The 72,089-nt window shown below is 37.8% G+C and overlaps 3 protein-coding genes across 5 annotated transcripts in view; 1 reads left to right on the top strand and 2 right to left on the bottom strand.

The window, feature by feature from the left end:
• Positions 1-4,131, top strand: part of socs6b (suppressor of cytokine signaling 6b) — an 8,440-nt gene extending 4,309 nt beyond the window's left edge. The window contains exon 2 of the mRNA XM_007252984.4: positions 1-4,131. This exon is cut by the window's left edge and continues 2,650 nt beyond it. The gene's annotated coding sequence lies outside the window, so the exon portion shown is untranslated.
• Positions 4,132-38,838: 34,707 nt separating this feature from the next.
• cbln2a (cerebellin 2a precursor) lies at positions 38,839-45,013 on the bottom strand. The gene is made up of 3 exons (XM_007252985.3): positions 43,848-45,013; positions 42,369-42,488; positions 38,839-40,993 (listed from the first exon to the last, which is right to left on the bottom strand). The coding sequence occupies exons 1-3, from the start codon at positions 44,112-44,114 to the stop codon at positions 40,796-40,798; spliced, it is 585 nt and encodes a 194-aa protein (XP_007253047.3). The 5' UTR covers positions 44,115-45,013; the 3' UTR covers positions 38,839-40,795.
• Positions 45,014-50,934: 5,921 nt separating this feature from the next.
• LOC103025803 (interacts with SUPT6H, CTD assembly factor 1) lies at positions 50,935-68,497 on the bottom strand. 3 transcript variants are annotated; one of them, XM_022679165.2, is made up of 17 exons: positions 68,068-68,497; positions 66,049-66,137; positions 64,463-64,952; positions 64,000-64,053; positions 63,364-63,568; positions 63,089-63,146; positions 62,711-62,820; positions 61,732-61,882; positions 61,284-61,366; positions 60,676-60,805; positions 59,478-59,595; positions 59,185-59,296; positions 57,765-57,818; positions 55,047-55,103; positions 54,170-54,281; positions 52,790-52,940; positions 51,231-51,313 (listed from the first exon to the last, which is right to left on the bottom strand). In XM_022679165.2, the coding sequence occupies exons 1-16, from the start codon at positions 68,105-68,107 to the stop codon at positions 52,815-52,817; spliced, it is 1,989 nt and encodes a 662-aa protein (XP_022534886.2). In that variant the 5' UTR covers positions 68,108-68,497; the 3' UTR covers positions 51,231-51,313; positions 52,790-52,814. The 3 variants fall into 3 exon arrangements, with proteins under 3 accessions (XP_007253048.2, XP_007253050.2, XP_022534886.2); XM_007252986.4 differs by lacking the exon at positions 52,790-52,940 and having other exon boundaries at positions 50,935-51,313; positions 68,068-68,496; XM_007252988.4 differs by lacking the exons at positions 52,790-52,940; positions 57,765-57,818 and having other exon boundaries at positions 50,935-51,313; positions 68,068-68,496.
• Between the last annotated feature and the right edge of the window lie 3,592 nt (positions 68,498-72,089).

Here is a 72,089-nt window from a genome sequence, read left to right as displayed (position 1 = left end):
TAATTCGATAATTCGCCTTATAAACATGTATTTATATTTATATATAGAGTGCGAAAAAATGAAGGATGTAGGATGGTAGGTGAAATAAATTAACAGTACATTTCTCAAAGACTTCATATCACAAGCATATGCTGTTTTTGTTTATCCATCTCAAAAACTTTATCCTATTATCCCATGTTGTACATACGTCCTGGCACACAGTATAGGCCTAGAGTTGTGAGTAGAGTTGTTTACGTCCATCTGCAGTGAGGTATCTTGGTTCCATAGCACACGTTTTGGTCCAGAACCAGAAGGATGATGGATTTCATTTTCAGTTTATTACAGTCATTTTGCCTGATCATCACAATAAATAGAGAATTCTATTTATCCATTTGTTCGGTTTATTAATGTGCAAATTTGCTTATTAGAGCTGTTCATTCCCAGGAACCATTTGGTTTCAGCAGGCCTACGACTAAATGCAATGTTTTTGTGTGGCCTTTTGTGTTTGGATGATTTCAGAGGCCCGAATTGTGATAAATAATCTTTATAGTCCATGACTTAGCCTTACTGAGAAGCCAGCCAGCAGACAGTTAGCATTGTGTGTAATAATGTAATAGTAGGGATGCACAATGATATTGGGATCATATTAGTATTATCAGAAAAAAGATTATCTAAATTTGGATATTTCATGTATTTATTAAGGATAAGCCAAATATTTGGAAACCGAAATATTTTGTGTGAAAGTGGCAAAAAAAACAACTAATTTTCTAATTTCCAAATAAGTGGAAATCAAAATGTAATGCTGACATGTTAAATGCTTAACTCTCAAAGGAATTCTGTGTAACTCATTGTATAATTTTGGAGCATTTCTATTGGTTCATTTATTATGAAACACCAGGTTAAGAACAACTGTCAGATTCAAATAACGTATTAAAAAGTGAAAAGCTGCTTAAAATATTTACTATTTGGCAACGATGCCCACTTTCTACTTATTATAAACTACAGCTGGACAATATATTGTTTTAGCATTGTCATCACAATGTGCCCAAATGCTATAAAAGTTAAATCACAGGACCTGCAATGTAGGGCTCAATAATTTTAGAATAGAATCATGAAATCATGAAAGGGAGGATTAAGATGAAATTCAGATGTAAAGACGCAAATTAAACAACACAAAATTTGTAAAATTATAAGGAACATCAGGCAAATTAGACCATAAATATTATTCCACAACTTGCTTGAATTGAAAGGACATGTAGTACATTTTGTTTTATGACATATAGATCTAGCAAAGGCAGATTGTATTTGATTAGTCAAAGGTTTGATACTTGGAATGCATTATTACATTAGTACAAACAATTCCAGTGTTGCTTTTCTTCCAATATTGTGTAGCCATATTCTAGATTTTTCATATGTCAAAAGCAATTATTTGGCTGAAAAAATGGCAAAAAAAACTTATGAACTTATAAAAAGACCATTTAAAACAAAATCGCAACCAAATCGCAATATATATATGTTGTAGGTTTGTAATTTGAAATTCAAGACGAAAGTGAATATATGCAATGGTGAAAACTAGTGGCAAAAAATAATGAAAACTGAGTATTGAGTATCAAACCCCTGTGTGTTGATATTGGAAAATATTTACATGAACAATACCAGCCCTGAATTCCTATATCAGTGCATCCCTACTCAACAGTACAGACATAAATGTCCCACTTCTTGATGGTATTAGTGGGACGTTTATTTTTGTTCCTACTGTTTTTCTTTCTCTCCTTTAGTCTCCTCTTCTATTTTATTCCAGTCACCAGTGCTTGCCTTTTGAATGACCCGTGATGACCCACAGTAGAGAATCTAACTCTAATAAGTCTCCTTTCTTGAAATTGATGTGTTGGAACTGGTGTGAGATAATGGTGGGTCCAAGCTTGGCACATTTTTAAGTCTGTTAGGTTGTTACATTTATTGGCCAGTTTGTTGGAAACAGCAATTGTGTAGGGGCACAATATATTAGTTGGTGGACCGTATTCAACCCAACTTCTGGACTTGAATGGCTATTCTATGTTCAGATTGCCAGCACAGATCTGATTATTGACCTGAAACCACATGAAATCTGATTTGTGCAAGTTGAATCCAAATTATTTGTAGGCGGCAGCCTTGTCAGCAATGGGCATGCATTTGGACCTCCTAGTACTCTTGTAAGATTCCATGTCATAAAATACGCGTATCGTTTGACCTCGTAGCGAAAATACTAATCCAGCAAGTTACCAATAGAGCCATCTACAACTTTTATCTACGCTTTATTTTCCTCCAAATTGTCGACACACTATCACTGTGCTGAAGACTCTCGCTCGTTCTTTTCTTTTGTCTGTTGCTTGCTTGCTCACTCACTTGTTCAGTCTCCCGTTTGCTCTGTCTCTCAGGGGTTGGGGATTTGGTGAATATGGTTTATAATCAGATGTGTCTCAGCCTGGACGCTCTGGATACTCAAATCAGATTTCAATGTGTCTTTTGCGTCAAAACACAACGAAACGCTGACATCCATCTCAACAGATCAAATTGGAGAAATAAATGAGATCTGCCTGCAATCTGAACATTGACCTAGAGACTTTCCATCCTTTCCATTTTGGATCCAATCTTTATGCACCCCACCCATTTTGGTGAATTGCTGCCTCCAGAATGCCTTGATTGGCTGAATGGGGTGTGTCCAATTAGGATTGGGCTTCAGCTGTGGGAAACTGGGAAACTCCAGCAGGACACGAGTTGGAGACTTCTGGTGTACAAGCGGCATCTGTGCCAATACCTACACTGAACACATACAGAATATATGTGGTTGTTGGTTCTGACAAAATGGTCACCAAATGTATCTACATCCTAGGTGTACCTAATAAGCTGGAATCCTGGAGTTTATATATACATGCAGTAAAGCGTTGATTGGGAAGATCTGGTGTTTCAGTGGCTTTTTTCTGATTTTACTTGAACTTGTCTTTAGGTTGTGTTGAATTTGGATTGAAGGCTGTGTGGATGAAGTATGGGTTGAGGTATGTGATTTTTGGAAATGGAAGGAATGTTTTCTGTGCTTTTTTTTGTATATTGATGCGACTTTAAGAACCTTTTTTCAGTTCTGAAAGGTCTCAATCTGTGGTCCAATGGTTCGTCCAGAGCTTTGATTAGTAATTGTGGTGTCCAAGCTGAGCAGTATGTATGATGAAGGTTAATGGGTACAGGCAGCTGTTTAGTTGGGTGGTGTATTGGTAAGAATATGAATTATAGGAAATACATTTTTTGGAGTACTGGCAAAGTATGAAAAAATATGGTCATATACATAAAATCTTTAAAATCGTCAAAGAAAATGTAGTTTATTATCCAGTCAGAGCAGTGGGATCTAACAACAGTGAAAATCTCTGCTGTCTAGCTGTAGAATTTGGTTCTATATAAACCAAAAATGTTTTTTGGATGTAAACTATTAACTAAAAATCAATACTTTGTTTTTGAGAATTGATACAGTATCACAAAACTAAATAGGAAAATACTTTTCTGTATTTTTCTACCCCTTTACTGTTTAGTCACATGCAGTCTCTCTCAGCTCAGTCAGATCTGCATCAGTATGTGGTTTGCCTGGATGAAGCTATGAAGAAAGTAAGGGGTTGATGTGTCGGTGATATGTGGTGTGTTGTTGTAAGTGATGTAGGTTGAAGGTTGATGGCGATCAGCCCTGATGTCCCTCCTGAAGGAATGGGAGTAAAAATTTCGCTGTTTCAGTCGTCATTGTCGTTGGTACGTTTTGATTTCTGTGCTTAAATTTAAATCTATGGCCTTTGATTCTGTAATTCTGGCCTTCTGGTTCGTCTGTAAGCAGTGAGAGCAGAGTGAGGGTCTGTATCTTCAGACTGGCTGTTAATGGAGGATCTGTAGGTGCGAGTGTGTGTTCAGATTTGTGCTGTTTGTTTCATTGACCCGCGTCACATGGCTGCGATTTGGGAGAAGATACATCCTTTTCTCTTCCTTTTTCAGATTTTCAGTAGAACTTTGGTGGAAGTTCTGGAGTATTTTGGATCTCGAAAGGGAAACGCTGTGTACTGATTTTATTGCACATTTTGAACTAAATGTTTCTTTTTATATCTGCTCTAAAAGTGTAAATAAAAGACTTATTCTCAAGTTTGCAGTGTCTGTTTTATGTCGGTTTTTGGAATTTGTGGTTCTTCTAGGATTCATACATTCGTGGTTTTGCCTGTCACTATAATTATGTACAATAAATGGATAAAAATGTAATCATTATTTGCTAGTCTCAATATTCTCATTGTACAAGAGCCTGTTAACATGAATGAGCCAGTACAGGGACTGCAATATTTTATTATTTATTTAGAATATTTCAACATTTTGTATTTAAATTCCAGTATCTAAATATTTCTAATAATTTCATTGCTCCTTAAAAGTAATGTGAAATGCATTAGTTATTATATGATTCTAGTACTATTTACTGATCTTAAAATGCCAATTTACCACAATAAATTTTAGGACAATATACTGTGCAAAAAAAAAGTTTTTTTTTTTTTTTTATTATAAAGGCCTAGACATGTCTCAGTATAAGTAATAGTAATAATGAATATTTGATTAGTCTGATTAGTGATTAGTTTAATTGTAATCATTTTAATATGTCAACATATAAAACTAATATTCACTATCAATATTGTATACTAGTTTATAGTCTGCAAAAAAAAAACTAAAAGAAATGTGTAATATTTAAAACATATTTTAAACGAAACAAATGTGACATGGTACAATTAAAGTGTTGTATTGTGTCAAGTTGAGTTAATTAATTGAATTATAAAATATCCAAAATATTAAAACATCTGATACCATAAAATGTCTAAAGTTTGTCAATGTATTATTAGTATTAGTATTATTAGTAGTAGTAGTAGTAGTAATTTTTGTGACAATTCTTTATATATTATATTATATTTTATATATAAATAATCATGCTAATAATAAATAATTGTTTTTCCAGATCATTGAAAAATATATACTTTATTTACTGATTGTGTTGTACTTGTAAAAGAAGCATAATGCCTTACTCATTTTAAAAATTGCTGTTTCTACTAGGACTGCATGATCTTGTGAAATCTGACATTGCTATTCTTGGGTTTTTTTATTGATGTGATATTTATTACATTAGTTTAATAAATACAAGAATTTTAACCAGATTTTACCAGAAGTCAGTGATCCAATATAAGACCCTGCATCTATTTCAATCGACATGCATCCATTGCATCCATTTTCAATGGTGTGTTTTCTGATTTCGTGTGTATTCTTTCACTTCACACAGATTAAGGGCTATTGTCCATCAGAATAGACATTTATTAGTAAAAACTCACAGAAGATTAGCCTGCTTGCTGCATTATGAAAATATAAAGATTTACTCACTGAAGTAAAGCATGGTAGCATCCCAGATAATGTGGCAGAGTAAAAACCGTTTCTCATTATGTTATGAGTTTTTTACTAATTAAATATTTGGGTAAATATATATTAAAATGTGTTTGTAGTCAGATCTGAAAGGCTTAATAATAAACTCTTTGTATCTGAAACTGGAGTAAAAAATGTCTAGGTCTGTCATGATAATTACATTATCGATTTATTGTTCAATAAATAGACATTACCTCAATAATATTTAATAATAATAATAATATTTAAAAGGTACACAGTATATACAAACACTGACCCACACAGTGTCATGTGACACTGTGACATAGGTGCTTTCCCATAATGCATTGGGGTGCCCTTGATTTTTTAAATTTGGTTCATAATTAAGGAATTGTGCATGGAGGATTTTTTCTGAGGTATTGGGGTGTTAGTTTGTGGTGAAATAGATGTTTTAGGGTTGTTGCTTTGCATTTTTTTGTGTTTTTGAAAAATTCTGAGCAGTCACCATGAAGAAGCAAAACGTGCCGGGACCATACTTTAAAAGGCCCCCGTCTCCCAGGCAGTAATGTATTGGCTCTGTAGTCATTACAGAATACTGGGAAACTTGTGCTTGTCTAAAGTGTCTAATGTCAAAAATACATGGGAAACCTAATGAGAAAGAATGGGAAATAAGCAGAAAATTGCTTTTTTCACTGATGATTTTTTTATGTTTTTTTTTTTTTTTTTTACAAATCTTTACTTATGTTACAATATCAGTCCTAATTTCCAACACATCTTTGTCATGAGCTCTTTAGTGAGTTAGTTTAGTTGTTTTGCTGCACTGTCTTTGCTCCTATTTTATATATTAAAATGTACACAGTGGCTGCGTCCAGAAACTTTTCCTCCTCCTCCTCTCCTTCTCCTCCTTTCCTACTCCTCCTCTCCTACCCCAGAAAAAGGTGGAGGAATCGAGGAGAGGAGAGGAGGAGGAGGAATGGAGGGAAGGAGCTGTAATTGGGGAAATGGGACAGCTGATCCCTTTTAGATAGGATGTTGACTACCGTTGAACTGAGCCAATCACAACGCTCACTTTCAGCACATTTCAGAACATAACTATCACACACAGCCAAAAAATTCAGATATTCCAATAAAATCCTGTTTACTCCCAGACGCATTTTAGGCCGCATCTCTGACCAGTGACTCTGGCAGCCCTGTCTGACTTTAGCCTTATGAGGGATTCAGTTTCCTCATCAGTCCCTAAGTTAAAATAAATAAGTAAATAAATGAATTAATTAAAATTATATATATATTATAAATAATAAATGTTTTTATATGTATAACATGATACACATAGGGTCATAAATATAGTTTTACTGAGCATATAGTTTATCTAAACTATAAATTATATTACTGCTTTACTGGCTGTTTAATTAGATAAGGAACCTAGTTAATTAATATGTTTATGACGTATATTTGGGCGTTGCCTTCCCCATTTTCGCGTGCTCTGTGGGCGTGGATGCAGTGATGTCATTGGAAAATCCTTAAAAGTCTTCTGGAGTAGGATACACTGATGTAACCTCCGTTGGAAGCCTACTACAGGTGGATTTTAAGCGGCTTCTTTCGTCTCCTACGGTATTCGGACAGGCGGCAAGATGGCGTCACGAAATCAGTTTCCGGGTCACGGAGGAGAGGAGGAGGATCGGTAGGAAAAAGGAGACACTTTTGGGGTTTCTGGACGCAGCCAGTATATACAAACACTGACCCACACAGTGTCATGTGACACTGTGACATAGGTGCTTTCCCATAATGCATTGGGGTGCCCTTGATTTTTTTAATTTGGTTCATAATTAAGGAATTGTGCATGGAGGATTTTTTCTGAGGTATTGGGGTGTTAGTTTGTGGTGAAATAGATGTTTTAGGGTTGTTGCTTTGCATTTTTTTGTGTTTTTGAAAAATTCTGAGCAGTCACCATGAAGAAGCAAAACGTGCCGGGACCATACTTTAAAAGGCCCCCGTCTCCCAGGCAGTAATGTATTGGCTCTGTAGTCATTATAGAATACTGGGAAACTTGTGCTTGTCTAAAGTGTCTAATGTCAAAAATACATGGAAAACCTAATGGGAAAGAGTGGGATATAAGCAGAAAATTGCTTTTTTCACTGATGATTTTTTTATGTTCTTTTTTTTTTTTGGTTTTTTTTTTTTTTTACAAATCTTTACTTATGTTACAATATCAGTCCTAATTTCCAACACATCTTTGTCATGAGCTCTTTAGTGAGTTAGTTTAGTTGTTTTGTTGCACTGTCTTTGCTCCTATTTTATATATTAATAATAATAATAATAGTAATAATAATAAAAGTTTGTTCACATATATAACAGTGAACAGAAATTTAGACAGTCATACAATACCAGACCATTGCTTTAATAACTGTGATTACATTCACACAGTGTAGACTTCAGCAGATGAAGAAAAAGTATATATTTCCTAAACTATGGTTAATTAGAATTGGTACTATTGTGTTGTGATGCTTTTCTTTTATCATTATTTCAGTGGCATTTAATGGTCTTAATATGACAATAATATTGTTTATTGCAATAGATTTTTTTTAAGTTAAAATGTAAGTTAAAAGTGTAAGTTAAAGTTAAAATGTAATGTAATTACATTACACATGCACACGTGTATTGTGAAGCACAAATTGCTACTACAGTTTATACTATTTGTTTTCCATTTTTGTATTCATCTCTTTTAGTTAACATTTAAACTTTATCATAATCATCATTATTATTATTATTTTTTTTATTATTATTATTTTTTTCAATACCCCTTTCCAGCATTTATACCCATGGTGGTCCTGGGCAGCTGGTGGTCCAGGGAAGGGTTTTCTGGCCTGTTGTCTACAGCTCCTGCATCCCTCCAGCAGCCTTCATTAACTCTGGAGAGCACTTTATTACACATGACGAATCATCATCTGGATGTGAATCTCCTCCCTCTGTGCTGATTTAATTGGTTTCTGTGGAAGCTTGCATCTGTAATGTGCTCCTATGAGGGTCCCCTCTGCATCCCGGCAAAAACAAAGAGAAGCCGCTGTGAGTGTTGTATTAGCAGATGCTGCTGGATCAGGTAAGATCATGTGAGAGATGAAGATGGATAAGCAGGACATTGATTGTGTCATTAAATTTACTGTTTGAGTCAAAAATAGAAAAATAATCCAATGTATTAGTTGGTCAAGGTTCACCCGTGTGCGACTCCTCTCTCTGTCACTATTGCATCTGCTCGGACACGATAAACTTAGCTAACTTAGTTTAGTCTACAGTTATCATCATCATAATTTTAGAGCGGCAAGCAACTAGCTTAGTGTGTATTATCCCTAGTATTTGCCGTTAAGCCAGACTGACTCTCGAGATGCCCGAGACTTGTGAGCCTGTGGGTGCTGGCCGAGGGCTCCTGAACTAATTTTTTGCTCACAGACCACAAGGTCGGCCGAGAGAACCTGTATTTCCCTTGTAACTATTATTATTATTATGAGGGACACTAACTAAAGTCCTGCCTCTGATAGCAGGTCTTCCAACTAGCATTTTCAACAGGACAATGTTCACCTCTTTTTATTTTAGTGCCATAACTGATAAGGGAGTGTGTCATAATAGGTTTTAAATAGCAACGAACACAGTTTTACAGCTCTACAGTCCAATTCTGGGGAGCATTATACCCCTCTAGCCCCTTTGGTTATTTCTTATTATACCACAGTTAGTTCCGACCCTGCAGTGTGATTGGCTGAGAGGCGTTTTATGAGTGACATTATCAGCCGAAGCTCTCCATGTATTACTCCGCCACATACAGGTAACGTAGCACAATGCAGCGCTTACAAACCAAATACAAACCACATGCGATGTCATTATACACCACTTGGGGCGCTGGATCCCATAGACACACTGAAGAAACGCCATGTCTCCAATAGGTGGCGCAGGCAAATAAGCCCAGCGATTCTAAAATACATATTATTACACACATTATCAGCCACTAATATCAGTTTAAGAGTTGTTATTATTAAAATAAAAGCTTAAGTGTATATATTTTACAGTTAATATAGGTTATTTTAATCTGAATGTAAGGTGGACTCTTGTAATTTTGCAGGTCTTCCTGCTGGGGGGCGCCGAAATAAACAAAACTTTAATTCCTAAAAAATAAAAAAAATCTTTCAGTCAGGTTTCTCTCCTGAAAACTTCCGTTTATTTACAGTACGCTTATATTTACACAATTTTTACTGAAATGGCCGATAATGCAGAGCTTACAGCGCAGCTACAAGCAGAGCAGCTATAGAAGTATTTTAACACGCTGAGTTTTTATAAACCAAACCGATTGCCTTTTCTCGTCCTCTTTAACTCAAAATCTTAAACAGCTATAATGGAACTGTGGTATAATCGCAATAATACACTCGAGGTTTGTGCTATAACATGTAATATTGGCACTAATATTAACATGGCCAATATTAAATGTTATTGCACTATATTACAATATTAAATGCACTCCCTCTCATGCATTATTGCTTAATTCTATTTTCTTGTGCCTTTCTTTGGAGATTATACAGTACAAGCATGCCATGACTAATGTGTCAGCAATGAGTTAAAGTCGCCGAACCCAATGGGGTTTTCTGCTTTTGCAACACACCCATATCAAGGGTAGATGTGGCTGATGCCTGTGCATTGTACAATGTATTTTTTACCCACCACAATTGTGGAGAGTGATTATCTGAGCTACTGTAGCCTTTCTGTCAGCTCCATCCAATCTGCCCATTCTGCACTGACCTCTCTTATCAACAAGACATGTCTGTCTTGACAAAACTGCTCCTCACTGAATGTGTTTTCTTTATTGCTTCTTTTTGGAGAATGTGGGGAGGGCAGAGGGGGAAAAGGAATGTGGAAAACAATTGGGTGGAGCACCATCACTCTAGGGAACACTGTCCTTCTACTGCTCCCAGCTCAATGCTAGGTGGTTTTTTTGTACCCCTCTTTCCCATGCCTGGCATTAAACATGGTGTCAGTAAAATTAGGGGTGTATGAATGGTCTTGGGAATATAGTGTAGACATGATTCCTCTTGTTATGGTGCCAACATTTGTTCGTATGCCTTGTTTAGTGTTTATATTCCTTGTCAATTTCTGTAAACATCTATTCTGCCAAGGCGTCCACTGGTATTTAGCCAATTAAGTGATACTGAGTCAGAATCTGAAGCCGTTAAGTACAGCCAAGCGGAATCTGCCATTGACCAGTGCATCCGAATGGAAAGTGGCAGATGAAGGATTGCTTTTAAGAGTGCCTTTTTATTTCTCTGGCCTTGAAGCAAAGATACAGGGGTGCCCTGTCTTCTCCCTGGCTCAAATCTGCCTCGCTTGATGTTGAAAACACACAAGCCGGTTCGCAGTGAATACTGTCGTCTATTAATATTCATTATACCTCCGTCTAGCCTGAGGAAGGGGACGGAAGGGGGGTGAAGTAGACCCTGTTTTCTCTATTATATATCTGGCTTTAAATATTAAAGTGGATTGCCGCTTAGAAAAATGTGCACGTGTCTGTTCCTGGCTCTCGTCGGCCGCTCAGACCCGTTATTTTCGCTGTTCTTCAGATTGTTTTTGTGCTTGTTTCTTTTGATATTAGTGCCAGTTCTGGATTGCAGGAGAGAAATGGGGCCATCCACTTTCGCTAGGACTGTTTTTGAGTCGTCGTCAACAACCGCAGTCACGTTTCCCCCCCCGGAAAGTCTCGACGCCTGCAGCACAAACTGACTCAAAGGTAGAATATAGTGTTCAGGGAGAGGCGCCTTTAAGTGATCTCTATGGTTACGCACATTTTGTATGCAGTTTAGGTCAACCGTGGTGCGGAAAAAGTGACAACGTTAGTGGCACTGCGAGAGAGGGTTGAGTTTATTTGTAAAAGTAGGTTTGCATAAGATTTATTTCTGTTTATCGTTTTATGTAAGTAAAAATGGGCCATATCCTACATTACCTGCCCTGTATTTATTTCCCCTGAGGTCTGCTTACACATATCATCAAAGAAATGGTTGTGAAAATAGTTGCACTCAGAAGGAAGCGTCGGATTGCAATGATATTCGGATGGAAGGTAAAAGTTACCAGGAACAATATGGGTAATGGAATATGATTTATATTTATTGAGCTACATTTTGTATATGTATAGTAGTAGTGTGTAACACGTGTAACGCACCATGCCAAACATCTTGGCTTGAAGTTACAGAGGTCCTTTCTGATGTCCTGTATGCTATAATCCACTGCATGCGTCTTGATTAATCTCACGCAGTTCTGCAGATTATGCAGTAAAGGCAGTGTTTTGATAGAACATCCAAAAGTAAAAAACTTAGTTTTAGCTGCTGCAAACTAAAGAAGCACTTGCCCAATCATATCTTGTCTGAGTGACTGACTGAATCTGGGGTCAACCATCAATCAGGTTCCTTTGATTTTTCATCAAACAGTTTGTTTAAAGGTGCGGCAACAAACCAGCAAAGCGCATATCAGCCCAACATTACGTAAATTATGGCATGCAACCAGTGTCCCTACCAGTTCTGAGCGTAAACTCTGGTTAATGGTGCTGTTATCAGGATGATGCTGATCCACATGCTGCTGGCGACTCAAGAGCTTGCCTTGAAGACACAGATACAGTGCCTTGATTAGCCACATTGCCAGACCTATCCTTGATTGAAAATGTGTGGGATGTACTCCACCATCTGTGTGATTGTTTGAGCTGCATGGTATGGGTTTTTGCAAGACACCATTAGGAACCTCTACAACTCCATACTTTGATGTCTGCCATGTTGCATTTCACATTCTTCTGTATCTGTAGCTCAATAAATACTGCAGATATCAGTCTTGTACAGAATGTTTTGTCATGTATTGCGCCTTGATTCATGTGGGTGTTACCTTGATGCGTACCACTTACCTAAACACTGTTGCAGAACAGTCTAGCAGCCTTTCTAGCAGCAGAATTCCCAATGGCTGTGGCCTTTTTCAGCAGGACAATGGTCCCTGCCACTAGAATGCTCCCAGCCTTTAGATTTCTTGATCTGGAGCGTCCTTTTTTGTTTTTGGTCCAAAGCTCACAATATCCATGTCTTCCAAAAAGACCATGATTAGCCACAATACCAGTTGAAATTGAAATGTTTCAATTAAGGCAAAATCTGTGTGATTATTTGAGCTGCATGGTATGGATTTTAGCAGGACACCATTAAGAACCTCTTCAACTCCATACTTTGGTGTCAGGCACTTTGACAGCCCAAGGTTACATAAATTAGAGCATGCAACCAGTGAATCTACCTGTTCTGAACGTAAACTCTGGATGCTGTTCCAACAAGATAATGTTTATCCATGTGCTGCTGCCATCTCTAGCTGCCAGACCCATCCTTCATTGAAAATGTGTGGGATGCACTCCACCATGGTATGTTTTTTTTTGCAAGACCACCTTAGGAACCTCTACAACTTCATATTGGAGTGTCTGTCATGTTGCATTTACTGTAGCTCAATAAATACTGCAGATATTAGGCTGTATTAGTATTTTTGTCATTTATTTTTCGTGGTGTCCTTTATCTTCTTAATAAATAGAACTGCAATCTGATACTTCCTTCTGTGAAACTATAAAAAAGATTTTCTATGATGATGAGCGTATAAGGGATAAAGAGAGGTCAGTCATATGAAAATGAACTGCCTATTTTAGATAGAGAATCGACTTCATGGGACAGAATAATAAAATATGAGACAAATGTAGGAGATGGGCCTGTGAACACTGTGTGCCCCAACAGAGCCTTCAGTCTAGAAGCGCCCCTGGCAAACTCCAGCTGCTGTGTTTTTGGGGCTGGTGAAGTTAGAGATGGTGGAAAGGCTTTGTGCTCCTCTGCTCAGGCTCTGACAGAGAGGCCCGCGGAGCTGCGCTTCTTTGTCACACCGGCGCTGTCTTTATGTGAGAACTGTGCCATCTGCCAGCGAAGCCCCAGAAGACCTCTTTCTGAGCGCACCATGTGTCTGCACATTAAAGGGAGTTTTATGCAGGCGGCGCTTGCGAGGCGCCACGCGTCTCGCCCCTCTCCGAGATTCATCGCTCTCAGAGATTTACCTTGAAGAGTGTAGAATGGGTCTTTCCAGATGCTCCCCAATGTTGCATGCCATTAACATTCAGTGCGGCTTTCTGGAGGATACTGTACACTCTTCTGCTGCTGCGCAGGTGTGATTTATAATGTTTCGCACTTCATTATCAATTTTTATCCTTTACTTTTTTTTACCTTTTTTTCAGTGAGAGACAATGAGCAGAAATGAAGCATGGACTGATTAGTGATGGGTGTGGGTGACGGATGAAGATGTGGCATCACACCTTTAAACAAAAGTTTAAAGAGCTTTCATCAGTCTGTGACTTCATAACTTTAAAAGTTCATGTTGATCAAAGATATTCTATAATCATTCTAAAATCCCTTTCTGTTCTGGGAAGTGTTCTGCTTGAAAAAAAAAAACCTAGGTCATGTAATTGATTCATGATTCATGTGGGTGATACTTTAAAGTGGACCACCTACTTTATTAAGCAAGTACACCCCCTTCTCTGCCATGATAATTCTGCCAGCCTTCAGACTTGTTGATAACTGATAGCAATCTGGATGGTCCTTTTCCATCTTTGGTCCAAGGCTTACAGCATCTTTGTCTACAAAAAAAAAGAAAAAAAGAATGTTGGGTACTGATTGGTCTGTACACAGAATTTCCACTGTGTGATGGTCCATCTCACATACCTACTAGGTTCCCCAGAATTATATGCAACTCCATAGAAGTCACTGGTCACTTTATTATGAATTTCTTGGTCCAATATAGAGACTTTAAGCATATTTTAAGAAATCAGATATCTGCTATTTTAATCCCAATCCAATTCAGAGCCTTTTATTAACCATAGTATTCAGAACACTATCTGGTGTCTGTTGGCTGTAGGTAAGTCAGTGCAGACAGTATGATGCTCTGGGCATTATGATTCTGCTTGAAAATCTTGATTACTTTGAAGCATAATGTCTACTTAAACACAGACCAGGTACATCCTGCCATGATAATGCTGCCAGCCTTTGGACTTGAAGCTGATAACAGTCTGGATGGTATTTTTGTCTTTTGTCTGGAGCTCATGGTATGAAATTCTTCTATAAATTGCTGGAATACTGATTTGTCTGTCCCCAATCCACATTTCCACTGTGTGATGGTTCATCACAGATGCCAAAAACCCCCAAAAGTCAACGTCTGGACATTTCTAGACATAGGGCTTAATTTTTACACAATTAACAAAGCTTTATGTGAAATTTGTGAATGTACCTGTATCGGAATCACCTGTTGTCATTGTTTACCCTATTATTAGCCTTCATTCGCACGTGTTAACGTTGGAATGTGTTGAGCAGACAAAAAATGAAAATATTCGATTTATATTGTCTGCAATGAAATAAACTTTAAACTTCAAAAGAAATGTAAGAACTGGTGTATTTTTTTGATTTGCATTTTCTTTATTGACTTAAAGTCAAGTTAATCACAGATATTCCTTAATAATATAACCCATTCTGTTGCATAAAACTTGACATATCATAACCTAAAGGCCTACTGGGCCGTTTTACCAGTATTACAAGCAACTCGATACAAGTCACTGGTCACTGCTGACTGATAATCAATGTTTTAATACAGTATAGTGACTCAGGACTAGGGGCATTTTAAGCATATTTGAAGGGATCAGGTATCTGCTGTTTTAATCCCAATCCAATTCAGAAGCTTTGTTTTAACCATGGTGTTCAGAGCGCCATCTGGTGTCTGTTGGTAGTAGGCAAGCCAATAGAGGCAGTTTGATGCCCTGGGCAATAGGATTCCGCTCTTCTGAAGCGTACCACCTTCCCAAACACTGTTGTAGAACAGGCATACACCTTTCTGGAATTAGAATTCCCAATGGTTGTGGCTTCTTTCAGCAGGGCAATGCTCCCTGCCATGATAATGCTGCTAGACTTTGGACTTTGGTTCTTTTTATCTTTTGTCTGGAGCTCATGGTGTTTACTTTTTCTAAAATGATCTAGAATACTGATTTGTCTGACCGCAATTGGAGCATCCCAGATGCCTCTGAGCCCACAAAAGTCAATGGTGTTTCTAGACATGGTTAACATAAAGCTTTCATTTTTACTAAGTAATGTTTTACATACATTTGTGAATGTAGATTCGCCTGTTGAGGTTTTTACCTCATTACTAGCCCTAAATCGCCCATGTCTCAACTTTATTGAAATGTGTTGCAGGCCTGGATGAATAACGTTAAGCGGATAATTGCATTTTCCATACTGACCCAACTTTTTTCTTATTCATGGTTTGTTAAAAAACATTAGAAAGCATACAGTCCATACTATTCCTTAGTAAAAGATCATATGAAGCATTTTCTTTGCGACTCTTTCAGGTTCAGGGCAAGGTTTAAACAGTTTCTTCTAAGTTGTTGTTGCTGTAGAACTTGTCAAATTAGCGTAAAGCCTGAGGGCCCTCCCAGGAGGACACACTCACACACTTGGCTTGACTGCAGTCACACCAGCAACACTCTGCTTTGGAGAGCACTCCTAATTAATTGACATTTCGGTGGACAGGGAAAGAGTCCAGATTACATTAAGAAAAACATGCTAGCAATTAAAAGAGCCAGCGCTTCAAGCTAAGCTGCGTGTTTGCCCACAGCACCAAAGCCACGTACACTGGGAAGCATCTCTAGTCGTTAAAAGATGCGAGTTTAGTGACCTACTGAGCTGAGGTGGTTTTTCTATTGGTATGGATGTAGACATTATCTCAAACCCTGTTGAGTTCAGCTCATTAGTCTGAAGGGGATGAACTGAATGCACCCTGGTTATAAGCTGTGCCCTACAGAGTGGACTGTTAAGTGTGAAATGCTATTTCATTAAAATTTCTAACATAAGAATAGAGCTTTGGCGAAGGATTCCCCTGAAACATTCACACTACACTACTATATAACAAATTACACTTATTGACCCAGATTGCTTGAAAACTCGTCGTGCTGTTATGTCTCAGGCAGGTACCTAAATGATTACAGGTGTGGTCTGATTCGCCAATGTACTCTAAATGTAAAAAGTGATTCTGGCTCAAAGTAAATAATATTTAAATGCTTTAAATAATTTTATATACAACACAAACAATAAAAATTACATAGAAATAAAAATGTTATTTATAAATATTGTTTTTTGAATGCATTATAAACTGATATAAACATCGAAATCTACTTATTTCTGAGCAACACTGATGAACTGAGTTGACACAACTAATTTTGATTCAGTTCCAATCAATGAAGCTTTGGTTTAAATCTAGACATGCTGCCTAATGTGTGCCATGTTACAGCTGTGTGTATGGCAAGTAAGTAACACTAAATACTTATTTTCACCTAAAACCTTGTGTTTACAAGAAAATAACTACAATAACTGTGTAATTGTAGAAATCTGTGTGGTTAGATAGCTTGTTAGCACTAGCTGACTAGGTTTGTTAGTAGGCTACTTTGGCTTTTGTTAGAGTTTTTGGTGAGCTGAAAGGTTGTTAGCAGACTAAATGTTAAATGCTAGTGTGGAGAACTTGTGTATGAATAAGAACTGGGGCTGATTTAGCTAAACTAGCTAGCTAGCTATCTAGTCTGGAGAGGCAGTTTGTTTGCAGGCTAAGTGTTAGCATGGAGTTTCTGTGTGTGGGAAAAATGACTGGGGCTGATATAGCTAACCTAACTAACTAGCTATTTATATCTGGAGAGGCAGTTTGTCTTTACTGACATTTTGGTTAATTATTACTGCTTTTTTCATGTCACTTAACAACTGTTGTGAACTGTGACTATTTTTTTATCTGAATAAATGTTTAAAGTCTGATAATTTTTATTTATTTGTGTGTGATTTAATTGTGTGCGCTTATATATTTTTTTATTTAAGGCAAACAACAAATAAGGAAACAGTTTGCATAGATCTTTTTATGTTGGTAAAACAAGAAAATAAGATAGAACAACTTAAATTAATAGATTTTTATTTTGACTTCATTTATTTGTGTTCATTTAAAAAAAACGATTACATACAACTTAAATATTTTGAGTTAATGGGGAGGAAATAGTTATAAGTTGACATAATGTTGTGTTTTTAGTTATGCTGTGATAATTTATTTAAGTATCTTTTAAGTGGCTTTTATCAGTTGTATTTACTGAAAAGAACAGAAAGTTAATTCAACTCAAAAAGATTAATGCAAACTTTTGCTTAAATTTTTTTAAAGGGTAACTAACCACCCTGATTTTTGCTGATTCCATTCTCAGCTCGAATTTGAAAAATGCAAAAAAAAAATGAGAGGGGTAGTTTGGGAGGAGCACTGCAGTGATGTATGGGTTTAGGAGGCGGAGCAGAAGGAAGATCTGATGGCTAAGCTGCAGCAGCAGCAGTATGCCTCTGACAGTGGTGAGACGCAGATTGTTGGACGTCACCGGGGGAAAGAGGGGTATTATTGACAGTGTTGTGCCAGTTCACAGCTTTTCTGAACTAGTTCAAGTTCAGTTCATACATGCTCAGTTCATACACGTTCAAAGTTCACAATTTTAATTCTGATCTAGTTCAAAGTTCAGTTCATTTTACTTTTTTCGTGAGATATTCAAATAAATACTTTTTTTCACACTATAAGCTAGAAATCACTATCCGTTCTTTGAAACTGCTCATCGTAGACATTTGCTCATGACACTGCAATTGTGGGTTTCTTACCAGGTGATGAAAATGTTCATAAGGAGAATCGCTGTCTGTCTCCGTGCCATCACTTCCACTAGCATTTTTTTTATTGCAGCGCTTTCTCTCACTCCCGTCACTGGTCTCTCTCTCTCTCTCTGTTTCTCTCTGTATCTCTCTCTCTATGTGCTCCATGCTCTCGTCGTCGGTCTCTCTCTCTCTCTCTCTCTTTCTCTCTCTCGCCCTCGCGCTCTCTAGCCAACGTTCATTTACAGTGATGTCTGCCGTTCATGACACATAATGTGAACTAATTCACGTTCAAGTTCTTTATTAAAAAATGTGTTGCGTTCAGTTCAACGTTCACGAAAAAATTAGCGTGTTCAATGAACACGTTCTTTTGAACACACTGATTATTGATTTAATCATTTGCATATTGTAGGCCTAAGTGTCTGTGTACCAAAGTACACGGACACATCATTCGTGCCTGTAGCACAGTTAAAACCTGAGAGAGTGCTGCAAAGGTGGAAATTACCACAATAAAAGCTTTTTTTTAAAGGTTAGAAAATGTTTATAAAAATAAAAAAAAAGCAGGACTGGTATGTTTCAATACTTCAAAGGAAAACATTTTAGCTATTAACAAAAAAAATGGCTTTAGGGTTTAGTGTCTCTTTAAGTTTGGGTAGCGTACCTCTTGGTGAGAGACAGGTGTCGGATAGACATGCCTTGTTGTTGTTGAAGATATTTTGGCCCAGTAAGATATTTTAAGACAGTTTGAGAGAGTGAGAGTGTAATACATCTATATAATATATGAGTTTCACATTTTGAACTGAATTACTGAAATAGAGTAACTTTTTAATGATGTTCTAATTTTTTGAGATGCACTAGTATTTAAATATACTCAACTACAATGGTTGTTGTAAAGAAATAAAAAAACAAAGTACTAATAGTCCTCCAAAAAGGTGTTGGGAGGGGGGCAAAAAAAAAAGATTTAGCATTAATTGAGAATTTATGGGACAAGCGGGAATGTCAGCTTTAACAACCTACAAATGTGCAGGATCTACAGAGCCAGCTGCAACACCTGTGGGTAAATGTGCAGCAGGGTGTCATTCAGAACCTGTATGCTTGTGCTGAATGTGTTTTTCTGTATGTATTGGATACAATACACATTAAAGGGAAAAGGTGATGCACATGCACCACTTGCTTCACTGCTGAGGGGCTTATGTTGTACCTTGTGTACCAGAGATATTTTATGAGATATTTTAGCATTATTATTATTTACCTGGCCAGATCTCTGCTGCTAGGTTTCCTTTATGTATATGTTATTTATTCATAGATTTTTTTTTTGTTCAGTAAATCTTTTATTAAAAAGTGTAATGTGAAGAAATGTGTAAATGCAGCATTTCGTAGTTTTGGAGGGGATTCTTAAATAAAAGATCTGCACAGTTCTTGTGTTTGTGATTTTAGATGAGCTGGTGCTTGAGCTGAATTGCGCTGAGCTTTTAGAGAGGTTATTAAAAGCAGTAATGTACACTCTGCATCATTACAATAGCTCCAGCATCCGTTTCATGTTCAATCTTTTATCGCCTGGATCTTTTCCTCTGAAGTCTGGCTGTATTTTGAGGCCTTGCCTGTGGGCTTGATGAAATTAAAATGTGAACCCTCCTTGTTGCACTATACACTGTGAACCGTGTGTCTGTCTGTATGCGTGTGTGTGTGTGTGTGTGTGTGTGTGTGTGTGTGTGTGTGCTCAAAGACAAAAATTCTTCTTTTCAATCAGTAATGATCATGATGATCATGGTCAGATAAATTGGTAATGGCTGTATATAGCATTTCTAATGATTAAAAATACATAGTTTTAGTTGTGTGATATATAAAGCATTAAAGTACTAAAGTATGCTAATGTACAGTACCAGTCAAAATTTGGACACACCTTCTCATTCTGTGTTTTTCTTTATTTTATTCATTTTAAACAATGTACAGCTTTGGAAAAAAATAAGAGACCACTTCAGTTTCTAATTTAGTTTTTCTGATTTTGCTATTTATAGGTATATGTTTGAGTAAAATGAACATTGTTGTTTTATTCTATAAACTACGGACAACATTTCTCCCAAATTCCAAATAAAATATTGTCATTTACAGCATTTATTTGCAAAAAATAAGAAATGGCTGAAATAACAAAAAAGATGCAGAGCCTTCAGACCTCAATTAATGCAAAGAACATTATAAAATCATGTTTATAAAGTTTTAAAAGAAATCAATATTTGGTGGAATAACCCTGGTTTTAATCACAGTTTTTATGCATCTTGGCATGTTCTCCTCCACCAGTCTTACACACTGCTTTTGGATAACTTTATGCCACTCCTGGTGCAAAAATTCAAGCAGTTCAGATTGATTTGATGGCATATAATCATCAATTTTCCTCTTGATTATAGTCCAGAGGTTTTCAATTCAGTAAAATAATAAAAAAAAACTCGTAATTGGTCAGCTTTTTCCAGAGCTGTATATTATTATTAAAGAAAATTTTACCACACACTGCATTGTCTATTGTATGTATTTTATTAACTAAGCACAAATGTACATACTGCTGTCCATTACTTTTGTGCATGTCCATGTATTTTTGCATATAAACATACACATTTTAATTTTGGGGATTTTTTCTTTTATTAAACAATTTCAGATTTTTTTATATATATTTATGGCATGGCATATTCATGACATGCATGCGTTAAATGTTTATTGCACTTTTTTTTTTTTTGGAATATATGCAGATATTTGAAAGTGTTCCAAAAAATGTATGGCACATATATAGTACCAGTCAAAAGTTTGGATGCTCCATATCATTCAGTGTTCTCTCTTTTTTTTTACATTGTTGTAGATTAATGTTAGAGACATCAAATCAATAAGGGACAGATATGGAATTACGTAGTAAACAATAAAAAAAGTGTTTGTCCTCCACACTCCCCTGATCTAAACCTGATCAACTGAGATTGTGATTTGAGGTGACTTGGGATGAGCTGGAGCATGAAGGAAAACCACGCAACTACTGTTCAGCACCTCCAGAAACTCCTTAAAATAGCTGAGAAAACTATTATAGGGGACTCTCCCTCATGAAGACACTGAGACTAAAATACCAAGAGTGTGCAGATCTGTCCTCAAAGATAAATGTGGTACTTAGAAGAATCTAAAGCTAAAAACTCCAAAACATATTCTGGTTTGTTTTACACTTTTTGTTTACAGAATAATTCTGCATGTGTTCTTGTATAGCTTTATTATCTTCTATATTAAATCTACAATGTAAAAAGTCATAAAAAACTAAAGTTAAAAATTGTCTGAAAATGATTACTCCAGTAAAGTATAGATAAACAAACCTTATACTTAAGTAAAGCAACAAAGTAGGTAACAAAGTAAGGTAACCTCTGCTTTTAGCGTATATAAATACAGTAAGCAAACTGGAATATGATATTTGATATTTCCTTTTTTCAGCATATTCCAATTAGTAATTAAACAGTAATTCTAGTTTAGAATGGCCAGAAGTGTTTAGAGGATGAGGAATTTACATAATCAACAGCACAGGTTGTGTAATTTGACCCGAGGTGCCCAAACTTCTGTATAAGTATAAGATACAAATATAGATCGATTCAGATTTTGAAATGCCAGACGATTGAAGTCCATCCTGGTAAAAAAAAGGCTTTCATTAGATGCTTCCACTTTTGAAGGTGTTTGAGATTCACACTTGCAGGCAGGAATAAATGTGTGGTCTCATTAATTTTACGCATCCCCTGCGGAGGCTCCTCCAGAGGAGCGCTAAAGCACCCAGCCTGGCCCAGCTAGAGCCCACAATCACACACACACACACACACACACACACACACTTTTAAACCGACTGTGCTTTATGTTTTTGAAACCTATGGACTGGCCCCCTGTACGAGGCAGCGATCCATTATTGATCAGTCTACATTTCTCCAGTATAGTGTGTGTAGTGTGTTTTTTCCAGCACTGTTCCTACGCACCGCACCCTTGGTGTGTGGAGCTGCTTGACAATGAGCAGAAGTGAAGAGAAGAAGAAGAAGAAGGTGGCTCATTGACTTAATGAGAAGAAAGGCAAAGGCTACAAAACAGGAACCAGCAGATGCGCTTATTTATTATTTACGCCCAGCCTCTGACATCCTTTAGAGAGAGATTCTCAGAGCTGTTGGCATCAAGGTCTACAGCTTAGCAGATGAGCCTCCACTGAGGGGGGCCACCACTGAGAACGGGGCAATGATGGAGGAACACACACAGAGAAATCCTGCTCTGTGATCAACATTACGACTGTTATAAAAACTGATCAAGACTTTAGAAACTCTCCGAAAACTCTGTAGAATGCTGTGTGGTGTATACTGCATTCTGTGTACTGTATATTGCATATTGTGTAGCATAGAGTGTATACTGTATTCTGTGTAGTGTACAGTGTGTGTGGCATAGTGTATACTGTATTCTGTGGTGTATAGGGTGTATACTGTACTACTGTATTCTGTGTAGCATAGTGTATACTGTGTAGTGCGTAGTTTATGCTGTGTTGTAAAATGTGCACTGTGTAGCATATAGTGTATACTGAGTTCTGTGTAGTGTTCAGTGTGTAGCATATAGTGTATACTGAGTTCTGTGTAGTGTTCAGTGTGTAGAGCATAGTGTATACTGTGTTCTGTGTAGTGTTCAGTGTGTAGAGCATAGTGTATACCGTGTTCTGTGTAGTGTACAGTGTGTAGAGCATAGTGCATACTGTATTCTGTGTAGTGTTCAGTGTGTAGAGCATAGTGTATACTGTATTCTGTGTAGTGTTTAGTGTGTAAAGCATAGTGTATATTGTGTTCTGTGTAGTGTTCAGTGTGTAGAACATAGTGCATACTGTGTTCTGTGTAGTGTACAGTGTGTAGTACATAGTGTATACTGTGTTCTTTGTAGTGTTCAGTGTGTAGAGAATAGTGTATACTGTATTTTGTGGTGTATATGGTGTATACCGTACTACTGTATTCTGTGTAGCATGGTGAATACTGTGTAGTGTATAGTGTATGCTGTGTTGTAAAATGTGCACTGTGTAGCATATAGTGTATACTGAGTTCTGTGTAGTGTTCAGTGTGTAGAGCATAGTGTATACTGTGTTCTGTGAAGTGTACAATGTGTAGAGCATAGTGTATACTGTATTCTATGTAGTGTTCAGTGTGTAGAGCATAGTGTATACTGTATTCTATGTAGTGTTCAGTGTGTAGAGCATAGTGTATACTGTGTTCTGTGTAGTGTACAGTGGGTAGCATATAGTGTATACTGTATTCTGTGTAGTGTACAGTGTGTAGAGCATAGTGTATACTGTGTTCTGTGTAGTGTACAGTGGGTAGAGCATAGTGTATACTGTGTTCTGTGTAGTGTTCAGTGTGTAGAGCATAGTGCATACTGTGTTCTGTGTAGTGTAGAGTGTGTAGAGCATAGTGTATACTGTGTTCTGTGTAGTGTTCAGTGTGTAGAGCATAGTGTATACTGTGTTCTGTGTAGTGTTCAGTGTGTAGAGCATAGTGTATACTGTGTTCTGTGTAGTGTTCAGTGTGTAGAGCATAGTGTATACCGTGTTCTGTGTAGTGTACAGTGTGTAGAGCATAGTGCATACTGTATTCTGTGTAGTGTTCAGTGTGTAGAGCATAGTGTATACTGTGTTCTGTGTAGTGTACAGTGGGTAGAGCATAGTGTATACTGTGTTCTGTGTAGTGTTCAGTGTGTAGAGCATAGTGCATACTGTGTTCTGTGTAGTGTTCAGTGTGTAGAGCATAGTGTATACTGTGTTCTGTGTAGTGTTCAGTGTGTAGAGCATAGTGTATACTGTATTCTGTGTAGTGTTCAGTGTGTAGCATATAGTGTATACTGTATTCTGTGTAGTGTACAGTGTGTAGAGCATAGTGTATACTGTGTTCTGTGTAGTGTACAGTGTGTAGAGCATAGTGTATACTGTGTTCTGTGTAGTGTACAGTGGGTAGAGCATAGTGTACACTGTGTTCTGTGTAGTGTTCAGTGTGTAGAGCATAGTGCATACTGTGTTCTGTGTAGTGTTCAGTGTGTAGAGCATAGTGTATACTGTATTCTGTGTAGTGTACAGTGTGTAGAGCATAGTGTATACTGTGTTCTGTGTAGTGTACAGTGGGTAGAGCATAGTGTATACTGTGTTCTGTGTAGTGTTTAGTGTGTAAAGCATAGTATATATTGTGTTCTGTGTAGTGTTCAGTGTGTAGAACATAGTGCATACTGTGTTCTGTGTAGTGTTCAGTCTGTAGAGCATAGTGTATACTGTGTTCTGTGTAGTGTACAGTGTGTAGTACATAGTGTGTATACTGTGTTCTTTGTAGTGTTCAGTGTGTAGAGAATAGTGTATACTGTGTTCTGTGTAGTGTACAGTGGGTAGAGCATAGTGTATACTGTGTTCTGTGTAGTGTTTAGTGTGTAAAGCATAGTATATATTGTGTTCTGTGTAGTGTTCAGTGTGTAGAACATAGTGCATACTGTGTTCTGTGTAGTGTTCAGTCTGTAGAGCATAGTGTATACTGTGTTCTGTGTAGTGTACAGTGTGTAGTACATAGTGTATACTGTGTTCTTTGTAGTGTTCAGTGTGTAGAGAATAGTGTATACTGTATTCTGTGGTGTATATGGTGTATACCGTACTACTGTATTCTGTGTAGCATGGTGTATACTGTGTAGTGTATAGTGTATGCTGTGTTGTATAATGTGCACTGTGTAGCACATAGTGTATACTGTGTTCTGTGTAGTGTGTAGTGTATGTTGTGTAGTGTATATTGTAAACTTTGTAGTGCATAGTGTATAGTATATTCTATGTATTGTATAATGTACAATGTGTAGCAATGTGTATTGTATATACTGTATTCTATGTAGTGTATACTGTAAACTGTGTAGTGCATAGTCTATATGGTATTGTGTGGAGTGTATGGTGTATTTTGCGAAGTGTATACTGTATTGTGTGGAGTGTATGATGTATTGTGTGGAGTGTATAGTGTAAGTTATGTAGTGTATTCTGTAAACAGTGTAGTGCATAGTCTATACGATATTGTGTGGAGTGTATGGTGTATTTTGTGTAGTGTACACTGTATTGTGTGGAGTGTATAGTGTATTTTGTGTAGTGTATACTGTATCTTGTGGAGTGTATACTGTATTTTATATAGTGTATACTACAAAATGTGTTGTGCCTAGTCTATACAGTTTGCATGGGCTGTATAGTGTATTTTATGCAGTGCATAGTGTATTAAGTGTAGTGTATACTTTTAACGTTGTGGTGCATAGTCTATATGGTATTGTGTGGAGTGTATAGTGTATTTAGTGTAGTATGTTTATTGTGTATTGTATTTATATTTATCTGTATTGTATGGAATGTATATTTTGTGTGGAGTGTATATATTGTATACTACATAGCATAGTGTATGCTGTGTAGAGTATGAAGTATACTTTGCAGTGTATAGTGTGTACTGCGTTCTGTGTACTGTGGTGTATGATGTATTATGTAGCATGTGTAGCATGTAATGCACACTGTATAGTGTGTATTACATAGAGTATATTGTATATGAAGCACATAATGTATGATGAACAGTGTGCAGTGGTATGATGCACATGGTACCTACAGGTATCTCCTGCCACAGTTGATGTTGAAGTACAGTATCTACCCTCAGAAAAGTGGTTATAATGTTGAAGTGAGTGTTGTCCTTGCACACCTCCCACGAAAATCAATCTTGTGCAGACTCTTTCTTATGGTGGCCACATAAAAGGTGAGGAAAGGCATTTGGCACAAATTGAACATCAATTTTATGACGACAAAGTCCGTACATTCAATTAAGCTGCTGAAAATATCACAGCAGATGGGCTGTGTGAAATGGCTCTAGACGGAGGGGAAGTTAAGGAGGAAAGCCAACTTTCCCTTTTTTCTCCCTTATTGCTCTTTTTTGATCAAAAACAATTGTCTGTCAGTGAGCCAGCGTGCAAATGGCAGTGCTGAATTTAAATGACCCATTAAAAAGGCCATAAACTGTAATTACACACTGACACAAAGAAGGGAGGACAGAGGCTTTGGTAATCTTTGGTAAGAGAGCGGGAAAAAATCCCATCACACAGGCTAATAGATAGATAGATAGATAGATAGGAAATTCCAAGAATTTCCCCCCGGGGATCAATAAAGTATCTATCTATCTATCTATCTATCTATCTATCTATCTATCTATCTATCTATCTATCTATCTATCTATCTATCTATCTATCTATCTATCTATCTATCTATCTATCTATCTATCTAATCACATGCAGTAGAGCTGCTCATGAGTTTGCTGACTACAATAAACAAAAATTAAATCATTATATGCATTGTAAATACTTTTCAGCATCATGTCTTATGGCAAGACTGATTGATTCAGTATCCCATATGTCACATAAACATTATTCTGTGTTAATTTTGACACAGAATGCATTTTTAGAATGTCAGTAATATGCACTGAAGAAAATGTGACAAATGCAAGATTATATATTCAGTCATATCTAAATATACTCTATACAGTGTATGAAAAAGTTTGGGCACCCCTGATAATTGTCATGATTTTCCTAATAAATAAATCATTGGTTGTTCGGATCAGCAATTTCAAGTAAATATATCATATAGCAGACGAACACAGTGATATTTGAGAAATGAAACCACTGTATGTTGCAATGTATTCTGACGAATAAATATTGTTTTCTAGCAATTGCATTTGGACATTTTAGCTCTGGAAAAAAATAAGAAACCACTTCAGCTTTTGAATCAGTTTCTCTGGTTTTGCTATTTAAAGGTAGATGTTTGAGTAAAATGAACATTGTTGTTTTATTCTATAAACTACATAATTTATTGCATTTATTTGCAGAAAATGAGAAATGGTCAAAATAATGAAAAAGGTAGTGTTTTTAAACCTTTAACAATGCAAAGAAAACAAGTTCATATTCATAAAGTTTTAAGAGTTTAGAAATCAATATTTGGTGGAATAACCCTGGTTTTTATTCACAGTTTTTGTGCATCTTGGCATTTTCTCCTTCACCAGTCCTACACACTGCTTTTGGATAACTTTATGCCCCTCCTGGTGCAAAAATTCTAACAGTTCAGCTTGGTTTAATGGCTTGTGATCATCCTTCTTCCTCCTGATTATATTCCAGAGGTTTTCAATGTGGTAAAATCAAAAGAAAAATTAATCATTTTTAAGTGGTCTCTTATTTTTTTCCAGAGCTGTATATTAAGAAGTTGACTTATACACAATACATTCCAATGAATGTCTCTTTACATGTATTTTTTTTGTAAATTTAGTTAAAGTACCAAGAGACCATTCCATACAAAATATGCAGATAAAAAATTGCCATCCACACATGTCAAGACTATATTTTTGAGTACTGTTTCCTATACTTTCAAAAAACTGGTCTGTCTGACCAACATGGCAACACCACCTTTAGCTCAGCTTAACAAAAGTCTCAGTTTCAGCAGTGAAGAGAAGAATTAGAGGTCTGACAGGTGAAGAACTGCAGTACTAAAGTTGTTTGCTAAAATTAGAAAATAAAAAGCAGCTTATTCGGGCATTGCAACTGGACCACAAAAATGTAGGGGTGTTTTAAAACCTTTGACCAGTAGTGTATAATACAAATCCAAATTTAAATGTATTTGTTTACATGCAAAATTACACAGATATGGGACAATAGTATGTAAATTTGTGCAGGCATTTAATATTCCACCCACAGTGGACATGGCAGAGGGGTTAATGATCGTGACCAGAGGCGTCTGGCAAGAAATGTCCATGCAAGCAAACAAGTGACTCTGGCAGCACAGCCAACAGATACATCCTGCAGGTCAGTGCAGCATTTTTAGCTTCCATTTAACATGGCAAAAGTTATAGGACATCAATCTATGAGTTTTACCACGTTCAAATTTGCCCTGTTACTGTTTATATGCTAAAACTTAAATTTTGGAATTAAGGGCCCTCTTTTGGTGAGAATGGGTAATTGCACAGAGCATGTGGAAGAATCATTTTAAACTGGGCGGGTGTGATGCGGTCTCCTTTCAGAGTGGATGAATCCGATTCTAGGTTATGTTCAGTCAGAGAGAGAGAGAGCACTTTCAGTCAGAAACTTCAATTCAACTACAAACTTTTTTTTTTACTATGAGTGAATAAGTTACTGAGTTCTGAGGTTCCTCTTCTGAAGTCTCCATTGCCCCACCAGCCGCTCGTGTTCAGTAAAACTGAGCCGGATTCTTATTTAGAGGCTCTACGTGTGACGCAAGTACGTAGAGACGCATGATGAGGCCAAAAGAACTCCCCCACAGACACCCCAGATTTTAGAATTAATATATTAGGCTTAGCAGGTCATTCCATTAAACACAATCCCTTCTCCACTCAGGAATGTTTTTGCTTTTAGTTTGGAAAGAAAATAATATGGACTACCACTTTAATAATTAAATGATACATAATGACACATAAGCTAATCAACATTAGCACCAGCATTTTTATAGATTAGTGAAAGGATTGAGATTTGATTCACTCCAAACTAGCTTAATTCATAGCATTGTTCGGTCATCTATCTCAATATGGAGTGTTTTGGGCTAACATAATAGCTACCAATGCACAACTATTCACTTTCCGTGCCCCAAGACCAATTTAAAATCTGCACAGATAAATGTCAGCATGAGAAATGGGAGCCTAGCAGTTTAGCGAGGCGTTAGCGGCACAGCGCTGGGGCTCCTTCGGCGAATTAACCTGTCTTCTGTGTGTAACTGAGATTGATGTTAGGGATCCAGGTGTGTGAGAGGCACAGATGAACCGAGGAGCTAATTATGACCTAATTATAATCCTGGTGCACGGCCTGTGCCATCCCCAGCGCTGCTGTAGCTACATCTCTGTCTTAGCCGTCAGCAGTCTCACCTCTGGACCTCAGCGTTGTAGCTCACGCAGCCTAGCTGTCGAATAAGCAGCTTTCGGCTGTGAGGACGCGGCTTCTGCTGATTGTTTCGTGATAATCTCTAAATCTCTTAAGCAAAGACAATATAAAACATCAGCAATGTTGTTTTTTTTTCCTCGGGTCTCTATCGCTAAACTCCTGCGCTAGTGTGTTCACAGGAAGCAGCATGATTAGCCCACTTCCTCTGGGAGCTAAATGCCCTTGCTGGGAGCTTGCTGTGGGTTTTTCTGGAAAGCATGCTGTCCCTTTCTCTCGTAAAGGGCAACTCTACATGGGTCTGCAGGACCTGGGCCGAGTTTGGAGCCGCTTGGGTCACAGATTGGGCTAGTTCTGCTAGCCCAGCGAGGCTCCAGCACTGGGGGACGGACATCAAAGGGCTCCAGGGGAGCAGGGAGTGGAGAAACTGCTATCAACCATCTGAACAAAACACAGAGGACTGATGCACACACACGCAAACACACACTCCACCCACAAGCACAGCACGAGAGATGCAAGCGTGGAAAGAAAGAGAGAGAGAGAGAGAGAGAGAAAATAGAGATACAGAGAGAGAGAGAATCATTTTAATGACCAGCTTTTTCTGGCATATGTTTTAGGATGGTCGAAGCTTGTCTTTCATAGTCTAAACCCATTCGCCTCTTTAATATCGACCCTCATGTGGGGTTTAACTGGGCTATATGGAGCTACAATTAAAAGTCCCAGATTCAGGGTACATTTGTGGGCCCAGTTGACCCAGTTAACCCAATTATTGGTCCCCATTTGGATTACATTTATTGTGCATCTTCAGACACTTAGGCATGCTGCCCATCTTAATCTGCCACACCCACTTTCAAGAGTTCTTCCGTACTTACTTAGAATGTGCAGTCAGTTCATGTGAAATAGTTTCTGATCATATTGTATTTAAGTTGTATAAAATTGTATTTGTATGCAGTCTAAAGCAGCTACTGCTGCGAGTAGTTAGATATAACTACTAACCCAGCATTCCAACAGGCTATTTAACCTTATTTACAGCTATTTAAACTAGCATACTAGCTAGCTAACCAGCTTTCTCACACAACACACAAAAAAAGCATAGGAGTGCTGTGTGTAGCTAGCTCGTTAGCTAACCTATCTAACTCATATCCACTTATATCCTCTGTGGTTGAAGGTGCTTAATTTACACATTCACTCAACCGTCCAAATACGTCTGCTCTTTTACCTTTCTGTGCTGACAGTCTGCGGGAGAAGAAATTAGATTTAGAGCTAATCTACCATTGCACTGGTACGGGGTTGGGGGGAGCAAGCGGGTAAACCTCATAGCACTCCCGCTTTACTGGAGTTTCAGAACCAAGAACTTGTTTTTGTATGGGTTACAAATTTCTGCTGTTGGTTTATCATCTATTAAATGGTATGAATTAAAATGGAAATAACAGGACATAAAATGATAGGACAGCACTTCATTTCCCAGAATACCTTGCTTTATCCAAGTTCTCAAAATGGTATTTCAAACATTTAAGCTATTTGAGGAACTTTTGACCATTAGATGCAACAGTGTTACCCTGTAAAGTACTTTAATAAATGATAATTGGATTTAACAAAACAGGGTTTCATTTGATTATTCTGAAAATAAAGATATTGCTAATTATTCAACATTAAGGGAATGTATGCTTAATGTTAGTGTCTGTTCCTTTATGTGAAAGAAAAATATATGAAAAAGAAAAAAGTATCACATCCTGACTAATAAGTGATAAGAATACTTTTATCTGAAATGCACAAAATTCAAATCCACTTCCTATAATTCAAATTCAATTCAATGTGAATTTGGTTTAAATTCAAATTCATATTTATTCATTGAAATTCAGAATTTTACAGAGTCCTGTTGGTACTCCTTTTGTTTATTTAGGCAATTTACCTACAATATTAATTCAGACAGGATAGAATAATAATCACACTAGTACTAATAATATATATTAATATGGCTAAAATATTTGATAGAGGAGAATTAAAAATGTGCAACATAAAAAGCTATAGATTTGGACATTTTAATCTCAATATTAGCTCATGTTAAATAGTAGTATCTTTCCCCAGGCGGAGATTATCTATATTGTCTATAAACCTGGACCAAAATATGGGAAATAATTATTTTGGGGTGAATTATAATATTTCTACACAGTGTTTGTTGCTAACAGTGAATCATAGAGTGCCAGAAACCAGACAAGCAAGTCTATTAGAGATTATCTGCCGACTCGTATTGAGGAGAGTGTGTGATGATTCAGAAGTGCAGTTAGCGCCTTGCTAATTGGTTTTAAGCTTCTATAATTTACCTACATTAGCTAGTTTTGTAGCTCCGGGGCAAAACTGAAGAAACACTGAATATATCTCAGCTTTTAGTCGACGTGTGAAAGTAACAGGGAAATTGTGCACAGTACGTGACGTTTCACTAAACTGGAACTTTAGACCAAGTCCCAGACTAACACTTAGGAGTCCTCAAAACAGGATCCCTATAGACACAGTGATTTACACTAGTCTGGAGTCTGGAGTGTGTTTGTGGGTGTCTGGTAAAGCACAGCCCTCAGAGCCCAGCAGCATTTATTAGCACAGCAGGACCTTTTTCTCTCTCCCTTCGCGTCTTCATTTCACGTCCCCCGTCTCGCAGTGTAGATGCTAACACGCTAACAGCTGCTATCTGCTTTGAGTCATCAGTGCCACCTGATCAAACTCATTAAAACAAGTCAAGAGTGAAGCTATGTAGAGGTCAAAGAGAGGACAGAGTATGTTAAATGAGATAGGACAGTCCGAAAAAGGAATATTGAAAAATACGCAGTAAAAAATACATGTAAAAAAAAAGAAGAATCTAAGAAATCGTAAGGAAAACATGGTTTTAATCTTAGATCAACTGCATCTTTTAAGCATCTTTCTTTGTGACTTTATTTCTCCCTCCAATGTTGAGACACTGGCGTATTTATTACTTCTTAAAAATGCCTGGTTAGAATTAGAAATTAGAAATAAGTGCAGCGCATCATCTTCAGATGGTTAATGATGATTAATACCCTGTGAGAAAAGATTTTGGAGGAGTCTGTCTTATTTAAACCACAGACACCTATGCTACATTTGCACAGGTACATAGGTAAAGTTACCCATATCAGATGTTTTCACCAAACTGCCTATGTTCATTTTAAGCTGCAATAGGTTTACAATATGTTTTTACTGTGAGCTTCTGTGAGCATCTGCATGAATAGTTTAGTTTAGTTCCTACACTAAAGCGTACTGCACAAAAGAGCAAAAGCTTTATGTGAAATTTCAGTTTCAACTTTGTTTGCATCACAGGAGCAATTATGGAGGTACTGTATTACAGAAAATGTGTTTAAGCTTAAAAAAAGGACACATTACTTGGTTTATGTCCTTGGTTTCTTTAAACCTAATTTATATCCTTTTATATTTTCCTTTGTCACAGCCTTGTCTCCTTCTCAAACCATTCAGTTTCCTTTTCCTTAATAAAAAAAGTTGCATGCACATTGCTGTTAATTATATATGTATCAGATTTTAATACTGCATGTGAAAGTGGCTCAAATGAGAAATAAAAATACGGTGCCGTGAAACAGTAGTTGCCCCCCTGTTTTTCGTTTTTTATTATACTTAAGTTTTTCAGATTAAAAAACTCATTAAAAACAGGCAAAGAAAATCTGAGTAAATATAAAAAGCTGTTTTTAATTGAAAATTTCATTTATTAAGGCAAAAAATCTATCCAAACCAACCAAGTATCTGCCCCTAAACCTAATAACTTTAGATTTTGCCAACGCCATTTGTGATAACAGCCAATAAATCTCTGTAAATTTTGGCTCACTCCTCTTTGTATAATTGTTTTATTTTGCCACATTGGAGGGTTTTTAAGCATAAAGCACCTTTTTAAAAAACCTAAAACAGAAGAAATATGTAAGGAGGCAATTACTTTTTATGGTACTGTAAATATATAAATATTCTTCTAAGATTTTTTGATAGTGTATTATTGTTTATTTCCTAATACTTACTTATAATGATTGCTTCAATCTACACTGCAGGCTTGGATAAACTGAATTCACTTAAATAATTTGAGGAAATTGGTTACCATAAAAAAGTGATTTTTACTAATAATCTGAGTTAACTAAATGTTTCAGTTTAATTTGCTTTGCACGATAATTCTACTTCAATATCGATTTTTATATAGTTAATATACATATCAATAAAACGCTGATTTTTAATGTTCACAAAAATATATCAGAACAGTATTTTTTATTAGTTTTATTACTTAGTTCAGAAGTAAATACAAAATGAATGTTATAAGGGAACATTGGATGTCATTAAAGGAATCTAGTTTTATTCTAGAATAATGTTAGCTATATTCCAATCACTGGCTGTTGCAATGCAGTATATCAAATAGTATAGAGTCAACACTTTATGCACAGAGCCAACACAGAAAACAGCTCAGAAAATGATGACTTGATTTTACAGCCTACAACACATAATATATGATCTAGTGTATCTAAGTTTATATAAGGCAGCTTTGGGAGAATGACTACACACTGATGGTAAGTAAAAAACACTGTGGGACAGCAGTCAATAGAGAAGAGACTGGAAGTTTAACCAATGGTAATAGACTAAACTCAGTATTATAAGTTATTATAAGCTGATCCAACTCAATGATCTCTTTTAAATATTTAAAGTGACTACAAATGTTTACTTAACTGAAGGTAGTTAAGTAATGTTTGGCAATATTCAGTTTTACATACAGTACAGGCCAAAAGTTTGGACACACCTTCTCATTCAATGCGTTTTCTTTATTTTTAATGACTATTTACATTGTAGATTCTCACTGAAGGCATCAAAACTATGAATGAACACATGTGGAGTTTTATGTACTTAATAAAAAATGAGCTGACCTCCACAGTCACCGGACCTGAACCCAATCCAGATGGTTTAGGATGAGCTGGACCACAGAGTAAAGGCAAAGGGGCCAACAACTGCTAAACACCTCTGGGAACTCCTTCAAGACTGTTGGAAAACCAACAGAGGTGACTACCTCTTGAAGCTCACTATATATATAAATATTTTTTTAGTTATTTCACCTTTTTTTGTTAAGTACTTAACTCCATGTGTTCATTCATAGTTTTGATGCCTTCAGTCAGAATCTACAATGTAAATAGTCATGAAAATAAAGAAAACGCATTGAAAAAGCGAAGTTGTGTCCAAACTTTTTGGCCTGGACTGTATAATGAATTACAAATAACTATTTAAGTGGATCCCCATGGCCAAATCTTCAGAGTCTCTGAGGCCTTCAGAAAGAAGGTTGTAGATGCAAATGAGTCTGGAAATTATCATATATTCCACTGTCTGGAAAAAAAAATTACAATTAAAATTATTATGAATTCTGAACCAAACAATAGGACGAGGTGCTTTCAGCTTTCTAAAGAATTCTGAGGAATCCTCCTCTGCGTCTTCTTCCCCGAAGGCCAGCGTTGTGTTTAGTGACCGAGCACTTACATGTCCTGCTTGAGTCATGGACTCACTCTTCATCATCTGCACGAAAAAGAAAGGTCAGGAGAGGGATTTTGACAGCTTTCAGGCTCTGGGCCATGTTTACCTCCAAAACCAGTCCAGGACACACAAGCAGACCCAACGGCCCATGCTCCAACAGAAGAAAGAAATGCCTTTTAATAGATGCTAACAGACTGAATACAAATGAAAGAATATAAGATTCCCAAATGAACTCCAAAAGAAGAAGAAGAAAACACTAATTTACTCTTTTTACCCTTAAAAAGTCAATTAACCAAAACAGTTTAGGTGTTTGGATTTCTCCTGTTTAGATTTGCCCTTAACCCTAGAATGCTAACGCTGTGTGATTTTCACCCACACAATTTTTTCCATGTGTTATTCATTGTGCTGCTGCTGTCTGGGTTGCATGTAGAGCAACGTACTGTAATTTCTTATCATGTACATGGTTTTATGGTTTTATTATGCGACAATGGATAATGCAATGGGGCAGTGCTAACAATGCTAACCTAGAACACAAAAGGATATATTTTGAAGGGATTTGCTAACTGACTGATAAACAACTGTCCATCATGTTTTGGTAAACTCCAAAATCTTTAGCAAACTTTTTTCGAGAAGCATTTGGAACATTTACCCAAGGTAAATGGTATGCTCTTAAAAATTTTCATCATTAGCTATATTAGTCTCACTGCTCAAGTGCAACACTAAAGAAGCAAACTTTGAACAGCCTGAATCAACTATAGAACCATTGCTTTGAGCAAAATAACCCCATCTAAGGTGAAAAATGTATTTTTGTCGTTCTGAGGGCTGTTTTTGGGATTAGCATTTTTAACACTGTGCAGTTTTGACACTAGACACCCACAACGCTCCCGTGGCACTTCCAAACCACGTCTCTCCTCTAAAGAGTGCTGTCCTGGCACTTTTTAATTGTGCCCATGGTGATAATCTTCCTCGCTTTCATGCAGATTCTCAACCATGCCTCAGTAAAAAACATCAAGATCTAAATGTTCTGAGCTTCAAAGGCCCAAAGCCTTAGCTGAGGATAATAGCCTGCATCTAAACCCCATTATGCTGCTATAGCCAGTAAAAGCACCACTTGGCAATGCAGTAGCGCATTAAAACACTGGAGTTTAGCTTTAAATCCCTGGTGTAGATTGTGTCATCTGTGATTGGGGATCCCTAATGCTGGTGTTACACTGCATGGTTTTTATTCAACAGGTTTTTAGTCTGGCTGAGTTTATGCTAGTTGGCTAATCTGTAGCTTTTTAGTCAGCCATATGCTAACCATCCACTTATTATTATTATTATTATTATTATTATTATTATTATTATTATTATTATTATTATTATTATTATTATTGTAACTGATACTTTTCCTCCCCTAGAACCAGGAACCAGGAAACAAAGGTAATCGTTTGCCAGTTGTAGAACATGGAGAATGTAAAGATTTTTGATATAAAAATCTCTGGATCTTCAAAGCTGAGTAGCACATGAGGTAAACTCTGCTGGATGGTGTAGATCTTAAAGAGCAGCAGAGTTGGAACTAAAATTCTGAAGGAGATAAAAAAAATTATCGCTGTGGTCTGGTAGATCTCCAAGAGCAGAATTTGGCACTCCTGCTTAAGCGAGACCAGCATGGTGTCCAGTTCTTTCAGGCCTGCGCCCATCTTTTATCTTTTATCTTAACGGTCATGCCATAACTGGAGACTGAGTTAAATACTTTCAAAACTGAGGTGCTGTGGATAACTACATATGTTCAGCAATTACAGTATTTAATGAAAATGGATCAGAGATTGTACCAGAATTAAAGGACTTTTGACTGAAAAGGTATTTTAATTCATATGTTTTATATTTTATTTGACTATGAAGGAAAAACCCTATACAGCTCTGGAAAAAAATAAGAGACCACTTAAAAATGATCAGTTTCTCTGATTTTACTATTTATTTACTTATTAGGTGTATGTTTGAGAACTACTGACAACATTTCTCCCGAATTCCAAGTAAAAAACATTGTCATTTAGAGCATTTATATGCAGGAAATAAAAAAAATGTCAAAATAAGGAGAAGCATGCGGTGCTTTCAGACCTTAAATGTTAATTTAGAAAAAAGTTCATAATCATTTAGAAAAAACTAAAGTTTTAACTGCTTTCAGCTTTCATCTTGGCATGCTCTTCACCAGTCTTACACACTGCTTTTGGGTGACCTTAATCCACTCCATGTTCTTTTCACTCAAACATAAACCTATAAATAGTAAAATCAGAGAAACTGATAATTTTGAAGTGGTTCTGTTTTAACGCTGTATGGTCAAAGATTTGTAGATACATGCTTATGAATCTTGATGGTTAGGAATGAGCATTATTAGAATATTCCAATGTAACATTCAGAAAACATTCTGCTAACGAAAGATTGTTAGCTGCTATGTGGAGGCCCCACACACATATCCCACAGGTCACTGCAGCTTATATAAGAATATGTCATGGTACACAATATTATTCCTATGTCCCATGACATTTAACTTAAATAAAACTCTATAACTCTATAAAGTATACAGTATACAGAACTACAGTAGAACTTACATGCTTACAAGTAGTTTCCTTATATAGGGATAGAATATGACTTCTATATCTTCTTCATCTCCAGTTCTAACACAGTAGGATTCTCAGATGGAACAGCACACTGAGAGTGTAGGTCAATGCAAGTTTATTTCCCAAATAAAGGTAACAGATAAACACTGTTTTAGTGTTTTCTCATTTTGTTTTCCTCAATAGTATTAGAAACCAATACCTTGTAGGTCCACCATAATGGTATATAGAGTTAGAGACTATAGCCCTTCTTTTGATGCTCTGTAATTCATATATCATTAGCCATCCTCTACCATGCTTATATAGGATGACTAAAATACTAAGCATTAGCCATTCTGTACCATGGCTGTAAAATCTATCCATATTGATCCAGTGTGTCTGCAGGTTTTAATTCCAGTCAAGGAGGAGCACATACCATCAGCAGAAGCACATTGGAAGACTGACCAACTCATTTAACAGGTGGGCCAGTTTTGTCCCAGCTAACAGTTTTTGGTTAGTAGAACATTTTCTGAATGTAACAGTTAACCTTCTTAGAGCGTTCAATCTGTCAAGGTTTCTGGATGATTTTTTAAGACGTTTTTTTACGCTACGCTTTAAACGTTCTGGTAACGTAGCTCCAATGCCACTTGTTTCAGTTTTCAATTTTTTTTTGTTTTGGGAATGTTACTTTTAACGTTTAAATAACATTAGTATTCATCTAGCTGGGAATGGTACGTGAGAAACAGTCTAATAATATTGTGATGCAAACCATTATTAGGTACTGAAACATTATTTAAGATTACAGGTCAGAGTCTCTAAGTGGTCCAGCATGCTAAGTGTTGTCACTATGATCAAGAGATCACTGGTTCGAATCCTGTTCATGTAGCTTGCACTCGACTACCAGAGCCCTGAGAGAGCACAATTGGTCTTGCTCTCTCTGGGTGGGTAGATGGCACTCTCTCTCCACATCTCTCCAAAGGGTGATGTCTGCAGCACAAGGCGTCTGTAAGCTGACGTATCAGAACCGAGTCGTCGCACTTTCCTCCGAGCGCACTATCGGCAATGCTGCATCAGCAGCAGTTAGAAAAGAGGCGGAGTCTGACTTCACATGTGTTGGAGGAAGCATGTGCTAGTCTTCACCCTCCTGGTGTTGGGGCATCACTAGTGATAGGAAAGTCCTAATGAGTGGGTTGAGTAATTGGCTGTGTAAATTAGGGAGAAAATGGGGGAAAAAAATAGAAATTTAGATTTCCAAGAACATTTTCAAAAAATGCTAAACGTTCTTAGAAAAATTCTCTGTTAACTACTGGTGTATTAGAATAAAGACATGAAGACACAGCAACCTAATGTGAATTGATTTGACTCTGCTCTAGAACTTCATCAGTGGTCAGTTTCTGACCACAGAACTGGATGGATAGTGGATTCTGTCTTGTGGACCCCTTAAATCCTAGGTATGATATGTCTGGTCAGTAATGGTACTGTGGTCATAAACTGACAGCTCCTAGTGACTCAGCAGAGTAAAACACCAACACTTTGGCCTAATTTTCCACGTCCTGCTTTGCCATCAGCAGCCGGAGTCCGAGAGAGCACAATTGGAGGGCTACAGCCTATAACTATACACCCATAGTATATAACAACCTGTTCAAAACGGAACTCAAAAAGTGGCAATTGAGTGGTACAAGTACAAGGAGTTTCCAATATAGTGGCCAGAGAGTACAGCAGTAGTTTCAGTCAAACAAACAAAGAAAATGGAAAATGGTTACATTCCTTGTGTTTATGGCATGATACTCATATTTACATTCAAGTGATTTCAAAATGCAAGATATTGCTATAGGTGGAAGAACGGCGATAAGAATAAACCATTTATGCTACTCTGTGTTTCTCAACATGGACTTCTGTAGACAATATCATAGAGAATCGACATCAAGCACTATACAAATCACACTCCGTGCAAAATATGCTCTTGAATACAAAAAGAAAAAGGATTAAAAACGACATCCTACACCTACATTGCATTTGTCATTTCAGCACGGCTCATTTACAACACTTTACACACAGTTTGGGTTCCACTTTGGGTGAAGAAGAAAGGTTTCTTTTGCTCCTGAATCCAAAGACAGAGAAAAAAAATCTAAAAAGTACATACTGGTTATAATCTTGATAAACGGCAGAACAGGAGAATTCCTTTGGAATAAGTCCTCTGGTTGTGGTTTTATTCCCAACAGGAAATACACAAGCTGGTTGTTCCTCAATCCTCATTGTCTGGAGAACAGGTTTTCAATCCAGTCCTTGGTGGTGGCCACTAGCCAATCCACATTTTTCTTCTGTTCCATTTCCTAACCCACCTGACACAGAAAACGAGCATCTTGGGCCCTTGATTACCTGAACCAGGTGAACTTTTGAAGTGGGAACAAAATAAATCATTAGGACTTGACTGAAAACTTCTGATCTAGAGCGGTGATCACTAATCTTACTCCTATAGATCGACTGTCCTGCAGAATTTCAGCTCCAACCCAAGTTTACACTACCTAACTTTGAAGTCATGAGTCGTTGTCTAGTCATCATCATACCCACAATTGGCACTTTGATTCTAAGCATGGCACCTCTATGGGGGAAACTCAATGAATGCATATAAGTTATAGGATGAATGTCTTGGATCATTTGAATTATCAGAGTTAAATATAAGTAAGATATACAATTGAAATCCTCTGGAATATAATTTAAGAGGAAGATGGATGATCACAAGCCATCAAACCAAACTGAACTACTTGAATTTCTGCACCAGGAGTAAAAGCATAAAGTTATCCAAAAGCAGTGTGTAAGACTGGTGGAGGAGAACATACCAAGATGCATGAAAACTGTGATTAAAACCAGGGTTATTCCACCAAATATTGATTTCTGAATGAAAACTTTATGAATTTTAACTTGTTTTATTTGCTTTATTTGAGGACTGAAAGCTCTGCATCGTTTTGTTATTTTAGCCATTTCTCAGCCAGTTCTACTATGGCCAAATTGACCAAACTAATCTTCTTTACTTATGATGTCAGTTGGGTAGGTAGCAATGTTAGGCTTATCACAATAATTACATTATCGATTAGCTGACATTGCCTATTTTTGTTTACTTGCTTGAATGAGCTGATATGTCTAAAAACAGTGGTTTTATTTTATTTATGTTTCATTTAAACATTTGTATATTCCAAATATTGCAGTGCCTGAATATTCTTAATAATTAAAAGTATATTGCTCTTTAAAGAAGATGTGCAATTAAATTGTCATTGCAATTATACTAATGACTAATGAAATGCCTTGGTCTTAAATGACAGCAATATAGATTATCACTAGGCTCAGGCCTAGTTAGCTTAGCATGTAGCTTTATGCTACAGTATATTATATTAACAACCATGGAAATCAAAGGATCCAGTGGCATTTGGGAGTAAAATACACATACAGCAAAACAGTTTGGACAGTAATCCAAACCCGGAGATCCTAATATATGGAAATGAGGGCATGACTTCAGTCCACAGGGTGCAAACAGTGTGTTCTGAGTAGTTCAGCAGTGCTCAGTTGGAGAAGTAGAGTTGGGTTGGAGGTGAAACCTTCAGGACAGTGGACATCCAGCCACAGGATCATGCACCCTGGCTCCAGAGGGTGAAGACACTAGAGTGGAAACACCAGGAAGCCAGAGAAAGTGGAGTATTTCCATCCACCCATCAGATTCCCTCGCTCCAGCTTCAGATAGAGCCTGTCCTCGCGCTCCAGGTGCAGCAGAACGCCGTTACTCGCCGCCTCACGAGTCACATCCTGATCACCCGCGAAGGCTGAGATTATGGGGTATTCATTGTGCATCAGATTCACCTGAAGATGAGAATAAACAGATAGGCTTTAATACACACACACATTCATTTTAAATGGCTTTGAGGCACACATACAAAAGTTTTTGAACAGCCCCATTTTTTCCTCTAAATTTTTTCCAGTTAATCTTATCAAGTCCAGTCAATAACCAGAAATGGTACAAAATCCAGTGTAATTTTAAGGAAAACAAATGTACTAAAAACTGTAAAAGTAATTTTTGTATAGTAAAAAAAATGTCTTTTGTAAAATTATACCACAGTTGGTTCTGACCCTGCAATGTGATTGGCTGAGAGGAGTTCTCCACGTATTACTCCAACACATACAGGAAACCTATCAAGGATGCAGCACTTACAAACCAAACAGTGCAGCTACAAACAGAGCAGCAATGGAACTATTTTAACTCGCTGAGTTGTTATAACCAAAAAGATCATATTTTCTCGTCCTCTTTAACTCAAAATATTAAAATAAACAGCGATAATGGAACTCTGGTATAATCGCAATAATACACTCGAGGTTCGTGCTATAATGTTTAATATTGACACTGCTTGACCTGTGTCCTTGTGTCTACTACCACAGCACAGCAGTGCCAATATTAAACGTTATAGCACGAACCGTGAGTGTAATATTGTAATATTAGTTTTTTTTTTAAAGTAAACATACAAAATAACATATTGTTTAAAAAAGAGGATGTGATTTTTAGCAAGCAGTTCATTGGTAGCAGCAATGGAAATAAACTGAGTTTTTTTTAATTGTATTTAAAAAAAAAAATACTTTACAAAGCCTTTGTCTGTAATAAAGCACTATTGAAAAAGATAGGGTTACTGCAGCATTTACAAACTTACACACAGCACATTCACACGGTCATTATAATAACTAGAAAAAGACAAAGAAACACAGAGAACTCTGTAGCTATTAAAAGTATAAGTCTTTTCTGTAGAGTCTTTAGGTGTTTCCTACACCTTCAAAAGACTCTTAGAAACTGGAGAAAACTGGCACAGGAAGAGTCACGTCTGGCTGACCCACATGGCAACAGTGCCTTAAGCTCAGTTTAACACTGGACTAAGTTGCAGTTTCACCAGTGAAGAGAAGAAGGTGAAGAAGGTGAAGTGCAGTAATAAAGTCATTGCTAAGATGGAGCCATTTACTGAAATAGGGGTGTTCTGAAACTTTTGATATGTAGTAGCAATGTGGCACCCACTATCAGGCCTCAATTGGACATCACTGTGCCATTAGCACACTGGCCAATGCAATTTCAGAATAAAGTGCGCACATGCACAATATTTGTGTCCATATTACACATACATAGAACAGTGAAGGAAAGAGGGTGAGAGAGGTAGATAGAAAGAGAAAGAGAGAAAGTGTGGGGCAGCTTGCTGACCTGAATGGTCTGTCTGTTGTAAACCTTCACCACATGGAAGCTGAAGCTGTAGATTCCTCTCCGCGGCGCTGTGAACACACTCGCCTTCAGGTCGAAATGGTTCCCGATGTTCACGAGCACCTGCATGATAAACCACAGATCATAACTTTAATAAAGCAGAATTCCGTATTTCATATTACTGTGTGCCACCAAAGAACACATCTCAAAGAACAAAACGCAGTGTGAGGGTGCGTGCCTGTTTCAGGGTAGATCTGTCACACCATCTATACCCATTCATATTCATACTTACATATACATGTGTGTACAATCTTTAACCATCTATATCCATCCATATCCAAGGGTCTATACAAATCCTTAAAAGGGATTAAATGTCTTAAATGAATTCAGCTAAAATAAGGTTTTAATTTGTTTTAAAATGTTTTAAATCCTTTTTTTTAATAAAAAATAAAAAATAACAAATATATTTTCTTTTTATTAATTAGACTATTTTCACATTTCAAATGTAAAATGTTATAACATAATACATTCCCATACCCATCCTTACCAATAAAAATTCATACCATCTTCACCCATCAATACCTATACTCATCTATACCATCTGTACCCATCCTTATCCATACCTATATTAATCAACACCATCTATACCCATATCCATCTATACCCATCCTTATTCATACCCAAATTCATCTATACTGTATATACCTATATCCATCTATACCCATATCCATCTATACCCATCCTTATCCAAACCTATATTCATCTATACCATCTATACCCACACCCATCCGTAGCCATTGCCATACTCAGCCTTTTACATACCTATCTATACTATCTATACTCATCCAAATCCATACTCATCTGTACCCATTTCCATCCATACCCATTCATAGCCATACTTATCCATTTCCATACTCATCCTTATACATGCCTATATATACAAGCTATACCCATTCACATCCGTACTTATCCATTCCCTTACTCATCATTCTACATACCTATCTATACCATCTATACCCACCCAAACCCATACTTATCCTTATACATACCTATCTATACCACCTACACCCATTTATATCCATCCTTATCCATCCCCATACTCTTCTTTGTATATACCTATCTATACCCATCCAAACCCATAGAAAACCAAGCTGGTTGGCCATCATGACCTGTATGACCAAGCTTACTGACCAGTATGACCAGCATGACCAAGCTCGTTGACCAGTATGACCAGCCTGACCAAGCTCATTGACCTAATGAACCAGCTAGTTTTGTCTGCAAGACCAGTTTTGGAATCTCCTGAATCATCTGAAAGCAGCTGACAGCGGGGAATTTACGCGTCTCCTGCTGGATCAACCCCCGCAGCGCTGCGTAAAACCGTGCGTAAAAGCGCACAGGCGCACAGCAATCAGTATCAATCAAGATCAAACACTATCAAACAAGAACGATGAAGATCAAACAAACTGAATGAAGATCAATCACCTGGTCGAAGTAGATGGTCATGGACTTGTTGCTCATCTCGGACGGCTCGTGGTTGGTCCCCCTCACCGCGGAGAACGCCACCTTTGCTCCGGCGGCGCGCACCGATATCCCGAAGCTCGCGACCCCCGCGCCGTCCCCGGACGGGTTGGAGTCGCAGACCACCAGACATTTTCCCTCCAAGACCACCGGCTCAGTGTCGTTCAGCCCCGCGGAGGAAGCCCCCCGAGCCGCCAGCAGCAGCAGCGCGAGCGCCAACAGCCTGAGCATGGCGCACGAGCGAGAGCACGAGGAGGAGGAAACACTCCCGCGCGCAACAACGCAGAAGCAGCTTCAGAGGAGAGGAGAGAACACCTGCCTCCTCTATCATTACCTCTCTCTCTCTCTCTCTCTCCCTCTCTTGCTCTCTTACTCTCTCTCTCCCTCTCTTGCTCTCTTACTCTCTCTCTCCCTCTCTTACTCTCTCTCTCTCTCCCTCTCTCTTACTCTATCTCCCTATTCTCTCTCTCTCTCTTATTCTCTCTCTCTCTCACACACACACACTATCACTCTCTACTTCTCTCTCCCTCTCTCTTTTTTTCTCTCACACACTCCCTATATCTCTTTCTCTCTCCTCTCTCACTCTATTTCTCCCTCACTCATTGCCTCTATCTTTTTCCTCTCTCTCTCGCTCTCTCTCTTACACTATTCTCTCTCTCTATCTCACTCCCTCACTCTCACATTCTCTCTCACATTCTCTCTCACACACTCTTATCACTCTCTACTTCTTTCTCTCCCTCTCTCTTCCTCTCTCTTTCTGACCGCTATCACTCTCTTTTACTCTCTCTCTCAATCACTCTATCACACTCTTCTTTCTCGTACTCTCTATCAAGCTCTGTTATTCTAGCTCTCACTCTCTCTCGCTTTCTTTCTCTATTCCTCACTCCCTCTCTCTATTCTCTCTCTCTTTCAGTCTCCCCCTATCACTGTCTCTCTCTCTCTTTGTCTCTATTTTACTCCCTCTCTTTCTCTAACACTTCCTTTTTTCTCTCTTTCTTTCTTTTCCTCTCTCACATACATTATCACTCTCTCTGCTTCTCTCTCTCCCTCTCTCTTTACCCTCTCTATCTCTCTCTATCAATCTCTTGTCTGTATCATTATATAACTGTCTATATAACTAGCTGTTTGTCTATCTAGTGATCCATCTGTCTAAAAACTAAGATTATTTTTAGTGATAAATCTGAATTCAGAGCAGTGAAAGAGGGAAGTGTGTGTGTTTGTGTGTGTGTGTGATGTAATGAAGTCTACCGTTGCTTTTGACTGAGCTCTGAACTAGAAGCTCATCAGCAGCAGTGCAGGCAGGTGAGTGTAGTGTGTGATGGATGTATTTGACGGGCTGATCTCTGTGTGAAGCTGCTGAGGGATAAAGACTGAAACACACAGTGCTGCTGCTCCATCTAGTGGTGGTAGGGGGTTGCGACAGTTTCAGTCGGTCTTTTAACACACAGTGTTTATTTCAGCTCTCTATGAACTTCTCTCAGTTTTAAGCAGTTCAGAACAGTTATGATTGAACAAAAAAGTCGCAAAATGATAGCACCAAGATCAAGATGAAATGGAATAAAAATTATATGTTTAAAATATTAGAGTGAAAGAATAACTTGTATTGGGGAAACTGTACAAAAGGGAGGATCGAATGTTGATAAGAATGGTGACCAGGCTGCTGTAAAATGACAAATTAAAATGAATTACCACAGGACCTAATCAAACCTGCATCCCAAACAGAACTTGGACTTGACAAAACAGTTCACATGCTTCTTGCTAATGAGACCACTGTAAAGGAAAGGTAACGGTGGCTGCTTAAGGCCTCGGCATACTTCATGCGGAGACGACGTTCGCGTGGCTCTAGCGAACAATGTGACGTAATTGCGGAGAAAACGAACAGGCGCGGACGTCGCACAGGGGCTTCGTTCGCCGTGTCGTGCACATGGAAGCTGGGCGAACTCCACAGCCAAAGACACAACGCGACAAAGGCTGTGATTGGTCGTTAAAAAAGAGGCGTGCCAAGAAAACAAACATGGACGATTTTGAAGAAAGGCTGGCTGAGCAGGTACAGAGGTACCCTCACCTTTACGATTCACACGTTTTATAGTATTTCACACGTTGCCATACCGGAGCTTGTGTAGACAGAGCGCGATGGCTTTCCGGTAACAGCACCACCTGCAGTTGTGGAGCATGCGAGACAGGCAAAGCGAAGCCGCAGAAAGTATGCCAGCTCAAAAGCTCGCGAAAGCGCGCTTGACTTTTCATTCTGCTGGAAGTATGCCGAGGCCTTTAGAGAGCAGTTCAGCCACTGACCTAGTCTTAGAGTCTCTGTAAAATGTGAAATTCACCAGAGATTCTATTTGAATCTAGATACTTACACACAGATGCAGGTCATATAGGTCCAGAAAGTAAAAAAACACCCAGGGGTTTTGTTGACTTAGCCACAGCAGAGCCGCCCAGGCAGTTAAAACAAAACCCTGGGGTGGATTTTTACTTTCTGAACCTAGACTACCCACCTCTGCTTACACAAGATAGCTAGCTAGCATTAGCTAAGTAACTAGTGTAAACAGAACTGTACTAAACATATACATCTACCTATCTTAATTGTACTTCGCTGCTGGTGTTCCAAAGATAAATTCTAACCATTTGTTCCTTAGCTCTGGATTACTGTGCAAAGCATATAACACTAATGTGATATTTGCACAAATAACACAGGAACAAACTGCCATGCTGTTCCTAGCGCTGTTAGCTCTTGTCTGATGAGACTGTGGGCGGTTGTGAGCCAAGGTAGGCGAGGCCATGAATACTAATTCACGGGTTGATGTAGACCTGGTGCTTTTCCTGATCAACTCGTTTTTCTGAGGCTTTACTTTTACTAGCTACTGCTGACAATAGAGGCTGAGGAAGTGTTTTATGTGCATCATGCAGATACAGTTTAGAGAGACCTACTGTATTTCACCAAAAAAGCAAGAAAAAGTGGATTTTAGTGTCTATCAACTAGACTAAATGTCTTCAAGTGCATCATTGAGACCTGTCTAACAGTTGATGATCACCCACCAAGAGGTACACTGCCCGAAAGCAACCTCCAGAATTTTTTTTTTGAGGACCAGCGGTGGAAGCCCATGTATACCTTCTGCTTGGACTACTTTTTTTCCACAGTTTTTGCCATTTTAGCATTTTACAACAGTCTAACTCACTTCATTTTCTCTGCTTATGTTCTGTGAAGTCTGAAGTTACTCAGAACTTCAGCTGTTGGACTTTTTAAAAGTTGTTTTTCTGCAGAAGTCATTATTTCATTGAGGTTGCACCATTCTTCAGCATGGCTGTAGGCTGCTCTACTTACAGCCCTTCCTAATAGCGTGTGAAAATACACAAATGCCAAAAAGAAGTTTGAATATTTATACATGGAAGTTCATTACCAGGTGGTTTTCAAATCCAGTGCTCTGGGTTTGACTCCCCTCATAACGTATTTCAGCTATACAAAGACCTGGCATAACATATGACCAGCTCCTTGTTTCATACATTATTGTACTCCTTTCACTGTTCTTCAGTGGTCAGGACCCCACAGGACTGAGCACTGCAGTAACACTGAAAGTTAGTGTGTGTTGGGCTGGTACGAGTGGATCAAACACAGCAGTTATGCTGGAGTTTTTAAACAACTCATTGTTTCTGCTGGACTAAGAATACTCCACCAATAGCGTTCTATAGGCAGTGTCTTATGGGAACTTATTAGGGAACAGAGAATGACATGAGCAGTTTTATTTTCTGCCACACAAAGCACTTTGCATTGCGTCTTGACACTCTTCCATAAGGGTCAGATTTGTGGAGTGCATAACTTATAGTTGTTCTCTGGACGGATTCTCTCTCCTGAGCTGTGGATTTCTGCAGCTCCTTCAGAGTGACCATGGGCCTCTTGGCTGCTTCTCTGACCAGTGCTCGTTTCTTCTTCAATCTGTCAGTTTGGACAGCCTTAGCAGGTGTGCAGTTGTAGAATCATTTTCCCATTTTTGGATGATAGACTCAACAGTGCTTCTTAGGATGCTCGAAGCTTGGGATATGTTTTTATAACCTAACCCTGCTTTAAACTGAATCTCTGACCTGTCTGGTGAGTTTGTTCACAAGAGACACTGTGACAAATCAATGCATTTATAATGTCTAAAATAGAAAAAGCATTGACCAATAGAATGAGATACTATGCATCTGAGTGTTAAATGTGACCTTAGTGACTCTGTGGCATAATAGACCCAGATCCAATAACTTCAGGATGGGTTGGAGTGCCAGAACCAATCATCCAACATCAGTTCCTGATCTCACTGATGCTCTTGAGTTGCTGAATGCAATCAAATCCCCCTCACAGCAATATTAGAGCAAGACATTAGGCTGTTAGCACTGGATCCACAGGATGCCTGATTGTACTGGAGTTGCATCAGATCGCTATATTCTACTCCTTCACTAACGCTTAGGGGGGATCCTGCTGCTGCACCCGTCTAAACCTGACGCAGCTCTGAACTTCTGCCGCAGCTGAGGAGGAGTCTGGTGAGTTTAGTTAAAAGTACACACTCTGATGTTTCAATTTCTATTTTAACCAATAAGACTCTCCTCTGATCTCAAAGGTAAAGAGTCAAAAAAAACAATTTTTTTTTTTTTTTTACAATGTGAACACAAGATATGTTTTTAAAAGTTGAGTGGGCACACAACTATTATTTTAAAGTCTGATTTTAACTACACTGCTCAAAAAAATAAAGGGAACACTCAAATAACACATCCTAGATCTGAATGAATGAAATATTCTCATTGAATACTTTGTTCTGTACAAAGTTGAATGTGCTGACAACAAAATCACACAAAAATCATCAATGGAAATCAAATTTATTAACCAATGGAGGCCTGGATTTGGAGCCACACACAAAATTAAAGTGAAAAAACACACTACAGGCTGATCCAACTTTAATGTAATGTCCTTAAAACAAGTCAAAATGAGGCTCAGTATTGTGTGTGGCCTCCACGTGCCTGTATGACCTCCCTACAACGCCTGGGCATGCTCCTGATGAGGTGGCGGATGGTCTCCTGAGGGATCTCCTCCCAGACCTGGACTAAAGCATCCGCCAACTCCTGGACAGTCTGTGGTGCAACGTGACGTTGGTGGATGGAGCGAGACATGATGTCCCAGATGTGCTCAATCGGATTCAGGTCTGGGGAACGGGCGGGCCAGTCCATAGCTTCAATGCCTTCATCTTGCAGGAACTGCTGACACACTCCAGCCACATGAGGTCTAGCATTGTCCTGCATTAGGAGGAACCCAGGGCCAACCGCACCAGCATACGGTCTCACAAGGGGTCTGAGGATCTCATCTCGGTACCTAATGGCAGTCAGGCTACCTCTGGTGAGCACATGCAGCCCGTGCAGCCTTCCAAAGAAATGCCACCCCACACCATTACTGACCCACTGCCAAACCGGTCATGCTGAAGGATGTTGCAGGCAGCAGACCGCTCTCCACAGCGTCTCCAGACTCTGTCACGTCTGTCATGTGCTCAGTGTGAACCTGCTTTCATCTGTGAAGAGCACAAGGCGCCAGTGGCGAATTTGCCAATCCTGGTGTTCTCTGGCAAATGCCAAGCGTCCTGTACGGTGTTGGGCTGTGAGCACAACCCCCATCTGTGGACGTCGGGCCCTCATACCATCCTCATGGAGTCGGTTTCTAACCGTTTGTGCAGACACATGCGCATTTGTGGCCTGCTGGAGGTCATTTTGCAGGGCTCTGGCAGTGCTCCTCCTGTTCCTTCTTGCACAAAGGCGGAGGTAGCGGTCCTGCTGCTGGGTTGTTGCCCTCCTATGGCCTCCTCCAAGTCTCCTGGTAGCACCTCCAGCCTCTAGACACTACGCTGACAGACACAGCAAACCTTCTTGCCACAGCTCGCATTGATGTGCCATTCTGGATGAGCTGCACTTGTGGGGGTTGTAGAGTCCGTCTCATGCTACCACGAGTGTGAAAGCACCACCCACATTCCAAACTGACCAAAACATCAGCCAGACAGCATAGGTTCTGAGAAGTGGTCTGTGGTCCCCACCTGCAGAACCACTCCTTTATTGAGTGTGTCTTGCTAATTGCCAATAATTTCCACCTGTTGTCTATTCTATTTGCACAACAGCAGGTGAAATTGATTGTCAATCAGTGTTGCTTCCTAAGTGGACAGTTTAATTTCACAGAAGTTTGATTTACTTGGAGTTTTATTGTGTTATTTGAGTGTTCCCTTTATTTTTTTGAGCAGTGTATTTTATATGTAGTCTTAAGTCTAGGGCCTCATTTAGGGCCTCAAGTACTACGAAGACTTGCGTGGGAAAAAAAATAGGAGACCACTTCAGTTTCTGAATCAGTTTCTCTGATTGGGCTATTTATAGGTATATGTTTGAGTAAAATGAACATGGTTGTTTTATTCTATAAACTATTGACAACATTTCTTCCAAATTCCACGTAAAATATTGTAAATTTAGAGCATTTATTTGCAACAAAACAGATAAAAAAAGATGCAGAGCTTTTTGACCTCAAATAATGCAAATAAAACATGTTCATATTCATAAAGTTTTAAGAGATCAGAAATCAATATTTGGTGAAAGTTCAGTTTGGTTTGATGGCTTGTGATCATCCATCTTCCTCTTGATTATATTCCAGATATTTTCAACTTGTTAAAATCAAAGAAACGCATCATTTTAAGTGGTCTCTTATTTTTTCCCCCAGAGCTGTATGTACATTTGCTATGTCTGAAAGAGTATTCTGATTATGCAGAAATAAATTTATCGGGTTAATTTATTAAATTATCGGGTTATGGAGCACTCCTTGATTTAAATTTATGCACAGATCTTTTCAGAGCAGCTTTGTTCACACTATAACAGCAGATTGAGACCACTTACACTCCCAAATCTGAACCAAAATCAAAGCAGCTCTAGCTTTTCCGGTCTTACTTTCAGTCGAATGAGGAATCTTTTACAGTTGTTTGCATAAAGGTATCAAACTAAACAAAACCTGATTAGAATATTAAGAGTATGGAATAAGACACAGATGAAGAACAAGTAAAAGCAAAGAATTTGAAACTCTTTATTATCAAAGTTACACCCGCACCAGGACAAAGGTCGACCGCGGCCACTTTCAGACATGTAGCCGCAGCATTACACACGTAGCCTGATAAAGATGTGTGAGCTATATTACAGTCCTGTAGCTCCCTGAAAAGCTGGATTTATACCCCTACAGCAATATCATACATTCGCACTTACGCCATAATAGAAAAACTGAACAGAACAAAACAGTGAAGTTGTGGGCTCAGGGATCAGAGGGGCATGCGGTTGCCCTCGACACTGATCTTTACCGCATGGCCCGGCTTCGTGAGGCGACGGATGTCGGCGAAACGTCGCATCTGTTTGTCTACACGTGATAAATTCTTCCTTACAGGACCCTGCAACAGAGAGGAAGAGAAAAGAGGAGGAATATAAATACAGAGGTTTAGTACAGATTATAATTAAACAACAATAATTCAGAAATAGGATCAGGCTTTAACAAATCTATAAAAAATATAAACAGATTAAAATTGTACTGAAGCACTTTGATTTTGCAAAGCATTGAGTTGGTCATCAGGAGGTTGCAGGGTTAATCCATGCTGATGTCACAGACATACATGACCCAGAATCCCAAATATCTTAACTGTCTTTGCTCTTTGTTGGATGGAAAGGATGGATCTCCACCCATAAGAGCTCCAGTGCAGTTGTGTTGGTAGGACCAAGGCTTGGTGATATAACTAAAATATTCACGATACCATACTAAAGCAGCAATATATGGTTCGATATAATGAAAATTTTAACTAAGCATAAAATTAAAATATAAATATTAAATTTTAACATCAAACAGACAGCATACTAATTATTTAAAGAGTAAAGATCTAACTGTGCATCTAAACAATAATATATTTTGAAATAATAATTTGACTATTTGACTAACTCAGCAAAGTGCACTGGGCTATGAGATAGTGTAATAGGGTTGACATTATTTTCACAAAGACAACTGATGTACATTTTTTAAATTAAATCATATATAGTAGTATTTTTTGTAAAACAGTTTTAAATATATCTGCATAGACAATACACAGTCCAGCCCCTGGTAGAGTTGAAAATGACTACATTGGGTAAAAATTTGGAAAAATAAATATCTTCTTCTTAATAAGTCCTGTAAAAGTTCTTGGGAAGCACTTGGAAAATATCTGAATTTACATAGGCCAACTCTTGTGCCTGTTCCACACTCAGGGTTGCCAGGTATAGAACATAACAGTACGCAAATAGTATGCTGCAGTTTCAGAGCTTCAGACGAGCTAATAAGCTACAGAGTAACACTCAGCATCGCTTGCCACTGTGCGTCAATCTGGCAACTCACGCAAGCTTTGCATCTGGGGCAGAAAACTATCCAGTGTTTAAATTCAGACTCCTCTAGCCATTTTACACAGTTGTTCCTTTAAGCTTAATCCCCGTCCAGGAAACCAACATACATGTGCAATCATGTTACTTTTTATTCTTCTCCACGTCCTTCCTTTAAAAAGGGACCATATCATACACAACTCAACAGGCAGCTTTAATACAGATCGATTTAAAAGAGTTCTGTTCTGAATGCTCATCCTGCTTTATTGAGGACTTATAAAACACTCTTTTAGATGTAATGATGCTGTAGATTAATGCACTGTGACATCACAGCTGTAGAGCATACAGAGCTTATATGGACCCTTTAAAGAAAGGAGGATTTTTAAAATTGTGCGCTGCTGTGGTCTTCCATGCCCTTGCCAGATCACAACATGGCAGTCCCACACCCCCGAGCATGTTAGTAAGGGTGGTGTGTTGCTCCTCTACTACACTGCACACGGTGAATCATGCAGCACGCTGTCACTTACTGCTCCCTGCAGGCTGCTGAGAGAGCTACAGGGGCATGCGGTTTCCTTCCACGCTGATTTTGACAGCTCCCTGCACACGCCGCTGTTTCCGCTGTTCAGCGAAACGCCGCTTGTGCTTCTCCAGGCGACTGATGCCCTTCTTAAAGCCTCTCTAATAATCAGACCACACCGTCTGATCAACGCGTCTCCAGCCTAAAGCCACTTCATTAATTAGTTCAGTTCAATGTTCCTCTTGTAAACCAGGGGAAGGTCAATCAATACCTTCTTAAATACCAGTTACATGAGAAAAATCTTCAGAATTAACTTGAATGTAAAGTCAACGCTAACAAACCAGGTCCCAATCCAGTACCTAGACTACATACGTACACTATGTGGCCAAGATTGTGGACACTTTTTTCATTTAACGTTACAGAGGGATTTGTCACACTTTGCAACAACAGCAGCCTCTATATTTTCAGACCTTCCAACTCTAAAAGAATTTTATAAGTACAAACCGATCGAGTAAGAGGCAGAGCGAGTGAGAGACCGAGTGAGAGAGCGAGCGAGAGTGAGAGACAGAGCAAGCGAGAGAGCAAGTAAAAGACAGAGCGACTAAGAGACAGAGCGAGGAGAGAGTGAGTGAGAGAGACAGACAGAGCAAGCAAGAGAGAGCGAGTGAAAGACAGAGCGACTGAGAGCGAGATACCGAGCGAGTGAAATAGAGACGCAGCGAGAGAGACAGCAAGCGAGAAAGTGAGACAGAGCAAGCAATAGAGCAAGCAAGAGAGCAAGTGAAAGACAGAGCGACAGAGAGAGAAGAGAGAGTGAGAGAGACCGAGCGAGTGAGAGAGACCGAGCGAGTGAGCGAAACAGCAAATGAGAGAGGAAGACAGAGCAAGCGAAAGACAGAGCAAGTAAAAGCACGAGAGACAGAGCGAGCGAGTGAAAGAGAGACAGAGCGAACAAGTAGGCAGCTTGCTGGATTAGCATCACTGCTAACCAGCCAGTGAGAGCAGGCACAAACAAACAAATTTAGGACAGCATGGCGAAATGAGAGATTATACGATATCCATACACAACACAGTTTCTCTCCTCCACACCCATTTCTGTGGTACATTATATCACCGCAGCCTCAGCCACACTGGCCATAGGCTCTGGAACATCCTGCTCTATTGGCAAGACTCCCCAATTGATGGAGATCATACAAACTTATACAAATAAATTAATTATTAGGAATTTGTGTCCGCAAACTTTTGGACATAGTGTACATACAAACAAGAGTTCAGAATGATCTTGGACCCATTATGACTTTCTTGCATGAAAATTCTAATGAAAGTTTCATCCTCAACTAATCCAACCTACTATTCAGCATATTAGCCACCCAAAGCCCCGTGCACTAACCCGGCTGGATTCAGACTCCACGTTCCACTTGGGCCGCACTACGTAGTCCTTGTTGGAAGGCATGGGCACTCGCGCCCGCGCGCAAAAACCAGGGTCACCCGGCCTCAGCGCTCTGAAAAAGAGGGAAAAAAGATTTGACTTATAATTAAGATTCAATTTGGATGTTTTAACTTTTGCATCATTATACACCAACAAGACACAAGTCATGGGACAGCAGTAAGTAAACTGCTCACAACATATTACCTCGGGCCCCACTACACCTGGACAAATTGTGAGGTGTTATCTGGTAAGTAGGGCTGAGCGATATTGTATATTAAAAAATAAAGGGATTTCTTACATGATTATTTTTTTTAACTTGTAAACAGTGAGCATCATTTAAGAAGTGATTCCCAAGCTATTGTTTTATTTACAAAAAAAGTGCTCTGGCTGTTCCTCATGAATATTCATACGTGCAAACATAATCGCCTCTGATTGGCTAACAGCACTGGGAGGCAGTGAGACGAACAACAGACATTTTTACACTACTAACAGTCGTTGCAATGTCATATGTTACTTTACAACATGTGTAATGCCCTACTAAGTGCAGTTCAGCCACTGACCTAGTCTTAGAGTCCTAAGTCTAAGATAAAATATAAAAACTCACTGCCATATAAAAGTACTTTACAGGTTTCTGACAAAAGCAAATGTCTGTCAACTCTGTGAGATTCCGCTCTAGCAGATTCTATATCTGTATATCAATGTAAAATTTTGCAGCACTATGCACATTCAATGCAGTACTAGTACAGAACTTCCTGTTCTACGACATGTGGCATATCAGTTTATAATAAAACATGCTGTACTCTCTATTCCTGTAACTGTGAAAAAGCATCATACTCACTTCTCTTCTCCTGTCAACACCTTCTCCAAATCTCTTCGAGGAGTCTGCCCACCTGAACTGTAATGGGGACACACAGACAGACATGTCAGTATCCAATAAATCTGAGCAGCAGAGAGAAAAATATCACAGCACACACACTCGCTGGAGTAGATACTCCAGGGTCATACTGCGGATCATTGTAGTTGCAGTGCAGTCAACACCGGCCTGACCACAACAGCCGCAAGTCAAACAGACAAGATTTTCTCACAATACATAATAACATTTTCATATTTTTAAACATTTTGATGCATCAAACATGCATTTATTTCCCAAATCAATTCATTATTGCTTTGGTAGAATGTAAACATATTTATATTATATTTGATGAGCTTTATTTCTCTTTATTAAGTACTTTAACTGGGTCATTTGATTTTCAGTATCTGCCGATACAGAGTAATGATCAGACACTTTGTGTAAAAAAAAAGACAAATAAATAAATAAAAAATAAAGAACATATTCAAGTTTTTTTTTGGTATTAAATTTTACTTATTATTTTACAGGTAGGGCTGCAACTAATGATTTTGGTAGTTGACTAATCTGACTTATTTTTTTGATTAGTTGGTTAGTCAACCATTCTTTCTGCCCTTTCTAAAAACGATTAAAAAAAAACAGAACGTGAGATTTAAATGGCATTTAGATGTCTGAATGTTGTTTAATCATGGAAAGTACTGATATTTAGTAATTTAAAATGTAATCTGTTGTGTTTGGGTACTTTTGAAAACAAACTATGTGTAACCTGTGTGACTGAGCTGTTTACCCATCAACCATTGAGCTTTTGTCCCCAGCACTTTGTGTAATGTGGTACTGTTACAAATTAACAATTAGTCGACAAATTAAAATAATTCAACAGTGTCGATTATAGCGACTAATCGTTGCAGCCCTATTGAAACGATTATCATTTTTAGTCTTACAAGTACAACATAAACTACTAAACATAAAGTACTAGCCATATAAATGATTTCCATTTAAATATGCATCTTTTCTTTAAGAAACAAACTAAAAAAAATCAGACAACAATACTGCTGGCAGTTCTGAATTTTTGGGGAGGGAGAGTGTAATAATAGTGTGGTGGGGTTTAGACCTGACACTAGATTTAGACTTTGTTTTGTTTTGTTTTACTGTATTATAATATCTGTGTTATAATAAGTAAAGTTATATGTTTTCAAATAAACAGAGCTTCAATAGAGGACAAACACTAGTGTAGCTGCATTATATAGTCTTTTTTTTGATATTCGAACTTGGAAACTGGAAATGCATAAATCAATGCTGAAACAGGACAGCAAGCGCAAACAGCCATCAACACACTCACTAATCATGACATGAGGGATTTGTGGCTGCCAGTGTGAACTCATTGAGAAGCATAGTTACATTACATTTTTGATAAATCAGTGATCCGGATATTTTCCACTTAATTTCGATCCTTTGAAAATTACGTTATCGTTCCCAACTTCCGATCAAATGATCAGAAGATCATTTGAAGATCAGAAGATCAGAAGATCCCTACATTTAACACTTAAATACTTTGAATCATCAAATAACGGCTGTTTACGAAAAGTCATAATGCTCACTTTATATCTGGGCATTTTAAGGATATGAGGACTACATAAAAAGGACATTAACCTAACTGTATACTGCCTTTCATTACAAAAAGCAACTCCTTTAACTGGATGATGTGCTGCACAAAATGAATAAAAATCCCTGTGTTATGGATGAAAGAGTATTTGAACAGCAGTTTTTAAATAGTCTTGAAAAATTTATTTAAATATCAGGATAAAATATTTTAACCATATCACCCAGCAAGATGCCAACCCATAATTAGTATACAGGATGATGCAGTTAACACACAAACAGAGAAGAAGCAGTGAGAGGTGAATCAGAGTTGATGCAAGAAAGAGACATATGAGATGTTAGATGTCATTGAGAGACTGTTCCATATTCTACATTCATACAGCATCACACACCACCACGATGACAACACGCTTAGTATGCAATATGCAACCACTTCTTTCCCTACTCCAACACACCAAGCTCAACAAGTTGAATCAGATGTGCTTTAAGGAATCACTAAGTTCTCAGTTGAAGAAGAGGGAAAAAATATTATACTAGAATAGTAACGTCAGTATGTATGTGTACTGGCAACAACTTGACAATATGATGCGCGTCTTGATACGCTAACGATTACATTATATTTACATATGAAATACTGTAAAAAAAGGCAATGTATTGCAATTGTTCAAAAAAAAAAAAAACATAGTATAAAAAACATTAATATAATCTAAATAAAAAAAAAGTTTACCTTTTATTCACATATAGCAGTGGGTGCTACTACAGAGCGCAACACTCCCCTGTAGTGTTGAGTTACAACCACAACACAAAAATAATCACCGTCCGCCCCCAATCCCATATGATTTGAGTACTGCTGGAATACAGTTATGTATTCCCAAAGACCTCTACCTACAATTCCTGTTTGTAGCTTTTCTCAACTAAGAAAGAGCTGAACTGATTCCTGGGTCAAGTCCAGTACAGAAGCGATTTCCTACATGACACAGCCTCTCATTCAGCCTCAGAAGAACACACTCGCAAAACACTCGCACAAAACAAAGATAAAAACCTGAAGAGAACCGCCGTGCAGAGTATCCAGTACAATCATGCACATTCTCTCACACACACACTCGAAACCTGAGAGGCCCAAAGACGTCGGGTTCCTCCGCCCTCTCAACCTGCTGAGGCTCGCTTCCATGTGTATTTGCGTTTGTGTGTGTGTAAGTGATTGCGTGTGTGTTGGTGGGGGCAAAAAAGTTGAAAGGAAAACACAGATGGTTGAAATACAGCATTAAAACAGGGGGAAAGAAGAAATGAAGTAATGACCAGTGAATAAAAGCATGAAATGAAATGGTAGACAATACAAAACACAACCACTGGCCACTTTTCTGACCATTGCATCACTCTGTGCTGGATATATTTGGAAGGCGTATATTTTGGGGGCTGATTAACTGAGCAGAAACAGATACAGAACACAGTCTGTAATTACACACCTATTTATTACACCTATTTAAGGCAGGTGCATTTCAAAGAGGCCAGTGTGTGACAGCACAAGGTAAGGGGTTGTAATTAACGTGGTCAGTAAGTGAAAGCAGAAGACAGCAGGGTATAATAAAGTTGCCAGAGGGTTGAAGCAATAGGTAGGAGTTTCTAATAAAGTGGCCAGAGAGTAAAACAGATTGTAGAAGTTTTTTTTTAAACCCTTAACAGGCCTTTGCCTGTATACGGGCTATAAGTGTGGGGGATACATAACCCTTTTTCTCTGCAGTAAAATAAGTTATTATATATTCTGAAAACTTTAAGGGCTTTAGAGACTCCTCTTAAAGGACACGTGGACTGGAAGCTGCATGTTCAGTCTATAAAATCATAAATCAACTTTAATTCATAAATCAACCCCAAAATCTGCATGTTTTGAAACAGACAAAACTAGACAACTAATGAAACTACAGGGTTCAAGGACATAAACTCTTAAATTTGTAATTAGGAAAACACTGATTTTAAAATATATCTTAGGAAAGCACCAATTTTATGATTTTTATTCATTATATATTTAAAAGTTGAAGATTTAATTGAAATTTTTGTACAATATTTTCTATTACAATCATAATTATGATTTTTGTTAACATTTATCAAAAATTAAACCTTTCTATGTAATGCTTGAGTATATACCCTCAAGATATAGGCATGCATTTTACAAAAATGCCTACCTGTTAAGGGAGTTAATAAACTGGCCAATCAGAGAAAGTTCAATGTGGACGAGTTCTAATAAAGTGGACCATAATTAAAAGCAGAAGGTATACAATTCTAATAAAGTGACCCTTAATTTAAAGTACATATTATTGGCTACTATAAAGTGGCCAGTAGGTGGAAACACAAAGTAAGGGATTCTCATAAAGTGGCCCATGAGTGGAAGCACAAAGTAGGTGTTTACAGCAATGTGGCCAATGAGTACAATTCACCTTCATCAATGATAAAATAAATAGCAACGAACAAACATAAACACATAAGGGACTACAGTACTATATACTATAGTCTGTGTTAATGAGTTTAAATGTACCTGAGCCTCCTGCGGGGGGCGATCTGTTGATCCAAATCTCTCTGCTGCCGCTCCTCTCTAGTCATGCCCTTATAATTAGACGACAAACCAAAGATGGGCCGCGACCACTCATCTGTTTAAACACAAAAACATACTATCAATAAATATAAAATAGCAATCTAAACACAGACAATATTAGAGTTTCAAATTCAGATTCAACTCACAGAAACACTATAGTAAACTTCAAATCCTGTTAGTACAAAAATGATTGCGTAAACAAGTGTTAATAATTTTTGTTTAGTTTGTTCACATACTGATTAACTTGAGAGCGAGGTCCTTGTTTGGTCGTGACTCTTTGGGATGTTTGTAGAGGAACATAACAGCTCGCCCAATTCCACTCATCTTCAGAGTCTCCTGACTCACACTGGGTAACTATAAAGAACACAGAGGCACACAATAAGTTTTCTCCTTTTTCACTGCACAGTTTTAATTTGACTGTCGAGTAGAGAGTTTCTGCATCATTTTTTTATTCTTTATTATAGTTTCACTGTATAAAAGGGGTGTAACGGTACAGAAAATTCACAGTTCGGTTCACACCTCGGTATAAACCCCACAGTTCGGGAGGTTTTCGGTACAGTTGTTGGAAAAATAAAGAGCCTCGTCTTTATTAACTTCATAATAACAATTGAACTTCATTATAACCATGTTTTGTTTTTTGGGATGGAATGTTGGAACAGGGCTCCAGCTTTTTTTATTAAATGCTTGAAACCAGGGTTTTCTCCTACTGTCATCATGAGAGGCTCCATCTTTTGCATCTTTTTGGAACAAACAATGAGCCTGATTGTGGCGCTTTATTAAGAACTAATACAACATTACTTTCACTAATTACACTACACATTTTTTTCCTAAACAAATTGCTGGATGCATTTCATGGTTTGAGTTCTTTTTAAGAAATATCAGCATTAGATTGTTAATTAAATTATATTAGTGGTGTAGCGCCAGACCCTGTTTCCAGTTGCCCATGTGCTCAGAGCTAAACTTCTTAGCGCAGGCTAAGTCAGTAGCAAGTTGCTAATAGCAACAGTGCTACAGCTACACTTTCCGGGTTAGGTTCATTGGTTCCACAAGTCTCCTATAGACTGGCTGTACTGTGTATTCTGCATTAACTCGTACCGATCCGTGCCGCTTTGCGAAGTATACACGTACTGTTACACCCCTACTGTAAAATTGTTTCACACTATAGGCTCCAACCTAAATCTTTAATTTATCTTCTGAGAACTCCACTCAGTGTTACCAACTGGGCAAAACATGTTTAATGATGGTGCATTCAACACAGTGGTTAGAACATAAAATTAAAACTGGATAATAATTAAAACAAAATAATAAAAATAAATAAATAAAATAAAATAATAATAATACTATATGTCCGTCACTGAATTGGATCGGGACATCCCCAACAAGAAATTATGAGCAGAAATAAGAAATGCATCATTTTATAATCTGTGGACTGACCTCTTGCAGAATCTTCAGCAGCTCCTCTCTAATTTTCAAGGCTGGAAGACTTTTATCAGGCAGTGGACTGATCCACTCCTTTATCGCTGCCATCACACCGCTGTCAATAAACGTCTCCTTAAGATCCTGCCTGAAGAACACACACACAAATTAATGTATTGTTTGTACAAATGAACAGCTACACTGTCTCCGTTAATTCACATTTTACTGACCATTTTATAAGAAACATATCACTGGTAGTAATTTGACGCTTTATTTGTTCCGCGATATATATACTGCGATATTTAAAAAAAACACAGGAATTTTTACAAGATTTCTTCAGAAGCATCTCCTGGAGCTGGGCAATATGAAAAAAAAAAATTATATAACTATATTTAAAGTCACTTTTAAGATAAACACTGATTATGTTTCACAGTACATGAGATTGCACTCAAAATGCATAAGTAGTGACGAAGTCATCATTCAAATAACCAGCTATTCTAGGTTTATAGTAGGTTTCTTAAAAAAAAGGACAACAGATAAGGTATACTCATGCTTATTTAAATTAAAAGAAAAAAAAATCAAAATCAGACTTTTGGACAGAGAAAATAAACTGAAGATTAACTTACTTCTTTAAATGCATCACTACTGTAGGAAGAAGCATCAGCTTTTTCAGCGCCGGCTTCTTCTGACTGTTCAGTGTTCGATCCTCCTGCACTCAAACATCACAGACAGGCAATATACATTTAAAAAACATATCATTTTAGTCAAACATCTACCTATAAATAGCAAAATCAGAAACTGTTTCAGAAACTGAAGTGGTCTCATTTTTTTCCAAAGCTGTACATATAATAGATCTTTTACACGCCAAAACTAACGGACCACTAAGCTCCGTAGAGTTTTTAAATGAATCCTGTTGATTTTTTAGCCTTGTCGGATGCAGTAAAAGCAACTGAACAGAGCACAGAAAACAACAAAAAAAAAAAAAAAAGTCACTGTGTGAATTCAACTTTCTCATCCGAAACTTTTTACATCAGGCTCAGTGTATAAGGGTGATTACTAAAATTCAGAACACACCTCTGCAGCTTCGGTCATCTTCGTAATCATGGCGCTGACCACATCATCTGCGTCACTAATGAACGTTCCACCGTCTCGATGCCGCTTACGTTTACCACTCTGTGCCTTCTTACGGGCCAGCATAATATCGAAATCAGACATGAATGATGTGCTGGAACAAAAATATAGCCAAATATACACTTTACAATCATAGTTTGCATCATCATTTAAAGGATGTTGCACTGTTTTTTATTGTCTGAACTTTTCTATTGTGAAACTAATAGAAACTGGTCACATTACTATATTTGATCAAAATTAACTTAAGTGACAGAGTTTAGGGTGTACTCACTCTAAGCACGATTTGATTGAACCATGCTGGAGCATGGCGTTTAAACAATCCGTACCCGAGCATGCTTTCGTCATTAATCATTGCTTAATGGGCTTGCCTGTGTAGGGGCAAATTAAGCATCCCCGCCATGAAAAGCACCCTCTCTTGGGACCACAGAGATAATCTGCTTTAATACACTTAGAAATACGCACCAAATGTCACAGTTATATCAGTCACACTTACATAAATTGCAACATAGTGCTCGTTTCTGAGAGGGGTGCTTATCCTGGCAGGGGTGCTTATCCTGGCAGGGGTGCTGAATTTGGCACAACACCGATATGTTCGTTTACAGGAACATCGCATCTCTAACGTCATCTTGTTCCGGGGATTGGGCATGGATAGAGCCGACACTGCATGAGTACCATGCTCAAGTCCAAGTGAACTGTGTCAAGAGGTTCAGGTGTACCGTGCCCGGGCATGGTTTGGAGTGGTCACACTAGTTAAACGAACCGTGCTTTGGGAAGCAACCATGCTTGGGCATGGCAGAGATTGCCTAGTGTGAGTACACCCTTAGACTTCACAATACACTGAATAACTTTAACAAAACAAACAAAAAAAAAAACATGCATTTAACTACTGTTATTTCATTTTTTTTTTTTAATGAAGACTCACTCTTTTCCACCTCTGTCCACATCATCATCTGAATCAGAGTCGTCTGCCACTTGTTTCTGTCCAGCCTTAGCCTGCTGCTTCTCTACTTCCAACTCCTCCTGGTTAAAGCCCTACATAAACATGTACACATACACAGTGAGACACAGTAAGTAACCAGACTATTATAAACAACTGTACAACTTTAAATAGCTAAAAATGTCCAAAACCTGCAGACAAGCTTTACATGGACAAACATGATTATCTTATCAAGGAGAGAGTGCTCAGAATGATGCTCGCTCGAAAATATAAAAATCATCTTTGTGCCAAGTTCTTTAAATGTACTCAACTTGTTTATTATCTTAACTGACTTTTTTTGTACGCTGTATATTTTTTTCTCACCGTAAACTCCTCCCCTTCTTCATCTCCTGACTCTCCAAAGATGTCTGCTATCATTTTTCTGTTAGACAGAGACCACATTGGTTACATACTAGCTGTAGGGCAATGACATTAAATGTTACAGTTAGGATTATTCAATATTAGTCATTTTTAGCAAATTATTGTTCATTATTAATTCACCACGATTTATTCATTAGAATATTTACCAGTAATTACAATATTCATTAGTGTTGAATATAATAGAAAATACAAACAAAGAAGGAAAAAGTTCCACTCACTCCTCCTCATTGTTGTCAGAGTCACTGTCACTGCCGAACAATGTTTTCTCATCTTTTTTCCCTGTATCTGCCTTCATCCTGTCATCTTCCTCCTCACTGTCAGAGCCCAGCTCCCTCAGCTTCGCTGCCACTGTTTTATCTGGAGCTTCTGAGCCTGCATCACTATCAGAGTCATCATCAGACACTGCTCTGCTCTTCTTTACAGCTGTGGAGAAACAAATCAGCATGTTTAATTATTTAAACCAAACAGAGAACATTTAAATCCACACACTGTTAAAAGTTTTTTTATTATTTATTGCAGAATTACAGATTATGATGATCACCACCTCTTTTATACACTCAAGTGAAGATTAAATCAGCTTAACTGATCATACTGGAAGACTTTGTAGTTTTATAATTACAGACAGTAGGGCTTCAGTTTCTCTGTATACTTTATTTCACCTTTTAAATGGTCATAATACAAGATATAATTGCGTACTAATATATATATATATATATATATATATATATATATATATATATATATATATATATATATGACTGTGTATTATTATATTATAAACTGTGTTAGTTTATATTTATACATACCCAATATGTCTAAGCCAAATGACAGAAACAAAATGTAAACAACTTTACCCTTTGTTTCCTCCTCATCATCACTGTCAGACAGAATAGCCTTCTTCCTCTTTACTGAAACGAAAAACACAACAACCAGAGAGTTCAATATGAACAACATGCAGAAGAAAAAAAATTAATGAAAAATCTATGTGGATAGAGCTTTCTGCCCCAGATGCAAAGTTCAGGCGGGTTGCCAGATTGACACACAGTGGCAAGTGACAACCAGTATTACTCTGCAGCTGATCAGTGAACACATATATGGTAGACTACTAGTGGTGACAAATTACCCAGCTATGGTTAGCAAACCTTACTGAAGCTCAGTGATTACCTGTTCAGCAGAAAAATAGCCAGCTCGTCATTTTCATCACTAAAGCACACTGTTTGGGCACTGTTGTCTATACCTGGCAACCTAAGTGTGGAAATGGGACTGGTGGAACAGCAGTGGGCCTTTACTTTAGTACTTTACTGTATTTGACCATACCTGGTTTCTCATCTTCATCATCATCACTGTCAGCTATCGTCCTTCGAGGAGCTTCATCATCCTGATCACTCCCTGCTTCTTCTTCTCTTGGCTTCCTCTCCTCCTCATCCTCACTGTCTGAGTTAATCGCTGCTTTCCTTACTCCATCCTCTTCATCGTCCTTTTTCTCTTCCTCCTCGTCAGACTCTATCCTTTTCCTCTGTTTGGTTTTCTCTCCTTCCGATTCGCTGCCCGAGTCTGAGCTCTGCATTCTCCTCCGAGGCCTCTTCTGAGGTTCCTCGTCGGAATTGCTGTCCTGAGCTTTCTGCTGCTCCTCTGTCTCTGATGTGCTCCCCCTGCGTTTGACTGGCGAGCTGTCATCATCATCGCTGTCGGCAGGACGAGGATGTTCTGCTTCGGAATCGCTGCCTCCATCTCCACCACCGTCCTCATGTTCTGATCCACTGTCTCCACCACGGGGAGCTGCATCTTCCCTGTCACTGCCTTCATCCTGTCAGTTACAACAAACACATGAGCCTTGGGCCAAAAACATTGCACACAATCACTGGTTAAATAAATTTTAAAAAAAAGTTTGACTGTTTTAGATGATTAAATGAGTCATTACAGGGGCAAACAATGCCAGCTACCCTAGTGGTCTGTAGGTAAAAAAAAACGCAGCTTGCAATCTCAAAAGCTCTTAACACTGCATATGTTTACAGACACGCCCATCATTAAGAGAGACCCAATCATCTTTTAACCCTGAAAGCAGAGGCTGAGACCCAAAACCACCAGTTACTGTGGTTGGCAGGTCACTTTGTCAGTCAACTACAGAGCTTCAAATATCAAGCTAAAAAGTAATAAAGTAAAAAAAGACTTCAATTGAGTACATGCTGAAAATTCACACTGCCTTTACTGACGTTTTAATGTTATTACCTGATTGAATTGTTTATATTATCCGTGATTTTATAATTATAAGATACATACTGTAATTGAAAATATTGTATTTTTTTAATTGTGTGATTTTGCTTGTGTTACCAATCCTTGTCCTTCACAAGTTACACATATATAAAATTCATATAGTCAAGATAATCCAAACAACTGATGATATTATGGCAACATAAAAACATATGAATAAATGCAACAGTAAAGTTTGAATTAAGATGGTCAATTTAAACTTTGGCACAGCTGATGTAAAGCTTTGACACACTACTGAGAGAGTTGTCAAAAAATTAGTCTGAAGCTCTAAAGAGGAGTAACTTTACAGTGTACCCTATGCATTACGGTACGTAGTTATATAAACAAGTGAGAACAAACAAAATTCACCAGCAAAAATACACTGTGGTTCACATATGAATACTGTTAAGCTAGAGTCTGCGCTATTTATTATTTTGGTATTAAAAACAGAATTTAAAAAATTGTATTATCATTATATATACAACTAGAACACATGCACCAGACCACTACATTGCAAGAGTCTGTCTTAAAAAAATTAAATCCAGCTCCCCTGAGACCCAAGTACACACTGGGAACTATGACTGCCATTGCAGCAAAAAGCTTCCAGTGACTTTGCACCCACTAAGGTTAAAGACTTAAATAACATCTCCAACCTCAGAGTGGTGCGACCCTCCTCTCATTTCCTCCTCAGCGTCTGACCCCAGCGCATTCTCGTCCTGCACAGGAGTTCCACTGCCGTCATCTACAGAAACACACACAACAGCAAACACTTCAAATCACAGTCAACACACGCAAACACTCAACCTAGCTAGAACAGATTATAACAAATATTGTTATATTTTTAATATACTTGATGTTAACCTCACAGCTCTAGTTAACTCAAGCTGTACTTGCTGTACTGTACTAAATTACACTAAAACACCAAAACTACTTTTTTTGTTTTGCCATTTTCAGCTAAATATCTTCAGTTGCAGAATTTTTGATGCATCCCTAATTTTACTAAATTTGGAATCTCGATACAAACAAGTTTTACCTAAGGGGATAAGTCTCAATGTGTTTATGTATCAGTACTGTAAACAAAAGGTACAGTGTCAGAGAGTCACTTGCGATTTTGCTTGTCTGAGTAGGTTTTTTTCAACAGTGATTCTTAAACCGTGGTGTGTGCAACACTTGTGGTGCAAGGCCACACTTTACTTTTCACTCTCATAACAACAGTACTTTTACTTTTAATAGGCATGCCCAGTGATGTTGGAATTATATTGGTATATGGCCAATACTTCAAACTAATTCTTGTGGACATATTTATTGTATGCAAGAAACTGAACAAGTGACACAGGCTGCACTGCTAATACTACTACTACTACTACTACTACTGGCTGTGCTACCTAAAAATTAACTGATTCAAGCTCATTGTAAATAATTTTTTATTAGACCTAAAGTTATTAGTTTTTCGGGTTAAAGTTAAATCGGGTTGTCTAGTCTCTCTGTAAGTTATAAATGTGTTTATCGGCATTGACAGATGTATATTTAGCTATGTTTTATATCGCATATTGGCACTGGCCCAGAACTTCCTCGTCTGTGCATCCCTAATTAACATCAGTTTCATACATCCTGCAGCAGAACCCTGTGAAACACCAAAGTATGTAACTAGTGGGCTAACCTAATTAGCCAACATACTACCAAGTACATTCACGGCACTTAGATGACACTTTTATCTAAAGTGACTTACAAGGTTATTCCTATACAGAGGTGGTGTAGTGTACCTGAACTTTTAGGTGGACCAAGCAACGCCTGTCGCACTACTACAACTGCCCGTGCTACTTTAAAATTAATGGATTCAAGCTCATTTAAAAAACTGAGCTGGTTTTCAAAGTTATAACGAAGAGTCTTGTGTCTCCAAGTTAACTTATGTGCGTATATCGGCATTGGCACGTGTTATATTGTTAACTAGTAAGTTATCTGCCCAGAATTTCCACATCTGTAAATGCTTAATGAACATCAGTTTCACAAGTGAAGTTACTTTCTCAAGTACCATCCTTAGAGTGCTATTTACATTAGGGTTAATTAATTTATAATTAATCTAAACTATTAGCTCGTCAAGTGTTCAAGGTGCTAATGTACATTAGAGTTTACCCCACTCTAATTCCTTTTTTGCACTGTCTCAATGTTTCTGTGAAAACCCTCAGTAGGAATACTAACGTTAGCTGGCTAACAGAAACAAGGGGGCTGTATTGTGTAATATATACACGTAAAATTACTTTTAGGTGAAAATGTTTGTCTGATTATGGGCAGAACCTGCTCCAACACGTTTGAGAACACGTAATTAGATTAAGAACATCTGAAACATAAGAAAATCTGACCTTTAGGAAAGCACGGCTGTAAACAAAGTGCCCCCACGTTAGATAACCTAGCTAGCCTCACAGCCAGTTAGCTAGCTAACCTAACTAGATAGCAGGGTTCACATGTAAGTTAGTTAACGAGTTATCCAGTTAGTACACGAAATAGATGTAGTTAGTAAACCAATGATATGATTATGATATGATTAAAACCAGAAACCAAACCTCTGTTTGTCCCTCAGAGCTCACTTAATAAAAACAAACCCCCAGCAGAGGAAAGAGCCAGGCTAGGTTTAGCTAGCTTTAGCTAGGTTAGCTTAGCCAGCGCTAACTTACCTGGGTGACTCCCTGAAAACACTTCATCTTCACCGTCCATTTGCGCTTCTAAACGGACGGCTCCTCGCTTTCACACAGACCGTATGACCCGCCGGAGCCGAGGCTTCGCTTCTTATAAAAATAAAAACGCTTAGATTAGCCTTGCTAACGCCAGCCTACTCCAGCCCCCTTGCTCGGAGCCGGTAAGTTAATAAAGGTAGCGCCGCGTTTCCTCCCTCCACTCCTCACAAACACAGCCTTACAGCCGCAGAGTCGCTCCGCAGACCATAACCCACATCTACACACCTCATAAACCCCTTATTCTCCCTGAACACCGAGGAGAAATCCTCATAGCGCTTCTTATTAATCACAGCAGCACAAAAAAAAAACAGAGCTAGGGCTACAGCTTCCCCACCAAAATGGAGCCACGAGCAGATCAAGGCGCATGCGCATCGGCGCGCGCGAAAATGATGTCAGAATTTATTTATTAATTTATTGATTTTTATTTAGCTTATATAAAAGATATTTAGCTTAAAATATTTATTTATGTGTTTATTCCCACATAATACAGCAATAGACACATTACAATACAAATACATTAAAATAAATGTTTTAAATATATAAAATAATAAATAAAAGCATTTTTTATTTACATTCTAATTCGTTTTTTTTATAAACATCAGTCTACTTAAATAGCTCTGCTTCATCTCACTGACAAAATTACCTCTGAAAAAAATATATAGACCTTTTAAAAGCATTTCAAACAGTTAACCATCATACCTTTTTGAAAGTTGGATCATTTTCATCAATAAATATATAAATAAATAAATAAAATACCAAATATATTATTTTTGGTTCATTTGTTTGACTGGGTTCTCTTTATCTACTTTTTAGGATGTTTTAGTCATATTTATTTAGAAATATAGAACATTTTAAATTGTTGACAAACTCTCAAGCACCACTGAACATATTCAAGCCAAACAAAGTTTGAGCTCATGTATGGAAATAACATGCAAATTATTGTTATTTGGTTTATAAGATTTATTTATGTGTTTATTCACACAAAATACAGCAATATATACATTTAAATTAAGCATTAAAAATAAATGTTTTAAATGTTTATAAGTAATATTGACATGTTTTCTCAATATACTAAAAAACATATCTCAAAGACAAAATTTCAGTTTTTAATAAACATCAGTATGGTTTTATAAACATCACTACTCCGTATGGCTCTGCTTCATCTAACTGAAAAAATTGACTTAAAAAAAATGCATTTGCTTGTGATTATATTCTAGTTTTAGGACATCATTATATAGCTTATAATATTTATTTATGCATTTATTCACACAAAATACAGCAATATATGAATTCAATTTCAATTAAATGTTTCAAATATGTATCATTAAAAATTCAGTAAGAGTGGAATAATTGTCATGTTTTTCAAATACTAGAAAAGATAAAAGGATTTTTTTAATTTAGATTCTCAGTAGGATCAGTAGGATTTTCATAAATGTCACTCTACTCTTTATAGGCTGCTTCATCATACTGGAATTACCTCTGAAAAAATGAATTTGCTTGTAGTATTTTTATAGACATGTCAAAAGCATTCGATACAGCTAACCGTCATAAGTTTTTGAACGTCTGATCATTTTCCTTACTAAATAAATTGCAAACTATAATATTTCTGTCTCGGTTCTCTTTATCTACTTTTAGGGCTTGTGTGAAAATCTGATGAAGTTCAACAACCTTCAAGCACCACTGAACATCTATATCCATATACAAATCACACAATATCAAACACATCCAGTTTTACAGTTTCAGTGTATCTACTCATCAGCAGCCAGTCTACAAGATGGAGGATGAGAACATCAAGTTCCTTGCAAGTCCTTTTAAACCCTGGTATTCAAAGAGTGAAAAGAAAGCAAAGCAAAAATCAAAAAAGTTTGAGCTCATGTACGGGAATAATATTCCCTTTACTCTGGGCGATGTGTTCTCATGAAGGTCAGGCTGTTTTTTTTTATTATATGAACAGTTTGAATACACTCTTTTTAAGCCTTCAAGTACAAATTTAAACCAAGGTCATGAATGCCTAGCAAAGTTAAATCAGTGTGAATGCTTCAATAGTGTAGCAAAGTGTAGGCGGCATGGAGTAATACATGCTTTTTCATATCAGCACTGTTTCAGTCAATGCTCTATATGGCTTTGGGCCCATAACTTTTATCTTTTATTTTTTACCTCTGAGAACTGTGTATGACATTTGTGTGGGTTTATATGTGATAAACTGTTCTTGTGTAATATGTATTTAAGCACTGAATAGAGTTCTGTGGGAGTGAGGGGATTTGAATTGCTGTTAATAAAATAATCAAATGATGTTAAACTTTCAATAGGCAAACACTGGTTTAGTGACATCACAAATACAACTAAAGACACATTTGAACTGTTAAAATATGTTTAATTTGATTTGATTTCAAACAGGACAGCTTACATGACATTTGTTTAGCATACTTCTACAATCATTTACATTTCTTTTAGTACATGTACTGCTTTTTTCTATACATCCATAACACTCTTAGATACTTGTGCTCTTAAAGCTCTTGTATATGTGTAAGCAGTGCTGCATGTTGGTATTTCTTCCAGTAGGGGGCAGTGTTGCGTAAGTGTTTCTTACATTATTTTAGTCTTTCACTATTTCTTTTCATAACCTGGGAAAAAATAAACAACAAAAACAGAGCGCGCGCGCACACACACACACACACAGTTGCAATAGTGATGTGACAATAGCCATGGTGATGATGATGATGATTGTAATGGTGAAAGCTGATGATAATGGTGATAATGGTGAGGACAAGATGGTAAAGGTGATCGTGATGATAATAACTGGTAATGATAATGATATAGTAGTGATGATGCAATGATAATAAGGGTTATGATGGTGATAACTGTTGGTGATAATGTTGATGACATTGACATGATGAGAATTACTATAATAAAGGTGATCATGATCATTAGAAAAGTGACAATGGTGAAGATGATGCTGATAACTGATGGTGATAATGATGCTGATGATAACAATAGTGATAACAGTGAGGACACGATGAGGACAATAATGGTAAAGGTAATTGTGATGATAACTTGTGATGCCAATGATAGAAATGATACTGATTAATATGGGATCATAATGAGGGTGATGATGGTGGTGATAATGGCAATGGCAATGATGTGATGATGAGAATTATGACAGTAAAGGTGATCATGATTATTAGGTGATATATGATGTTCATATAATAATATTTGCAGTTAAAGGGGACATGAAACATTTCAGTTTGTACAAGTTTTCTAAGGTATTAAATATAATGGAATTTATTTGGGGGGGATTTTTTTATATAAAATGTTTACACACTAAATTATAATATATTTATGTTTGTTATGTTTGAGCTAGGGCGCCGCCATGTTGCCCGTGCAGCACTGGTGACGTCACGAGGTTGGTTGGTTTAAGATCCCAGGCATATAACTAGAGGAAAAGAGCTTATTGTTTGTCGAGATTATGGATGAAGACGAAGCTGAACTAGGCTAACATGGAGCATTTGCTCAGAGATCTTTCCTGTATAAACCTGAGCAGAACTTTTCAGATGCTTTTCTGAGAGCGAGACGTTTTGGGAGTGTTTATTCTCTCTCTACGTGGAGCCGTGCAGAACCCTGCAGCGCGTCCACAGCAGGTACTACCATCCAGTTAACCAGCTATTTTATATACATTTAGCTATTTAACATGCAAAGTCCAGAGTCTATTAAGACTGAATGAAACGAACATGATTTAAGTGGATATTGAAACATCCAGGCGCTGTTTGGTTGATAAACCGTTCAGTTTAGAAGTTAGAAAGCTTACTGGGTTACTTAGCTTCATCTAGTTAGTGTTAGCTAGTTAGCTAGCGTTGGCTAGCTAGAATAAGATAGCTAGCTAAGTAGCTAACGCTAGCTATGTTATCTTTAAATTGTCATTTTATCTAGATTTTCGGTAACGGTACCTCTCGCTGCTCTGCTGG

This window comes from Astyanax mexicanus, chromosome 4 (genome assembly GCF_023375975.1).
Source record: "Astyanax mexicanus isolate ESR-SI-001 chromosome 4, AstMex3_surface, whole genome shotgun sequence".
In the NCBI taxonomy this organism is placed as follows: domain Eukaryota; kingdom Metazoa; phylum Chordata; class Actinopteri; order Characiformes; family Acestrorhamphidae; genus Astyanax; species Astyanax mexicanus.
This window is presented reverse-complemented; position numbering and strand designations above follow the sequence as displayed.

Coding starts and splice junctions, on each gene's coding strand:
- cbln2a (XM_007252985.3), bottom strand. CDS start 44,114: ATGCTCAGGCTGTTGGCGCTCGCGCTGCTGCTGCTGGCGGCTCGGGGG. Junction 42,489..43,847: donor TGACCATCTACTTCGACCAG/GTGATTGATCTT, acceptor TTTATCATGCAG/GTGCTCGTGAACATCGGGAA. Junction 40,994..42,368: donor ACAACAGACAGACCATTCAG/GTCAGCAAGCTG, acceptor TCTCATCTTCAG/GTGAATCTGATGCACAATGA.
- LOC103025803 (XM_022679165.2), bottom strand. CDS start 68,107: ATGGACGGTGAAGATGAAGTGTTTTCAGGGAGTCACCCAG. Junction 62,821..63,088: donor AAGAAGGGGAGGAGTTTACG/GTGAGAAAAAAA, acceptor ATGTTTATGTAG/GGCTTTAACCAGGAGGAGTT. Junction 61,367..61,731: donor AGATGACCGAAGCTGCAGAG/GTGTGTTCTGAA, acceptor GTTTGAGTGCAG/GAGGATCGAACACTGAACAG.